General features: G+C 40.2%; 1 protein-coding gene across 1 annotated transcript; it reads left to right on the top strand.

Moving 5' to 3' along the window:
• Nucleotides 1-14,914: 14,914 nt before the first annotated feature.
• Lca5 (lebercilin LCA5) lies at nt 14,915-64,611 on the top strand. Its single transcript, XM_027411045.2, has 8 exons — nt 14,915-15,049; nt 32,939-33,301; nt 36,532-37,061; nt 57,134-57,271; nt 58,148-58,244; nt 59,168-59,310; nt 60,444-60,576; nt 62,223-64,611. Exons 2-8 carry the CDS (start codon nt 33,103-33,105, stop codon nt 63,122-63,124), a joined length of 2,142 nt encoding a protein of 713 aa, XP_027266846.1. The 5' UTR covers nt 14,915-15,049; nt 32,939-33,102; the 3' UTR covers nt 63,125-64,611.
• Nucleotides 64,612-72,089: the final 7,478 nt, after the last annotated feature.

Below are 72,089 nucleotides of genomic sequence, written 5' to 3'. Positions count from 1 at the left end.
CAGATTCTAGGAAGTGACTGTACAGAACAGATGGTAAAGCTAATGAGTCAATAGTTATTGAACACCTACTATGAAAAAGCTAATAAGATAGTCACAAACAGCAGAACTTATTATATTTGTCTTAGTTATGGTTTCTATTGCTGTGAAGAGACATCATGACCTTGGCAACTCTTGTAAAGGAAAAACATTTAATTGGGGTGGTTTACAGCTCAGAGGTTTAGTCCATAGTCATCATGGTGTGACATGGTGGCATGCAGGCAAACATGGTGTTGGAGAAGGAGTTGAGAGTCCTACATCTTGACTTGTAGGCAACAGGAAGTGGTCTGTCTCCCTGGGTGTAGATTGAGCAAAGGAGACCTCAAAGCCCACCGGGACAGTGACACTCTTCCTCCAACAAGGCCACACCTACTCCAACAGGGCCTTACCTCCTAATAGCGCCACTCCCTTTAGGGGACATTTTCTTTCAAACTACCACATTCCTTTAATGCCCTAAGCATTGGCTCAAATTTCTCGTGTTTTGTTCCAAACTGTAGCACAGGTTCAACTTGTTCTATTGTCCCCCTGGAGCTGGTATGGGCTCCAGCACTGAAAGCCTCCATTACTATCATCTCAGGTCCACACCAAGCCCAAGGCCAGAGTGATTTTGCAAGATGTTGATGCCAAAAGTAAGAAGAACTCAACAGTTTCTGGGTCAAGGTCAAGGTATCTAGTCTCTGAACAGTCCTCAAGGTCAAGGTATCTAGTCTACAGTCCTCAAGACCAGGATGTTTATATGTAAGAGAGAAAACATATTTTGAACCTATTCCCAAGACCAGTGGGAAATAACCAAACTCCAACTGACAACTAATAGCAGTTTATTGCTCCTGTTGTTCAGGAATCAGCAGCCTGAGCTCCTCTGAGTCATTACTGTCCCCTTCAGCTGGGGCTAATGCCCGAGGAAAGCCCTGCCTGTCTAACCGCTAAGACTTGTTCTGTCCGTGTCCATTGTTTCCATGCACTGGTGTCAGTGGTATTAATTTTTATTATCTATTCAAGGTTCTGTCTTGTATCCCCCTCTACATAGTGGTTTTTATTTTGGCAGCTATGATGGAATCTGTGTGGAGACACTTTAAACCACGCAAATATCTTGCTCCTCACAGAGTTGGAGTACATTGATTGTTTGCCTGTTTTAGTCCTTAATCATACTTCAAAATAATTTTAAATCTCCAGTGTACCCCATATTCAACAGTCATTTTGCTGTATTAAAGCATCCCTTCTGTGGGTTTGTGTGTGTTTATGGATGGGTGTCTCTGTGTGTTTATGGATCAGTGTATGTGTGTTATTGATACAATCTCATGGGTTCCTATAAATAAGATTTATATTCATTACTATACTTAACTATTTTAGTGCTCAAATTGTCCCATATTTGGCAATTGGGGCCTCCCTTCAGCCTAGTTTCCTTGTCTTTTGTGATCCATAACCCCACTCCTCTCTGCTTCCTCTCTGCTCCCCTCTGCTTCATTCTACCTCCTCTTTTAGAATTGCTTGCTTTCTGAGCTACTTGCTTTCTGGAATAGCCCAGTGTTTCAAGTCTGTGTTATATCTTCTGCTGACCTGGCTCAAGCTCAGCAGTCACCCACCCATCCCCCCTAGAATGTCCAGTTTCCTGCTTTCAGGAAAGAACATTGGAACACTTAGGCTGCCCCAATGCCTTTGATTCCAGGCCTTTCTGCCCACAAGTTGACTTCTGTCTCTTTTTCTCAACAGTAGCTGTCTTCTCTCATTTACATAGTTACCCTTAGATGCTTTTGAGTTGTTTCATCCTGCTCTGTCGTCTTTTTGTATCAGCAACACAACTTTATCAGTCGCTTCTTGTTTCTGATTCGCTCACTTACAGAACCAATGGGTTTCTCTCTTACACTTTGGAAAGTAGATGCACATTCATTCATTCATTCATTCATTCATTTTTTTTTTTTAATTTTGAGCCCATTAAGGTTGATTGATCTATTTTTCTTCTTTCTAATATTTGTATGAGTGTAGAGTGAGTGAATGGTGTGTTCTAGTTTACAAGTTCATGTTTCAGTTGCTCTATTATTTAGATCTAGAAATAGTTTCCCACCAGTTTTAGCCCCTTTCTCGCCTCTTAGAATACTGTGAACTATTTTTTTCCTCTTGATTTTAAATTTGCTAATCCTGTCATTCATTCATCTGTTTATTGGACTTGTGTCAGATACTATGATAGAAGAAACAGTCACACCCTGTAATGTCACTTTAAATTAAGTCTGTGCCATCAAAATAATCATAATTGTTTTCATTTGGTGATAACATAGAGATTTATTATGCTATTTTGTACTGCATCTGCTTGAGTAGCTTCATGAATCACGGTTAAATTTGAAAATACCCACAGGGCCAAGTTTTATACATTTCCCTTTGTCATCAGAATCTGTGGTTGAACAACAGCTGTCACTGTTGGTCTGGTGGTCACTTAGGGTACTTGTTGTAGTGCACTGTTCTTATTTTACAATCCACTTATACAGAGTATGTATTATTTCCAAGTAAAGTATGGTTACATTAATTAATGTGACTCTGGTTTAATACACTCAAATAAGATCTACCATTTTCAAAGGAATGGTGAAATTTACATGTGCATGGTGTATTTATGAAACCATGCAGAGCTGGGCTTGAGGCGAGGCTCTTCCACTGTCAGTACCCTAAGCAATTACCTCTTCTTAGGGTGGATGGCCCTTCTGTGTACTGACAGCCTGTGCCCTAGCTGTGATCTCCGCAATCCATCCATTTCTGCCGCCCACACTGCAGTACTCTCAGTAGGAGCTTATGTTCTTAGTCTCACCTTTGCTTTTCCCCTGTGGCAAAGTCCCCCACTCCTTCCTCGAAACACTTAGTCATGAGAAATTCATTTGACTCTCATAGCTGAAATGCTCAAATTACTTTTCTCTCTTAGGAGAGTCTCATTTATGATATTGATTTGCATAGTAAATATTTCCTTTCATGATAGCCCTAAGGAAAGCAATAGCCCAGTTGGGTTTGAACAATCTCAAGTCCTTAAATCAGTGAGGTTCAAAACAATAAACTGTATTATGCATAATAGCTTGTCTATTCCAGTGTGATGAATTCTAAACTTCCTGCAATTAGTATAACTTTTCTCCCAGAATGGCATGATGGAGAAAGTTCTATCTGCCAAGTGAGACATATAAATGAACAATTATCTCATAAAATATTAAAATTTACTTAGGGAAAAGGCATTCTGGGTACTGTAATGTTTCCTGGCTGAAGCAAGGGTGTGTCCTAACAAGCTTACCCATTACTGATGGCACTGCACTTTCTGCTGGTGCTCATTTAGTACAAAGGTAAATATCCTAACACAGTTACCCCTGGAAGGCTAGTGCCTGGCAATGGTTGCTAAAGCTTTGGGGTGTTGGGGGAGGAACCCTCCAGCCCTCTCGTTTCTGTTAATAGCTCCTGACATTTCTGTTTTCATTCTATGGTTTCTCTTTGACTACCCATGACTGCATGCTTCTTGTTATTTTGTAAGAGTTAAAAGTTTTTACATTTCAGTACAGTTTGGATAATTTTCTTATCATGAGTGACTTAAATAATAATGAATTAAAAAGACAAACACTAGAAATAGGTGTTGATTTTTAATAAAATTAAATGTGAGTCACAATTATTATTTGGTTTCTTTCCCCAGTCATATAATTTATCACCACTTAATTTTGAAATGATCTGTGAAATGCTACAAGAGCACAAGTTGCAAATATATTTTAAATGTGCTGGTTAAAAGGCCAACACCTTTATGTGTTTTCATCAGGATTTGTTGATGGGTATATTATGCTATTCGACTCCACAGCTAGACGTCTTTTTCTGTGCAAGTAGTCAGGGGAGAACCATAAAATGACCATCGCTACACTCTATATCCCTCACGTGGGCAGAAAGCGGATCATCATAGAAGTCAATACACATTTATTTTTGCATTTTCCAAGTTGCTCTTTTTCTAGTCATATGTTTATGAATCAGGATATGTACCATAAAAGAAAAAAATCATAGTTCTTTCATCCAAAAACAGAGTAAATGTTTTTGCACGTTTTCTACTCCTATGTTCAAATTTCTCTTTACAAACATTGTTATATATAGTATTTAATTGCTAGGTCATTATATATTCATGTCCTTAACATTTTCTACAAACTAGGTGAATAAACTGAAAAAATGTTTTTAAACTGAAAAATAATTATGAGGAGAGCTATACCATGCCCAAATATTAAAATATAGTATGAAGAGATTTTAAAAATATTATTTACAAGAAATACGATAAAGAGAAATTGTTACTCATCCCACAGCCACAGAAAGTGCCCCCTGTGGCTAAAGCAGTCTGTGCTTACATCCTGTGGCTCCCATCATTTCATCATGTCACATGTCACATGAACCTAAAAACTAAGTAGAAAAATTCCAAACATAAGAAAGAGTCACAAATTTAAAGGAATAAAAATATTTGGCAAGATAAAAATAGTCTAAAACTGAAGCAGTAAAGCAGTTCACACACACACACACACACACACACACACACACACACACACACACACACCTTGATAAATTTGATCCTCGAATTACAATTTCTGTCTTAGAAATGATAGAGACATGACTAACATGCATGAAGATTGACTTCAAACCCCAGGACCAAAAATAATTACAGTTTCTGTTATTCCAAAACTACAGTCATATTCAAAAGACAAGCATCAAACTGATGAAAAGAGACACACTGAAAACTATGATACATTAACTTAAAACTTAAGGTTATTATTAATATTGTAGTGCCATACTAAATACCTTAGTAACATTGGAAGATAATTGCTTACACAGAAATTAACAAATTTATAGGAGTCTAACATTATTAGATGCCTTTAAAAGCGTATCAAAATAAAGTATGAGATGTAAGCAAGTTCCTCCTTTGTCATCCATTCAGTATTTCAGGAGTGAAAATACTGACTGTTGGAACAAATGAAAAGGAACAGCCATTTGAATATTCTTTCTGAGTAGAAATTGGCTTAAATCATTTTGTTTCTAATGTATGGAAAAGACTTAAAGTGAATTTGCCCTGCATTGTAATCATTCCATTTTTATAATTTTGTTCTCAAAGATATTTATTTATTTATTTGGCTTTTTGAGGGTTTCTCTGTGTAGTCCTGGCTGTATGAGAACTCTGTAGACCACACTAGTCTTGAACTCACAGAGATCTGTCTGCCTCTGCCTCCCCAGTGCTAGGATTAAAGGTATATGCCACCGCCACCCAGCTTATTCATTTTTTAAAGAATATAATATTCAAACATAAAATTCTCACAAAGTTATTTATAAAAGGTAATAGAAACTCAATGAATAGCAATGTGATTAAATTACATTTCTTGATAATTTTGAAATTTTTAATTAAATCTTTTTTGTGATATTAATATTAGCCTATAAATCAATTTGAGGTTATCTAACCTCTTTATTCAATTTTTATTTTAAGAACATGAAATACTTTTTAATTTTTTGCTTATGTCAAGTCACAGAATGTGGCTACTGAACAAAGAATGTCTTTTTCTTTTATCTACAGAAATGCTGCTAACTACAAGAAAGTTTCTATAATAGCCATGTTTACCTTACAATAACCTCTGGCTCACATTCTTTAGCTATGGTCGAGTTCATGGAAATATGAATGTACTGAGAAATTACCTAATTTAATGTTCAAAATATCCAATGAAGTAGATGGTATGTTTTCCGTTTCACAAACAAGGGACTATGGCTGGAGAGATGGCTCATCCTTTAAAGGCTGGGCTCACACACAAAAGGGTGATTGAGGGTCTTTAAATAACCGGTACCAATTTGCAACTTCTGAGTGACAGCCAGATCTTTCTGACTTATAACTTCAAATCTCTTAACTAAACCACACTGAAAGGTAAAAAAGCTATTGCATCTTATATCTGTAACTTATATTCCAATCGACTGAACTTTAGGATTTAGAGAGAAATACATTTGAATTACAAATTTTAAATTGGAGTTCTTTATTTCATCTTGCAGACTTCTCAATAAAGCCTCTATTGAATTTTAAAGACTACTTCAGAAACAAGAACTCTCAAACGATTGTCAGTAGTATTTGTCGAGAGAAAATCAGAAAGGGTCTATTAATATTTTTGAATACATTATGTCCTTAAACACAGATTTTTGTGACTTAAAAGTCATGTTTTCCTATCCCTCAAATTTCTTATAATAAAAAGATTCCAGGGCTGGAAAGATGGTCAGAGGACAACTTTGTGGAGTAGGTTGTCTTCTTTCCGGTTTTATGCGTTTCCAGGGGTAGAACTCAGGTTGCAGGCTTGTGCAATAAACTTTTTATCTGTTGAGCCATCTTGCTGGCCCCAGGGATCCTGTTTTAACTGTTGAGAATTCTCCCAAGGCAAGTTTAAATTCTCTTAAACCAGTGCTTTTCAAAGTTCTCTAAGCATATGAACTGACAGAAATGAAGATCCTAATTTTGTAGGTGTGAGTTAGGGCCTGAGCACACCGGCTGTTATGTGACTGTCGTAGGTCTGGGTTAGGACTTGAATATCAGGCTGTTACATATGTGACTGTTGTAGGTCTGGGTTAGGGCTTGAGCGTCAGGCTGTTAGGTGGCTGTTTTCCTTTTGTGGATCCTGCTTTGAGAGGCTAAACCTCAGTTGAAAAGACCTCAGGAGACTTTTCTTCTCTCTTATTTATGGACTTTCTTTTTAGGAGTCAGCATCTTACTGCATAACATTGTCTATCCGCCTGCCTCTGCCTCTCAGTGCTGGTATTACAGGCCTGACCTAGCACACTCTGCTTCTAGCTGCTTTTTATAAGGGCAAGTGCACACACCTATGTGGCTCCCTGAATGCCCCAGTACTTTCTCCTGTTCCATTCTGTACATTAATGATGCGGCTTTGAATATTCTTTAAAGTGTTTTTTTTTTTATAGTCTGCATTGGAAAAATCCCAGGAGAGGAATTAAAAACAGCCTTTAAAGATCTAATAAAAAATGCTCTTCAAAAACCAGCACTTCTGGGGCTGGGGAGACAGCTTGGTTAGTGAAATGTTTGCTGAAGAATGGAGTTCAGCTGTCCATCGCCCATGGAAAAAGCCAGCAAGATGGCGTGTTCCTTTCAGGCTAATGCTGAGAGGCACAGACAGAAGCGCCCCTGATGTATGCTGGCCAAGCACTCTTGACAAATCAGTGAGGTTCCAGGTTCAGGGAAAGATCCCATTACTAAAGACAAGGTAGAGGTTTGAGATGGCTCAGTGGTTCAGAGCACTGGCTGTTCTTCCAGAGAACCTAGGTTCAGTTTCCAGCACCCACATCTAGCCCGGGTTTCAGAGGATCTGACACCCTTTCTGGCTTCCTGAGTTCATAGCTCTTTGGTAATTTTGTTAGCAGCAGGTGCAATGCCAGCCTTTCCTTTTATCTTCTTCGTTGTCCTCCCTTCAGCTAAACTAAACATTGCTTTAAATCCTTCATTTGTATGTACGATACATGGGACCGCAAGCTCACACTGTGACATCTTAATAACATTTTCTCCCCAATATACATAATGGAGACAAGGAACTGGGAAAATGTAGAAGCTTAGAAAACAACCAAAGCTCTTCCTCGTTCATAATCCTGCTAACGACATGTTAGTGCATTTCCTTACCTTTTCTTTCACTAGTGTTTTAGAAGTCCCTTTGTTTTGTTAAAGAAAGATGAAAACAGAAAATGTCTTAAATCATACAGTGTTATATGATACTCTCATCTCTATTTTCCACCTCCTGTCCAGACACCATGCTTACTAAAATTTACTTTTCCGTTTTTTACTTTGGGTTTTCTTTTCTTTTTCTTTCTTCCTTTTTTCTTGTTTTCTTTTTTTTTTTTCGAGACAGGGTTTCTCTGTGTAGCTTTGGAGCCTATCCTGGCACTCGCTCTGGAGACCAGGCTGGCCTAGAACTCACAGAGATCCACCTGCCTCTGCCTCCCGAGTGCTGGGATTAAAGGCGTGTGCCACCAAACCCCGGCTTTACTTTTGGTTTTCAAGACAGGGTTTCTCTGAGTAGTCCTGGCTGTCATGAAACTTGATCTATAAACTGAGTTTGCCTCTAAATTAGAGATCTGCCTGCCTCTGCCTCCCGAGTGCTGGGGTAGAAGTGCACCGCCATCCCTGCCCGAATGGTCTTAAAGTACCCTTGTTTGTGTTGGTGATTACTTCTTTGTTTCTTTGTTTTTCTCCTACCTTCCTTTCTTCTTTTTTTAAATTCTTTTTTTTGAGAGAGGGTTTCTCTGTGTAGCCGGAGCTATCTTAGAACTTGCTTTGTAGATCAGGCTGGCTTTAAACTCACAGAGATCCACTTGCCTCTGCTTCCTCAGTGCTGGGATTAAAGGTGTGCGCCACTGATGGGGATGTCTTCTGTACACGTTTCTCTTATTGGTTGACGAATAAGACACCGTGGCCAATAGGGCAGCAAGATTGCAGGTCTAGGAGATATGGAGGTTTCTGGGAAGTGTAGGCAGAGAGGAGTCGCCGTGTGATCCCGGGAAGAGAGGACTCTAGTCAGGCATTCTCCAGTAAGATAAGACCATGAAGAAATACATACATTAGTAGTTATGGTTGATAATGAAGACAGCTAGCCAATAAGAAGGCCTAGTCATTGGCTAACAGTTTCATAATTAATATTGGATCTGTGTGTTTATTTGGGGGCTCAAGGGTGGAGGACCCAGCCAGGACAAAGAACTTATCATAACATGCCACCAGTCTTCTGAAAGATGAGGCTTAGTTGTACAGACACTGCCTACGTTCTTCTTTTCCTAGGTTTGGTGATTTCTTTAATTATTAAAATTTGTAATTTGTTTGTCTCCTAGCTATAACTGCCTCTTTGGTGACATGTTTATGAACTTTGTATGGAAATGTAAACTCCAAGGAAAGGTGGGAAGGAGGGTGAAGAGAATACAGATGGATAAGCTAGCACTTTAATTTTGCTGATGACAGCCCCTTCTTGAATAACTTTTGAAGATGTTGCTTCTGAACTTGGAATTTCCCTGTGTGTCCTTTGGAAAGATTCCTGTCACCTCTCAAGTTTGGGGCTGTCACTTTTCCTCATTTAATCCCTTAGTGTGGCTCTATTTTATTTGTTTTTTTTTTTTTTCAGAATTTCCTCAACTTCACTCCATGCCTCTCACCATTAACATCCTTCAATCTTTTAAACATTTAATTAATTTACAGCTTCTTTAAAATTTCCCTGGAATTGTGGGAGGTAAAAGTCTAGGTCAGGACACGATGTATCAACACCCGGAATGCGTTCTTCCACATGGCCATTGCTTGGTTTGGGGCCTTTTGTGATGAGTTTGGTTCTTACCAGTTAGACTAATTTAGATCGTTTGAGGAATGAAGATCAGATCAGTTTGTCTGAGATGATGATGTAGTTCACTGGTAAACAGTTACTTAGGTACATGTATGAGAGAACTGAACGTGGCTTTTATAGTTTGTTTTCCGATGGAATCTTATTTCCCAAACTGCATTCCTATTGTTTTAATTAGCAAGATAAAAATTGCATGTGATGAGATTAAAAGGGAAATCGGTTAAATTTAGTAAGGCAGGCCAACAGTTAAAACAAAAGGAAAGGGGGAAAATTAAGTTGGTTTATTCCCAGATTTCACTCATCTGAACACTTTGGTTGGAAATCATCTGAGAAACAAATCGTGTATTGTTTTAAAGGGTAAAAGGCCAAATGACTGCAAGGGGGCTGCCTTTTCTTCCATGGGCCGCGGATGGGCAGGGCGGCTGATGCATCCATTCAGCATCACAGGCATGGGTCAGGCTCTGAGCGGAGCGGGATGCTGCGCCACAAAGAGCCGCAGCATTGAAGGATGGAGGAGGGAAACAAGCGTCACCTTCACCGCTCAGATGACTTGGCGGTTCAGGTGGGAGGCTTAAATCCAGGGAGACCCGCCGCGCCGGTCGCGACCTCCGCATTGTGTTTACTGTCCTTTCCACCACCACCTAAACCACAAGCAGAACCCGAGGGAGGCAGAGAGAAGGTAGATTAGACCGCTTACTCCGCAGGCAGCACTTTCGACAGGCGCTCCTTAATTTAATGCTCGGGCTTTTCCTGGAAATGTATATGATCTTAAACATTTAAAATTTAATTCTTAGAGCTTTTACTTAACTAGATTGCATATTATTGAAAATTAATCCTCAAAACAACCCTCTGCTTTAAGTAATGGCCTGTATCAGAGGAATCGGTCACCCACCCGACAATAGAAAATGGCATATAACAATTGGAAAAATTGCTTTTGCGCGGGGTAATAAGTTCTAATTCATGAACAGCACAGTTCTATTGGGCTTTGCTGTTTTATTTATTAATGTAAATTTTTGTTTCCTATCAAAGTGCAGTACGACCTTCCTCAGGTTGCTGCGGGAGTAGAAGGAGCCAACTCTGGGATCCCTGGATTTAGAGGTGTGCTGATAAGAGATAACTGCTGGTTCTGGGGAAAATTCTGATTTGTGGTCTTTTTGTTTTGTTTCTGTGGCATGAAATTCTTCACCGTGTCTGATCTGGAGCCAGTGCTACACCACATCTCTGCCAGTTCAGCAGTGCGCCTTGGGGAGCCAGGTGCTGCGCCCATCCTGGCTCTCACGTCCGCTGCAGGTAGATTTGAGCACCTCACCGGGGTGATGGTAGGGTTGGAGCTGTCCTTTGTTTGCACATTGCTTTGCTAAGTGATTGAGAGAATTCTTGAGGACCACCATATTGGGGAGATGCTGAATTGCTAGGGCCTGTACCTTTTCCCATTTCAGTTTTTTTGTTTTTTTTTTTTTTTTTTTTTTTTGGGTGGGGGACAAGGAAGGCCTCGTGAGTCGGGAGGGAAGGAAGGAGAGAAGGAGGAAGACAGACAGACAGAAAGACACGGAGAGAAAGAGATTGATTCCCATACCAAGCAGGCAGTCCTGATTCCAGATTTAGAATTCTGTACAAGATATTGTTTGAAGACAAAAGGCCTAATACAGAGGAACAGATAACATTAGAAACCATTTGAGTGGCTGAACTTATCTGTTCATTTTCATTTATAAAAATATGGCAATGCTATGAAACTATAAATGCAGATCAAACAGCAATGTACCAGCCCATGGACAGTGCTTTCCCATTCTTGATTAAATACTAATTCTGGCTGAAAGAGACAAGCATGTCTGAATGGAGTTGTATTCATATAACCAGAGACTTTTTAAAATGAGAAGGACCTTACATATGGTTTTTTTCCTCAAGAATTTTCAGATAATCTAGTTCATTAGAACTACCTTAGAAGATATGGGGGTCGGGAAGGTGGGAGGAAGAGAGAGAGAGAGAGAGAGAGAGAGAGAGAGAGAGAGAGAGAGAGAGAGACAGAGAGAGAGACAGAGAGAGAGACAGAGAAAGTGCAGAGAAGTTAATCCACATATACCCAGCAGGCTCTCCCTGCCACATGCCACACCATGCCCCTCACAGAAAGTAGTTCCTTGGTGGAAATCTGCTTTAAATATGACAACTGATACTGTCATTTGCTTCCCTAAAAAATAAAACAAAAACCTAACAAAACTGAAAAACAAGCAAACAAAAAGATACTAAACTTTAGTGTCAACTTTGTTATTGGTCCCACAGTTAGTAAGCGGCAAAGTCAGATTTGGAATTAGGGATGTAGGCTTCTAGTCCAGCATAGTTTTCCTTTTCAGAGGCCATCTTTCCGTGCCATTCTGGCCTCTGTGTAAACAGTCTAAACATGTGCTGACACGTGAGGCACTCTGACGGGCATGGACCGTGAATACTTCAATTATGTAGTTGTTCTCAATTGAGAGGTGTCAAAGGATCAAAAAAATTCAGTTCAATTTTCTGGTTGTTCAGACTGGAGAACTTAGAATTATGTGCTTTTCTTACATTTAAAAAAGAAGTCCACCAGATTAGTCTATAAAAAATATATGAGTGAAATTAACTTTTGATGTAGGCTTGATTTTTAAATTTAACACAGATGCAACCCCTCCACCTTCGCCCCTGCCTGACGCCAGTTGAAATAAACTACAAAAATGCAGATGCTATTAATGGTTCACCCCTTATCTGAAAGAAAGTTACTAGTGAATATCTAAGTGGTTCAGTTTCTTGTTTCCACTAGCACAGTAAATCACTCAAAAATGTCACCAAGTATTCAACAATCCATCCTCTATACAGTGTAATAATCAAGGGCCTTGAGTTCCACAAAGATGGACAATGATAATCAGATTGAACTTAGTTGTTCTTAGAAGAGTAGCCCAGGTCTAGGTCTTCAGCTGCCCTGAACCTTATCCTGAATTCATTTTTCCTTAAGCCATTCAGTTTCTTCAAAATACCTATTATAGATGTTCTTTAAAACTTAATGTTATATACCAACAACCTATTTACCCAGAAAAAAAAACTGATAAGTTTAAATAAGTGTGAACAACAAAGAGTTCCATTTTTGCCAAACTTTGTTACTTAACATAAATTTAGGTTAAAAACATAAAAATTTCAACAGTTCTATGGTTTTGTTTTTTTTTTTTTTAAAAAGATCCGGTCTTGCTATGTATGCAGCCAAGGGTGGAAGTTGAGATATTCCTGCCTGAGCCTCACAGATGTTGGGATTTTAGGTAACTGTCACACACACACAACTTTTTAAAAGAATGGTATTTAATGAACTACTTAAATCTAATAAGGTTGGAGCACTGTTGTAATTATAAGATTATGTACATGTATATGGATAGATGATATCTCCCCCTTTAAAACTGTGATCATTGCAACTTCTATACTGTTTGATGGCAGAATGAATGGCTAGTGAATGGTTTGCAAGTTCTAACAAATCCTTCCAGCTCTGTAGTAGTAGTTACCTTACAAGAAAAACTGGAATAATTCTATTAGAAAACATTTGTATGAACAGTTTACTATTATTCTTGGTGTCATTTCTGCAGAGCATTAAACATGGCAAAGTCCTGCAGAAAAATGGCCATTCGTTTGCCAACAGAGTCTGAAATCACTGCAGTTAACAGAGGGATCCCCATGAAACTAAATATACAACCCAGAGTGTCCAATGGTGAGAGGATTCATCTCCAAATACAACCTAGAAACAGCAAACCTGGATGCTGTTAAATAGTTTCAGTTCACAGAAATATTAACATGTGGTCTGTTAGCCTCATTTCCTCTTTTTCCTAGAAAGCTGTATCCTGTGTAGTACACAGTGAAGTGAAATGATATAACCAGAAAATTCCAGTCCTAACAAAATGGCAGATCAAAACCATGTCATACAGAAAGTTATCACACACTTGGGATAGCCCTTTAAAAAGTTAATTCAGTAAAACTGGCTTCTACTTTTGGCGTCTATAAATTCTCTTGGTCTTTTTTTTTTTTTTTTCCCAAGGCCAATAAAGCAAGTGTTGTCTTTAATAAGATAGGACCAATAACATTGCATGCCATAAATAAGAGCACTGAAAATGTTACACACAAGTAGATTTTTTTTTGTTTGGGGTATTTCTGAATTTTTACATACTTTTTGACTTACCAGTAATTCTAATTATCCTGTTATAGAAACACTCCAAAGATGCTAAATTTGAAATTTAATGTTATTGTGGTTCTATCCCAACCTCACCATGTTCTTACTACTCCTGAATCTATTTTCTGGAGTATAAATGATGGCTAACAATATCTAAGTCAAGCGCTGAAACAGAATAGGATGCTATAACCTAGGACATTGTGTGTGCTCAGTTAGTCTCGGTGCTAGCTTTCCCCGAGTGCAGAGGCAGTTGTCCAGGGAAATGGCATATTTCTCAACTTCTCCCCAGTATCCCTTCTTTGAAAGTAGTCCACCCATGATAGTTAAACTACTTTCTATTAACTCTGTCAATAGCAAGGATGAGCTATTTTGACAGAGAAGTACCAGATTTAACTAACTGATAAGTATTTCATTACAGTTTGAGGGAGTCCTCATTTTACTTTCACTAAAGGACAACTACTATCTCCTATGATACACTGTATATACAGAAAATTACATTTACAATATTTAGGCAGGTTAGTCTGTTACTTGAAGGAAAATATGTCAATGAAAGCTTTGAAATAGTGCACAAGCAGAAAAAGGAAGTGAGACATGAGAATGATGACCATTGATGGGCAAAGGATTAGAATATATTTGTGTTCAAGGATTCGATTCTCTGCACACGGAACTGGGTAGTCTTAAGCCATCTGGATGACAAGGCTCAGAGAGCTTCAAAGCCCCCGTGAAAAAGATTATTTTCCTTTTAGCTTTTTTGCCTACTGCAATTAATGCTGTTTAGTGCGCACTGTCAACTTGAAAAAGAAAAGTTGCCATCCAGCCGCCCTTAGCCCACTGGCATGCATTTCGGAATACTCCTTAAAAAAATTATGTGCAAATGTGTTCCGATTATCCGTTATCCCCAAATCCGCTCCAGAACCTAAAAAAATCACGCTCAAAACCACATTCACGATGTGTTCATGAAGGCCCAGACCCCAAAGCAGGAACATCATTAAAGTATCAAGTCCACACCCTTCTACAGATCAATTTCAGCGGAGCCCGGAAAGTACATTATGATTTCTTTATAATGAAACATAAATGTCTAAATGTCGGGACCCCTCGGGAAGATTGGCATCCTTTCTCGGGCCGCCCTGGGCTCCCGGCTTCGCGCAGCAACTGTCCTCGCCGACCTCAGTCCGGACTCAGCAGCCGACCAATGGCTGATTCATCTCACCCTGACATCCCGCCTTCCAGCGTTATGTTAAGCAATAGGAATGGCCGTTTGGAACCAGCAGCCAATGGGAACTGGGGGAGGCGGTCCTCCCGCGGTGCAAGCTGGGCCTCCGCTCCGTTGCCCGGGAGCCGAGGCCGCCGAGCCGCCGCCCACAGCCGCGGTCCCCTACAGCGAGTGAGTTCAAACTCCCGGCAGCCGCAGTGGGCAGCGTCCCGGTATTCCTCGCCTCGGGCCGCACTTGTGGATCGGGCTCGGGGATCAGGCGGGTGATCCCGGCAGGAGCGGGCAGCGCCGGCTTGGAGGGTAAGGGGCGGGCTGAAGCCAAGAGAAGAGGTCTGCGGCCGGGGGATGGACGCGATGGGGAGGGCGGGGAGGCTGATGAGGCACTGGGGCGGAGCAGGAGAAGTTAGTTAGGAGTGTTTGTTAGCCCCGAAAAGCAGGAGGAAAGTGCGGTGCAGCCAGATCCAGAGAGCAGGACGAAGTTACCAGAAAGAACCCTCTGCAGGCTGGTAGAGGTCCGGATGGGTGGGCGTGGAGCCTTTCAGAGGCGTGTTATTATTATTCTGTCATTAAAGGGGACTGGCACTTCGGCCCGGGCTGTGAATTACTTTTATATGTCCTCGAGGGATGGAATGAGACGAATAAAGGTAGTTAGCAAAACTTACCTGTTGACATAGTTGCCTTGGGGTGAGCACAGACGCTTTGCTTCACGTGGTGTGAACAAGGGGACAGTGTTTCTCAGTGTGAAGGGCTGGTCCAGTTCACCCGAATATAAACTCTTAGTCACTTCGTGGGCTTGAAAGCTAATGGCATCTATTGGCAACAAGTTACTAGCAGCAGGCAGTATTTCCTTCCCCCACCCCCCCGGGGGGGGGCGGTTCGGTGAATAGCAGATTTGTTGTGAGGATTCATTTTATGAAGGTATTTGTACCTATGCTTGGGTAAATTGGTGGGCGTGTGTTTGGAGGACGGTTTTATGAAAGTAGATTTTCTTTTAGAGTTAATTTTGTGTCTTTCCGGGTCATGGACCAGCCCCTGTCTGCTCATCTCCACCCCGAAGTTTGAGGGTCTAAGCTCATCGCCCAAGCAGAGTACGATTGACCACAAACATGTTTACACCCAACCTTGCATTCGTAATTAGATGTCTTTGGGATTAAAAGTCATCATTTAGTTCAGCAGTTAAGAGCACTGACTACTCTTCCAGAGGACCCAGGTTGGATTCCCAGCAGCCATATGACAAGTCACAACTCTCTGTAACTCCAGTTCCAAGGAATCCATTGCTGTCTCTGGCCTCTTTGGGTGCCGAGAATGCACATGGTGCACAGACATTCTCTCAGGCAAAACACTCATACACATATTAATACATAAATAAATGACAGACATCAAGGGAAAAGGTACATGGAGGTTACATTTTGCCCATGCTCATTAATCTGTATTCTTTCTATTCTCTTTCCACACTCCAGTTTTATCATGTACAATATTTCACTCTGTGATTGGTTGCATATTGGTTACTGTGTTTCTTCAAATGTAGGACAGGAAAGTCTAGTTTTCTTAGTCTTTGAGTTGATAAACTGTCTTTCAGACATCCCTTGAAACAGAGATGTTTCTGGAGCTGCATCTCTTTAACACCACAGAACTAATTCCCCAAGACTTGCTAGAAGACTCAAACAGTTCTTTTTTCTGTTGTCAACTCTGGAGGACACCCCTCTTCTGCTCACCACAACTTAATCTTCCTTTTTTTTTCATACCATCCTTTTCTTGGCCAACTCCGCCCTTCCTTTTGGCTTCCACCATCTATAACTTATTAGCACACCCCAAGTTGTACGTACATCTTTCCATCTCCTATGTAGGCAATTTCAGGTATTTCCACTCAGTTTAACCTGCCTGCAGGTACCCCTGACAAACCCCATGCAGATGTATGGTATCATTTGCATCCAGCTTTACAAATCAAAAACTTAGAAACTCATTCAGGTTCTCTTCTCACACTCTACATTTAATCTGTCATCAACTCTAATTTATTTGACTTGCTACATACCTCTGACATCAGTTTGAAGCCCCGTATCCCTAGTTATGCTACTACACCCCAAGCCTCCATTTCTTGAGTTGAGATGGACTTCTGTGTGCTTTAATCTTCCCGAGGACCCTTTGTTTCCATAAGAAATCTTCTTGTGATGGTGGCTTCCTCCTGATCCAGGCTCACTCATTATTACTTACTGATGCTCACAGCCAGCATACTCATTTCAAACCAGACTGTCCAATATTAATGTTATGTGAAGCATATTTACTTTTCAGTAAGCTTGCAAAAAATGTAAGCAGGTAAGGTTAATTTTAATATACGGTTAACTGAATAATCCAAAATACTGTTTTTACACATAACCAATATGGAAAGATTATTAAAGAGATATTTGTTTTTTTAGTTTCTCATGTGTGTACTAAAATTTGAAAAGCGCTTGTGCTATGTGTGTAAACATTTTTGGTTACCATACAATGAAAATGGCTTCCATTGCCCTGTCTGTTTTCCTCCTCACTTCCTTTAGACCATTCTCACCATATATAAATTTATACCTAGATTCCACAAGTGAGATAACACAGGTATTTGTCTTTCTGAGTCTGGTTTATTTACATTCCACTGAACAATCTTCAGTTCCATCAGTTTTTCCTCCAGTAGCATATTTGCAGATGAATACATTTCGTCATCTGCTGGTGGACGTCTAGGCTGAGCCATATCATGGCTGTTCTAAGTGGTCCAGCAGTAAACACAGAAGTCCCACATACATATTCTCACTGCCATGTATCTCAGTTCTGTTAATCTACATTTCACATGCTTAGAAACGATTTGCAATGTAAAGGTATGCTATGTTTTTGTTATTAGGCCCTAGCTGACTTGACTTAGGGACTAGGCTGCATTCTGGGTTCTGGAGTTAAGGTGTGACCACCATGCCCAGCCCTTGCTAAACTGTTATTTTTATAGGGGCTGCTTCTTCTATTGAAAGAAGCCCTTCTTCACCAGCTGCCTGCTTTTAGTAACTGAATTTGCCATTTCTCCTCCAGTCTTCCCCCCTATTCCCACCCTGATTGTGTTGTGGTTAACCTCTAGTAAGACCTGAAAGCAGAAACCGAGCATTGTCTCCCCTGGAAACCTCCCAGCTCCCTTCTGGCACTAATCTTGGCTCTCATTTCACCACCTCTACTTCCTTTTACCACCAGCATCTGTATTCTGTTGTATTATTTTTCCTCTTCTTGGCTCCCAGTTTGTTAATGTTAGGGAATGTGGTATCTTACTCATTTTCTTTTTATTTCTTACTATTCAACGTACAATGCTTGTCATTTGGTGGGTGTTGAACAAGTGTCTTATGGATGGCTGAAGGAACATTCTGTGGTGTTGTCATTTGACTAAACATTGGGAATACATACTATAGCTATGCTTTTATTTGACTTTTTTTTTTTCAAAGAAACTGATTGTGCCAGAGATGACAAGGCTAGCATTTTCTGTGGTCTGACTGAGCATATTAAAATCATAATTAAAAAAATGTAGTTTAAAAGTTCTTAGCATTTTAAAGTTTTATTTTAAACAAATATAGTTTGGTACTTTGTGCAAATAAAATTAGTTTTTTTTCCCTAGAAATATGCAGAAGCATGTAAACAGAGTGAGGAAACTATGGCTTTTCATTTTCTTTTTAATCTTTTACTGTTCTCTATGGAATTTGCAGATGTGGCTTGGAGGCAGCAATGTGGCTCTTTACCTTCACCTCTTCACCCATACTCTTTTCCTTCTTGAGAAGACAGAGCTCCTGAATTCCAAATGTTGCTCTTAGTTTCTTTTACTTTTCTTGTCCTATTGCTTGCCAGCAGCAAAGGTAACCAGGGAGCAATGTTTTATACACAGACACTCAGCACAGGCTTTTGTTGGGGAACTGACCCATGAGCCAGGTGATCACTGTGGTAATGTGTATATACAATGATCGCTGCAGATTGCAGCTCACTTTACCATCGCTGAGAGCCTGGCGATCAAGGAGGCATTCCAGCCCTGGAGGAGGTCTTGTCGTTTCCTGACCAGTTAGATATAACCTGTATTTGTTGGGGATTCTCGTTAAAGAAATTTAAGTTTTGATAAAAAATGGAATGTTTTGGAATTGGTAATTTCTTGGCATTGGTGCAGTAGTGCTCTTGGTCATTTTTAGGGAAGTAATTGTTCTTAAGAGATTGGATTAGCAACACACACACACACACACACACACACACACACACACACACACACACACACACAGCTTTTAGCTAGTTAACTTTTTATCTAATGAAATACATAAACCACTCCATCCCCCCCCCATGACAGGAGAAACAGATAAAACACCTGACAACTGATTCATTCCTGTTCACAATGAACAGGAAAGCTACACATCATTTTTTCTTTCTTTAATGGACAATAGTTTTTCATACAGTATATTCTGATTATTTTCTCCCCAACCCCCTTCGCCATCCTCTCCTCCCATCCAAACCCACACCCGTTTTTTCTCTTATAAAACAAATGAGCATCCAATGGTAAAGATAGAACAACATGAAACAAATGAGAATAGGGCAAAACAAACAGAAAGAAAAGAGTCATAGAAGAAGCACCAGAAACACATGCATCTCTACACATGTAGATGCAGAGACATACACATTCACACACAGGAATCCCATAAAAACACAAAACTGGAGGAAAACATAAAACATATGCAAAAGGCCCGCAAGGTAAATAAGTAAAACCCCAAAGCCCTGATAAAGCATTATGAGACAGACAGAGGAACTCCAAAGAGTTTGTTTGTTTGTTTTCCTGTTGGTCATCTATTGCTGGGCAGCCAAGGGATCAAAGCCATTGTCAGCTTCCCTAGTAAGTTGTTGACCAGCCTGGGCTTACCCAAGACCCTGTCTCCAAACCAAAAATATTAGTCAAGTACAAATTATAGATATAAATGCAAGTGAACTTTACTTTGTCTAAAGCCTATTGTCTATTAGATTTCTCAGTTATTTAAAATAAACCCATACAAATTTCTGACAGTAAATAGAAGAGTATTTCCAGTGCTTATGGGCCTATACAGACAGTAAAAAACAGACCAAGAGAATAGAGTGACTGGGCTCACTGTAATAGAATTCAGCCCAAAGCGTTTTTCAGAAGATGGCCTTTGTGCTGAGACCAGGGTGAGGAAGCCACTGTTTGGGAGTTCTAGGTGGAGAATGTAGTGAGTATAAGGTTTGGCAGGTGGGGAGCACAGAAGGCCATTTAGCCTGGGGGAGAGATGAGGGGGGGGCGCATGACAAGGCTGGGGCAGGAAGCAGAGTGCTAAGTCTTGGACAGATTTGACTTTAATCTAATGGTCTTAGGAAGTCACTGAAGTGGATTGAGCAGGGAAGCCCTGCTGTATAATCTCTACTCCTAGGTGCTATTTCTGGCTACTGCATGAAGAATTAGCTGTGGGAATGAAGGTAGGCAGCCAGCAGTGAGTACAGCAACCCAGATTGGAGAGGATGGTGACTCAGACTGGGGCAGTAGCAAGACAGATGGAAGAAGCAGGTAGATTACAACACACTGTTTGGAGGCTAAACTGTCAGACTTTGTAGATGACTTAGCGATGGGATGAGAGAACAATGCAGGATGATCTTAAATTTGTAAATTGAGTCATTTAATAGAGAAAAGTCTCCTTAACGAGGTCAGGAAAATAGGAAAGAGTCAGGGGTGGGATGGAGACATTTTAGTAATTTTGAACAGGTGAATTTGGAATGACCAGTACAATAGGAAGAGGGGATATATGAGTCTGAAAGTTGGACTTAGAGATGTCCTAAGAGGGCAGTAAAGATAAAGGGGAGGAAGCCAATGTGGCTGGTATATTGGGTGTTTAAACATTTGGGCATCAGGTAGAAAAGAGAATGCTTTTGGAAGGAAAGCGGTAATACTGTGAGGTCAAGTAGTAGTGGGATAGGAATTGGCTGTTGGAAGATGATGGCTATTTGTCCTAGTTGGGGTTACTATTGCTGTGAAGAGACACCACGACCACGGCAACTCTTACAAAGAAAGCATTTAATTGTGGTGGCTTGCTTATAGTGCAGAGGTTCAGTCCGTTACCATCATGGTGGGGAACATGGTGACCCGCAGGCAGGCATGTTGCTGGAGAAATAGCTGAGTGTCCTACATCTTGCAGACAACAGGAAGTCCACTGACTGTCACACTGAGTGAAGCTTGAGGAAAAGACCCCAAAGCCCGCCCGCACAGTGGTACACTTCCTCCAAGCAGACTAATCTACTCTAACAAGGCCACATCTCCGGATAGTGCCACTTCCTTTTGAGCCATTTTTCTTTCAAACCTCCACACTATTATTGGTGATCATGATAAAAGCTTGGAAAAAATGCGACTAGTGTAAGATTCAAAGCAAACAGTTGGGAGCAGAAATAATATTCCAGATTATAGATGGCTCTCCAGCATCTTCCAATTGGAAACTGGAGCTGTAGGTGCAGTAGGACGTGGAGTCAGGCATCCACTCCCTCCCTACTGGGCTTCTCCAGTAGGGGGCGCAGTTGCAGGAGTGCAATCGTGGGCACCAAGAAAGTTTAAAAAAGAAGCCAGGTGAAATGTTTAGCTTTCACACTGGGCAGAAATGTGACTTCAGGATTACCAGGACTGGGAGGGTGGAATGTGGGATGGATACGGGTGGGGTGGGCTTATGAAAGAATGAAACCTAGATAACTGCCAGAATGCCAATTTTACACAGGAGGGAGTTTTATTGTTCATAGAGGTTGAAATATTTTTAATAAGAGAATGACCACAACAAATGACTCCCAGGCAACACTGAAAGCTAAAAGCCAGAGGAGCAGTGTTCCAAGAGTTCTAGAGAAAATCAGAACCTTTGAAAGTGTCAAGTGTGAGGACAGAAAAGGACTTCGAGCTTCCCTCCCTAAATGCACATAGAGCATTCCCTCTCTAACTATACACAGAGCACCCTCTCCGTAAACTTTACATAGAGCTCCAGACATAGAGCTTCCCCTCCTCAACTGTACAGCCCCCTAAGGACGTGGACCAGTAAATGATTATGGAAACTAATAAAGATGGCCCCGTAACTAGAAGATCTGGCACAGACTCTGATGATGCCATAAGAACAACAGTGTATCAGGTTTAGAAAGTGACTGGGTTATGTTAGGGTAGGAAACTCAAGAATAATTTCAGAAGCAGAATGAAGTGGATTCAGGCTATTGATAGCATAAAAGCTGGTGTTTGTTACAGTAACAAGCATGCTTTTTTTAAAACTCTCAGCCAGAAAAGGCCAATTAGATATTCTAAAATAAAAGGCTGTGAAATTAGCACATAGCTGAATGTTGTGGCCATCTTAAATTAAGAGTGAGTTAAATCCTCATAGTTTAAAGATAGTAATTCAGGAAATAGTACACAGTAGCCCCCACTCCCACTCCACCCTTGTCCTTTGGGAATATGTTCTTCAGCTCCCATCTGATAACTGAAATTGAGGATGGTGTAAAACTTTGTATTATGTATTATCTATGTTTTTGCCTAGTTTATATGCCTAGGATAAAGTATACCTTATGAGCTAGGCATTAGGATTAGCAATATTAACTAAAACGATTACAAAACACTGTAATAAGATTATGTAAATGTAGTCTTTTTCTTGAAATACCTTGTACGGTAAGTTTTAGTCTATAAGGGTCTTTTTTTCCTTTATTAACTTTCAGGCTGGAGAGATAGCTGACAGTTAAGAACACTGGCTGCTCTTGCAAAGGACCAGTTCCAAATTCCCCGCACCCACATAGCAGCCCAGACTGCCTGTAACTCCAGTTCCCTCATACCTAGGCACATAAAATAAAATTAAATAATTAAAAAAAAGAACTTTCAACTTTTCCACCTAACAGCAGATTGGCATCTTTTTATGTATCCAGAGTACAGTAGCACTGTTACTGAGCTTTTGGGCCTTGCTAAATAAAGTACAGGTTGCCTAAATTTAAGCATCGTGGCTCACTGGAGCTGACCTGATAACCAAGGTGGCTATTACATGAGGCATGGCCAGGTAGAATATGCAGTGTGGATACTCTGGGTAGACAGGTGATTCACATTCCAAACTGGACAGAGTGGAAGCACACGAGACGTTATTGCAATGCTATGAATAGTGTGTAGTTTAGAAGTTTTGTGTTGCTTATTTCTGGAATCTTCCATTTAATAATTTTGGACCCTGTTGGCCATGGATGAAGGGAAACTAAGAATAAAAGTGTAAACATTCTAAATACTTGTGGGAGTGGAAGTTGGATAAATAGGGTATAGGATGTTCGTGTGGTTTAACTATAAGTACTTTGGAGGCAGAAAGAGTGCTGTTTTGTATATTCTTCCTCTTTGCCAAGAACAGACCGCTGACACCTTGATGGTCTAGATGGTATGCAGATAAAAACCGAGTGCATCTTTATCTTACATAATCAACTTTAACAATATTAGCATTCAAATGGAATGTACTTAATTATGTGATAGTTACTGAACTATCCCATTTACTCCTCAAAACAGTTCTCTAGTACTTGCTATTAATAGTCTCACTCTATGGATAGCAGAGGGGACAAATCAGGCTGGTATTTATTTTTGGTGTATGTAAATGCGTGTGTACATGTAAGGACTAGAGGTTGACATGGTATTTTGCTCTTTACTTTGTTGGAGAAACTGGAGCTCCCCAGTTTGGCTATACTGGCTGCCCAAGAGGCCTCAGGGATCCTCCTGTCTCTGCATCTCCAGTGTTGGGATGTCAGAATGGTCCAAGAATGGAGCTGTGAGAGAATTCTAAGAGAACAAGACAAGAGTCTTGTGACCTCAGTTTCTTCAAAACATGGAATTGTTCCTGGAATGTGTTTTTGTGCTCCTTCCAGGTATAGCAGATAGTGAGTTTACTTCAGATTATCCATTACGATTTGTTGTTAGTTGTTTATGTGTTTTTGTGGAGAAATGTTTTGCCACGTGCAGCTTGTCCTTGTGACTGTACACTTAGTTGATTCTTCCTAACCCTCAGAGTATAAATTGTCTGATGCTCTGAATAAAACTGGCTATTGAATGAGACTTTGGTTGCCTCATTTTAGCCAATTTGAGAGGTAAACACTGGAATAACTGACATGTGCCACTGCAGCCAGCTTTTTAAATGTGAGCCAGAGTCCAGACTCAGGTTGCCATACTTGCATGGCAAGCCCTTTTTTTTCACTGAGTCCTCTCTCCAGATTTAATCTGTGGTTTGTTTTTCTAAGTAGTACTTTGCCAAAACTGTTGATTTCAGATCCATTAATGAATTTTTCACAGCCTGAGATTGGCAGACATTAATACATCAGATTAAGATCAAAGTATTAAGTCTTCATTGGAGAGATAGCCCAGTGGTAGAGTATGTACTTAGCATGTGCAAGGCCTTGAATTGAACCCCAAGGTTCTCTCTTCCTGTCTCTCCCTATACATTCAGAAAAGCAGTGGTAGCAGGATAATGAAAATGTTTTTTTCTTCAACACCTCATTCATATAGTTGCCAACTCTTGGTGACCTCTCATCTCCATCCTTCTCTGGGATATTTTGAAGCAAATCTCAGACATGACAATGGTTAATTTTATTTTGAAGTATTTGAACAAATATCTCTAAAAGATGAATATTCATAACAAGTACAAACTGCACAATTGCCACAGTAATTCCTCAACATTTAATGCCCAGCTGTGTTTAAGTTTGCTCAGTCATCCTATGGTCTCTTACAGAAGTTGTTTGAGTTACAATAGAGATGGCATGTACAGGTGGTTGTTTCTTTAGACTCGATAGACAGGCAACCTCTTCAGCATAGTATTTCTCCTTGCAGTTTTTTTTTGTGCAGGTGTTTTATTGTACAGCCTACATTTTCTGTAGGTTGCATTATATTTGGAGGCTTGACCAGATTCAAATTTAACACTGGGGACAGGAAGACAGACTACATCAGAATTGTGTCCTCCCGGGAGGTGCATGTCTGCATGTTTCTTTCCTGTGGTATTCCCACCATTAATGATAATTGCTAAAGTGACACTCTTCTAATCTTGTGTTTTAACATTTCCTTTTCCCATATTTGCTAAAAAAATGATTCTATAATGAAGTGTTTTATCTCTTGTTAATTTGAGGTACAGCTTTGGCAGCATAGACAAGGTACATGCCTGGTACCCCCTTGGAGTATGTTGCAAAGGTCATGAATTTGTGGGCTTAATTATATTTCGTGTTTTAAAATCCCTTGCTTATGTAATCCTCATAAACAAGGATTGTTTACACTTGTTCAGTCTTTGACCACTAAGAGCTTCTTCAAGTTGGCACATAAGTCCTTTTCAGAGTCTCTCAGCATCATCTCACGGCCTCTTTGCTTTCTAAAATAACCAAACCTCTGAATTCTTCAGTTCATCTTTCCTTCAGACATGGTATCAGTAATCTGCATGCCTCTACCTTCAGACATGGTATCAGTAATCTTCATGCCTCTACCTTCAGACATGGTATCAGACATCCTATAAGGAAGTGATATTTAGATACAATGTGCTGGCCTAGTTTGTTTCTAGGATTTCTCAGTAGACATATATATAAAATCCTTTTTTATTCCTTTGAAAAAATTAAAATACAAAAGTCACCATACATTCATATTGATGCTTCTGACTCAAATTTTGGGTTTAAGAATGTTAGAGCTCAGCTGATTGGTAGTGGCACACACCTTTAATCCCAGCAGAGGCAGGCAGATCTCTGAGTTCAAGGCCAGCCTGATCAACAGAGTGAGTTCCAGGACAGGCTACACAGAGAAATCCTGTCTCAAAGAAGAGGAAGAGGAAGAGGAAGAAGAAGAAGAAGAAGAAGAAGAAGAAGAAGAAGAAGAAGAAGAAGAAGAAGAAGAATGAAAAGAAAAAGAAAGAAAAGGATGTTAGAGTTCATATAAGCAGATTTTTGTTTTTTTTTTCCATATTAAATATTCTAGTGCCCAAGTAGTGCAACAGCTGCCCACTTGCTTTGTCTGGTGCACATGTATTAGTCTGAGAATAAGGTACCTACAGAGATTACCTAAAGTAGCCTTTAACATTTTGTCATTTGGTTTTGTGGTGTGTGTGTGTGTGTGTGTGTGTGTGTGTGTGTGTGTGTGTGTAATAATCAGAGGACAGCTTCAGGTGTCAGTCCTTGCCTTCCACCCTGAAAGTTGTGTTTTAAAGTAATTTGAACTGGTTACTTTATGTTTTTGTCACCAACTCAATATTAGTTGCCTCATTTGTTTAATTTCTCCTGGTTTATAGCAACTGCTTAAAAAACAAAACAAAACCCTAAATTCCCCCAAATTAGAGTTTCTGAAGTCAAGTCTGTAAACAGTTAGGTACAATAGCGGTTAGTGTCCACTCCTGATCGTGAATTCTGTTCTCTCCATTCCCTACTAGCTATTTTTCAGTAAGAGAACAAACACAGGTTGCTTTTAAAATTTAAATTCATTAAAACTAAATAGGCATTTTCTCTTCAGTCGCACCAGTGACATTTTAAGGGCTGTTACTCAAATCATCATTGACCTCATAGAACACAGACTGTAGAACTATCACGATTGAGAGTTCTACTGCACAGCCCTACCCTCAGAGAATGCATTTCTTTAAACATTTTATTTATCCTTGTACTTTTTTTTAAAGTATAAGTTTATATTTTTTTTCTGTCATGTCACAAAATACCCAAAGCTGAGTACTTACAAAGAAGAAAGGTTTATTTAGCTTTTACTTTAGAGACTGGAAGCCCAAGATTGGGCAGCTGCAGTTCTTTGGTCTACGGTGAGGACCTCATGGTAGATGATGGAAACCCTCCATGATGGTGAGCACATGGTGAGATAAGAAGCCGTAGGGGTTCAGGGGTCAGACCTGATCCATGGGCTCCACCTGAATATACTGACTCTGTTTTCTATGTTAGAGAAGCTCTGGACCACTGAGCTGTATCCCACCTCTTTGTTTTACTTTGAGAATGAGCTTTGCCCAGTTGCCCAGGCTGCTCCTCAACTCCTCCTGCCTCATTCCTTCTGGTAGCTAGGATTACAGGTGCGTGGAATCATTCATGGACTAGGCTTGGTTTTGTATATAAAAACCACGTCATCTCACTGTGGGAGACCAGGGTTAATTCCTTCAAGGGTAATACTCTCGTGACCTAATTACCTTATATAAATCTTGTTCTCTCAAAGACACCATCAACCTGAGCACAGCCCTTCCAGAGACAAAGCCTCCAAACTCTCTATCCCTGCTGCATACTTCCTACAACTTTAAAGGCATGCTGTTATCTGTGGGTGCTTTGCTATGCACCCCACGGCTTACATATGCTGCTCAGGCTAAGCCAGTGATGAGCTTCTGAGCGATGCCCTGACTCTGTCCTTTTCTTAGTATATCCTGGAGGTTTTCCCAGACTATAGAGAAATTACAGAGAGTCAAGAACATCCTCATTACTTCAGTAGCTTACAATCTGTTAGAAGGCCAGCTCCTGCCTAGTGGCATTCTGGTCATTGTAGTTTATCATAGTGCCATGAGTACTAGTAACTGCTTTGTGCATACATCTTTTTATGTATTAGGAAACACTTTCCTATTAATAGTAACTTCATTAATAAGGCCCTGTCTTCCAAATATGGAGAGAGGAATTATTCTCATCCTACACACACAATGTAGAGAGAGAGAGAGAGAGAGAGAGAGAGAGAGAGAGAGAGAGAGAGAGAGAGATTATGAATCATCTATAATGCAGTTGCTCCAGCCAGCAATGTTTGGGTGCTGATTCATCTCTTGCTTTTCAGATTGTTTTGAGTTCTTGAGTTTGGATGGGAAGAATGTTCAATATTTCCACATGTTTTCAATGGATGTGTGCATTTGAGATCTGTGATATGAACTAGGTGGAGGTTTCTTTACCATAATAAGTGTAAATATTTCCTTGAACCCCAATTTTTTTATGTTCCCAAAGATGTATATGGTATTGACTTTTCAGTCCTTTTCATAATCTGTGATAAACTAGAATGCTTCCAGTTTAAAAAATTTCATTGTAAGCTGGGAATGGTGGCACACACCTTTAATCTAACACTTGGGAGCCTGGGCAGCAGAGGCCGAGGTCAGTGGGATCTCTTAGTTTGAGAACATCCTGGCCAGCCAAGGTTACAGTGAGACCCTGTCTCAAAAACCAAAACAAACACCTCCTCAACCAAAAGGCTGCATGTGTAATATTACATGAAACATTTTTACTTTTCCTCATATTTAGATTTTTTTGGGGGACCCATAATTGGAATTATTAAATTAAATATCAAAAGCATAGACAAGATGGGCATGATGTCTTTTGCCTGTAATCTCAGGAGCTGAGGTCAAGGCAGGAGGCTTGTCATGAGTTCAAGGCCATCCTTGGTTAGAAACCTTTCTCAAAAATCCAAAGTCAATTAATTTCTAGAAACCATAAATAAAATAAAAATATCTTGTCAAAATTTTCCTCTCAGAATCTCCTGATGGTAGCTCTGGCCACATTGTTACTATTTTGAAGCATCTTTGGTAAAATAATAGTTTAAATATGTATAGACATATAGATATAGTCTGTCTGGGAGTATGATCATCTGATTTTCTCATTTAATTTTTTACCTCAATTTTTAATGGGTGCTTGTGTACTAAGGATGATTTTTTCCATCAGATATGTTTTAAACTTTAAACACACTTTTGTTTTATATTTTTAAAGTCAATCTTAGTTATTTGTTTTGTTTTTGTTCTTGTTTTTTAAGACAGGGTTTCTCTGTGTAGCCCTGGCTATCCTGGAACTCACTCTGCATACCAGGCTGGTATTGAACTCAGAGATCCACCTGCTTCTGCCTCCCAAGGCCTGGGATTCATCGTATGTGCCAGTACCACCAGGCTAGATATATTTCTTTTTTTTTCAACTTTTTTTATTTGAATTAGAAACAGGATTTATTTACATGACAATCCCAGTTCCCTCTCCCATCCATCCTCCCCTACCACCACCACCCCCAACTAAAACCCTACCTATCACATGTCCTTTCTGCTCCCCCTGGATGATGAGGCCTTCCATAGAGTGTCATCAGGGTCTATTGTATTCTTTGGGATAGGGCCTAGGCCCACTCCCACATGTGTTGGCTCAGGGAGTATTCCTCTATGTGGAATGGGCTCCCAAAGTCCACACCTATGCTAGGGATAAGTACTGGAGGTCCCGTAGATTTCCGAGGTTTCCTCACAGAAACCCATGTTCCTGGGGTCTGGATCAGTCCCAAGAGTTCCCCGATGTTCAGTTCAACTGTTACTGTGGTTTTCACCAGCCTGGTCTGGACCCCTCTGCTTTTCACTCGTCCTTCTCTGAATCTGGGTTTCCGTTCAGTTTGATGATTAGTTGTGGGTGTCTGCTTCTACTTCCACCAGCTGCTGGATGAAGGCTATAGGATGGCGTATAAGTCAGTCATCAATCTCATTATCAGGAGAGGGCATTTAAGGTAGCCTCTCCTCTGTTGCTTAGATTATTAGCTGGTGTCATCTTTGTAGATCTCCAGACATTTCCCTAGTGCCTGATTTCTCTGTAAACCAAAAATGTCTCCCTCTATTATGATATCTCCATTCTTGTTATCTTCTATTCATCCCCTGACTCAACCTTTCTGCTCCCTCATGTCCTCTGCATCCCTCCTCTTCTCCCCTTCTCATTCTCCTAGCTCCCTCCCCCTCTTCCCGTGCTCCCACTTTGCTCAGCATATCTTGACCCTTTCCCCTTCTCCAGGGGACCATGTATGTCTCTCTTAGGGTCCTCCTTGTTTATTAGCTTCTTTGGCAGTGTGGATTGTAGGCTGGTAATCCTTACTCTATGTCTAAAATCCACATATGAGTGAGTACATACCATGTTTGTCTTTTTGCAATTGAGTTACGTTGCTCAGAATGGTTTCTTCTAGTTCCATCCATTTTCCTTCAAATTTCAAGATTCCATTGTTTTTTTTTTTTTTCTGCTAAGTAGTACTCCATTGTGTAAATGTACCATATTTTCTCTATCTATTCTTCAGTTGAGGGGCATCTAGGCTGCTTCCAGTTTCTGGCTATTACAAATAGTGCTGCTATGAACATCATTGAACAGATATCCTTGTTGTATGAATGTGCTTCTTTTGGGTATATACCTAAGAGTGGAATTGCTGGATCTTGTGGTAGACTGATTCCCATTTTCTTGAGGAGTCGCCATACTGGTTTCCAAAGTGACTGTACAAGTTGGCACTCCCATCAGCAGTGGAGAAGTGTTCCCCTTTCTCCACATCCTCTCCAGCATAAACTGTCATTGGTGTTTTTGATTTTGGCCATTCTGACAGGAGTAAGATGGTATCTCAGAGTTGTTTTGATTTGCATTTCCCTGATGGCTAAGGATGTTGAACACTTTCTTATGTGTCTTTCAGCCATTTTGATTCCTCTATTGATAACTGTCTAATTAGTTCTGTACCCCACTTTTTAATTGGATTGTTTGGTGTTTTGGAGACTAGCTTCTTGAGTTCTTTGTATATTTTGGAGATCAGCCCTCTATCAGATATGGGGTTGGTGAATATCTTTTCCCAGTCTGTGGGCTGCCATTTTGTCTCGCTGACTGTGTCCTTTGCCTTACAGAAGCTTCTCAGTTTCAGGAGGTCCCATTTATTAATTCTTGACCTCAGTGTCTTTGCTACTGGTGTAATGTTCAGGAAGCGGTCTCCTGTACCAATTAATTCAAGGGTATTTCCCACTTTGTCTTCTAATAGGTTTAGTGTAGCTGGATTTATGTTGAGCTCTTTGATCCATTTTGACTTAAGTTTTGTGCAAGGCGATAGGCTTGGGTCTAGATGCAATCTTCTACATGTCTGCAACCAGTTATGCCAGCACCATTTGTTGAACATGTTCTCCTTGTTCCATCGTATAAATTTGGATTGTTAATCAAAAATCAGGTGTTCATAGGTGTGTGAGTTAATATCAGGGTTTGCAACTCTATTCCATTGGTCTACCTGTCTATTTTTGTGCCAATACCAAGCTGTTTTCAGGTCTATAGCTCTCTGATAGAGCTTGAAGTCAGGGATGGTGATGCCTCCAGAAGTTCCTCTATTGTACAGAGTTGTTTTGGCTATCCTGGGTCTTTTGTTTCTCCATATAAAGTTGAGAATTGTTCTTTCAAGGTCTGTGAAGAATTGTGTTGGGATTTTGATGGAGATTGCATTGAATCTGTAGATTGCTTTTGGCAAGATTGCCATTTTTACTATGTTGATCCTACTTGTTCAAGAGCATGGGAGATCTTTCCATTTTCTGGTATCTTCTTTAATTTCTTTCTTTAGAGACTCAAAATTCTTATGGTACAGGTCTTTCATGTTTTTGGTTAGTGTTACCCAAAGGTATTTTATGTTGTTTGTGGCGATTGTAAAGGGTGATGTTTCTCTGATTTCTTATTCCACCAATATGTCATTGTAGGGCTACAGATTTTTTTGAGTTAATCTTTTATCCTGAAAGTGTTTATCAGTAGGAGTTCCTGGTAGAGTTGTTCGGGTCACTAATGTAGACTACCATATTGTCTACAAATAGTGAGAGTTTGACTTCTTCCTTTCCAATTTGTATTCCCTTGATCTCCTTTTGTTGTCTTATTGCTCTAGCTAGAACTTCAAGGACAATATTGAAGAGGTATGGAGAGAGTGGACAGCCTTGTTACTATAAATCTTTCCACTAAAAGCTGTCTGAGCCCCACTGCCACATGTGAGCTTTACGCCAGCTGCCCGCCCAAGTTAGGCCCAAATGAATACACAGACTTGTATTAGTTACAATGCTGCTTGGCCAATGACTAGGATTCTCATCTGTTATCTCAGTCTCAATTATCATACATCTATATATTTTATAAGACTTATCTTATCGGACGCCTTATTGGCGTCCCTCCTAGCTGGTGGATCACATCGTGTCGTTGGAGCAGGAGCCGAGGGAAAAAGAGGGCCCTTCCTGTTTCTCTTTCGCTTAAATATGAGTCTCCTTGCTATGTCACTTCCTGTCTGGATCAGCACTTCTCTACTACATTTCCCAGAATCCTCTTTGACTCCTAGTTCCATCTAACTTGCTGTCTCATTGGCCAAACAGTATTTTATTCAAAAATCAATAAGATAAACATATACAGTAGTACATTCCCCATCACAGCCTTGTCTTGTTCCTGATTTTAGAGGAATTGGATTGAGTTTCTCTCCATTTAATTTGATGTTGGCTGGTGGCTTGCTGTATATTGCTTTTATTATGTTGAGGTATGTTCCTGTTATCCCTGATTTCTCCTAGACCTTTATCATGAAGGGGTGTTGAATTTTGTCAAAGGCTTTTTCAGCATCTAGTGAGATGATCATGTGGTTTTTTTTCCTCAGTCTGTTTATGTGGTGGATTACATTGATGGATTTTCATATGTTGAACCATCCTTGCATCCCTGGGATGAAGCCTACTTGATCATGGTGGATGATTTCTCTGATGTGTTCTTGGATTCGATTTGCCAGTATTTTATTGAGAATTTTTGCATCAATGTTCATGAGGGATATTGGTCTGTAGTTCTCTTTCTTAGTTGTGTCTTTGTGTGGCTTAGGTATCAAGGTTATTGTAGCCTCATAAAAAGAGTTTAGCAATGTCCCTTCTGTTTCTATTGTGTGGAACAATTTGAGGAGTATTGGTATTAGCTCTTCTTTGAATTTCTGGTAGAATTCTGCAGTGAAACCATCTGGCCCCGGGCATTTTTTTGTTTGGGAGTTTTTTGATGACTGCTTCTATTTTCTTAGAGGTTATAGGTCTGTTTCTGTTTAAGTTGCTTATCTGTTCTTGATTCAATTTTCGTAAGTGATAACTGTCCAGAAGTAGATATTTTTTTTCTTGTTTTTCTTATTAGGGCTTTTTTTTTTTTTTTTTTTTTTTTAGCACACCTACATAGGAAAATGCAGCAATTTGACTATTATGTCTTATAAATTTTCAGGATTGTGTTTATAATTCTCAGGATTTAAGGAAAATCAAAATTAGTTGACCTTATTCAAAAGGAATGTTATTTTCTAGGTCATGACAGAATGTGTCTTATTGAAAAAATGTAAGTTAATTTATAAAAACATAAATGTTAGCCTCTTCCTTATCTTGGAATGCTGTCAAGTATTTTTGCCTTTAGTTGCTCTCATTTTGATTATTTTATGACCCTTTGATGAGTCTGCTTTTTCTTTCCTCAATGTAGGAAATAAATTATCTTGTGTTTACTAATGCGGACTACAGACATATTGTGAAGCAAACAAACTGCACATAAATAAATGCTACCAGGATACTAAGACTACAAAAACACTTTTCCAGTATTTTCATGAATCTGTAAAATTATGTGACTAGAGGTCATTTTTCCAAACAATGGGGGAAAGAGCCAGAAGTACAGATGCTGATCAAGAAAGAAAATCAGGCAAACACCATTCCTCTCACTATTCGTCTGACTTTGGGTCCACGCCACAGTCTTCTGTCTATTCATCACCCGTCCATCAGCCTAAATGTCCAAGTACTAAGGAGAAGAATCCCAAAAGACACTTGTCAGGCCACCAGGTGTATCACCAAGGTAAGTGTCTATTGTAGAAGATCCCAGGCACCCAGACCCTAGGGACAGCGAGGCTAAAACCCATGTGAACGAAGCTTTTCTTCTAGGGTGTATGTTACTCTGTGTGTGGAATGGGCTGATTTTCACTTCAGATAGGCTTTGTTTCCATAAATGAGGTGTTGCTTATATGTATACATTACTATATCTTACCATTTTTATGTTCAAAGTCACACAGAGGAGAGCACTAGAAGGCTGCTCCTTTTCTCTCTTCCTAAGGAGATGTCTTTCTTGTGATCTCAGAGGCACTTACTGTAAAGGCAAAACCTGTAAAGCAATTGCACTTTTTCTATCACTGTTTTGGAAAGGAACTAAAAGCAGTGATCTGAACTGGTCATGGTTCCTTGGTAGCACTGTTGACAGCACTGGTGGTTGGTGCAATGGTCACTGAAAACATGCGGCTTAACCTGGGGATGGGCTCAGGGCTCCAGATTATCATCCAACTTGTTTGCCATTCACTGATTCGAAGAAGACTAGATTGTTATTAAACAGTTTTTGTTATTAGAATGTTACTATTTGGGAGCATGCATAGCTGTGTACTGTTATATAAATCCCCTCATTTTAATAAATCTATGGGTCAGGAAAAATCCCATTTCATGGAGCAACAGAATGCACAAAGTCTATAAAAATGGCCTAAAACAGTAAGCTGTGGCAAGTGAGGTAATCACGGCGCATTGATGCAAGTAGCACAGTTCTGACACCACTGCAGATTACCGAGACTTCCTGATGCCAGCTAGGGAGCTTCACGAAGCTGAGGGATGAGAAGAAAACAGAAGCCACATAATGAAATACCTACAGCCTATGGTAACAGGCTATACCCATTGTTTTTGTGGGTGACAGCTGTTGGACTGATTTAAAAAGGGTGTAATTAAATTTGCATTAAAATTGTTACCTTGAAAAGTAATGTTTACACATTAAAAACTACAAAGAGGACCAGCCAGGTGGCTCAGCGGCAGGTTAAACGTATTTGTTCCTCAAGCCTGATCATGTGAGTTTGGCTCAGGAACCATGGAGGAAGGAGAAACCCAGATCCACAAACACAAACTTTGCCCTTTGATCTACAACATATACACGCACTCTCTGCAATGCTAATAATAGTAATAGTGATAATAATAATAATGAAGAAGAAGAAGAAGAAGAAGAAGAAGAAGAAGAAGAAGAAGAAGAAGAAGAAGAAGAAGAAGAAGAAGAGAATTGCAAAGAAACGTATCTGCAGGAGAACGACCTGCTCATGGATCCCAGTCCAGCGTCTCAGGATGCCCATCTGTTGACATATGAGTGCTTTTCTTGTTTGATTGCCATTCCTTTTAGGCTGCTTCTTCTTTTCTTTTCTTTTTCTCCTTCTAAGCATAATCTTTGTTTTCAACCTTCCTCTGAATCTGCTTCTTGTAATTAGTTGGGAATATGGTCTCCAGCTTCTATACACATCTCGTGTCAAGTTGAACCTCAGAAACCGCCTGGTATTCCCAAGGATAATTTACATATATAGGGTATTGTTGGCAAGAAGCACATTTAGTTTTCTGTTCCTCTCCCAGAAGTTCCCCAGTTAAGGCCTCAAAACTTCATGAGCTTTACCTTATTTGAGAAGACTGTTGAGAACAATCAGACCAGTGAAAAAACGATTCCAGCAGCAGTCAGAAAATTTCAGTTATTATCTCCTCTCTGCCTTGCATGGCTTTCTAATCTGTGATGTCTTAAATTAAAGTCTAAGGTCATTTGTCTGCCTTAGACCAAGCAACAGGACCAAACTAAATTAATTTCTTGTCTTAGTTACTGTTCTATTGCTGTAGAGACACCATGACCACAGCATCTTATAAAAGAAAACATTTAATTGGGGACTTACCCACAGTTTTGGAGGGTTATCCAGTGATCATCGTGGCAAGGAGTATGATGGCAGGCAGGCAGGCAAGAGAGAGAGAGGAAGAGAGAGAGGGGGGAGATAGAGAAGGAGAGAGAGGAGGGGAGGGCAGAGGAGGGGAGGGGAGGGTAGAGGAGAGACTGGGCCTGGTGTCACACCTCCTGCAACAAGGCCACATCTCCCAATCCTTGCCAAACAGTTTCACTAACTGGGGACCAAGCTTTCAAACATGAGAGGCTATGGGGACCATTCTGATTCAAACCACCACACTCCCACTCCTGGTACCAACTTCTGTCATGGTTACTATTCTTTTACTGTGATGAGACAGCATGACCAAGGCAACCCTTATGAAAGAAAGCATTTAACTCGGGTCTGGCTTACAGTTTCCGAGGGTTAGTCTATTATCACCATGGTGCGGGAGAAGTTAACTGAGAGCTTTACATTCTGATCCTCGGGTAGCAGGCAGAGAATGAGATGGCCTGGTGTGGGCTTTGACTTGGAGGTTTTTTTTTTTTTTTTTTTCATTTTAACCTTTTGATAGGCCTTTAGATCCCTCTTTTTAAAGAGTAGTTGTGATATCCTGAGGCTTAAGCTCAATAGATTTTAATGAAAATGCTTTAAAATTTTTGAGAAATGTTATAATTTAATATGTATACTTACAGAATTTTGTGTGCTTTAAAATGACATTTGTTTTATTTATATGTGTATGTCTTTGTGTATGCTTCTCTCTGTGCGTCTGTGTGTGTATCATGTATGTATGTGTATGTGGAGGGTGGAAGACGACCTTGGGTGTCGTTTCTCTGGAGCTATCTATCTTGTTTGTTGTGACAATAACTCTTCCTGTGTTTATAGCTTGCCCAAGTAGGCCTGATTGACTGGCTGGTGAGCTGTAGGATCTTTCTGTCCTCACCTTTGCAGTGCTGGGATTACAAGCTCACACCACCACACCAGGCTTTACCAAGGCTAGGTTTTTCATGTGGGTCGTGGAGAGCGAACACAGGTCTTTGTGCTTGTGTGACACATACTTTCAGAACTGAGCTGTCTCTTACCCCAAAACCTCTTTACAGAGAAACATATCAAGACATTAGAACATTCCTGGCATTTAATTTTTGCATAGCCCTGCAACTTGCTGTATATACCAGACTGGCCTTGAACTTAGAGACCCACCTGCTTCAGCCTCCCAAATGCTGGTATTAAAGGCATGTGCCACCATATCCAGCCTATAAGATCATTTTTTAAGAAGAAAAACTAAAAGTTATGTAGATCCACATGTTCTTAATGGATAAATAGTAACATGGGTATGGCCATCACTCACATATTACTGTTTCTTTTTTAGCCGTTAGGAAAGTTAGCCCTAAGGCTGGACCCAGCAAAAAGGGAAGCCGAATAGGATTTCGATCCCAAAGCCTCAACAGAGAGCCGCTTCGGAAAGATCCAGATATCATTACAAAGCGGATTCTGTCTGCAAGGCTTCTGAAAATCAATGAGCTGCAGAACGAAGTGTCGGAACTACAGGTCAAGCTAGCCCAGCTGCTCAAAGAAAACAAGGCTTTGAAAAGCCTTCAGTTTCGTCAGGAGAAAGCACTGACCAAATTTGAAGACGCAGAGAATGAAATCTCACACCTTATACAGCGTCACAACAATGAGATTACTGCGCTCAAAGAACGCTTAAGAAAATCCCAGGAGAAAGAACGGGTGACAGAGAAAAGGGTGAAAGACACGGAAGGTGAACTATTTAGGACGAAGTTTTCCTTACAGAAACTGAAAAAGATCTCCGAGGCTAGACACCTCCCAGAACGAGACGATTTGGCCAAGAAACTGGTTACGGCAGAGTTAAAATTAGATGACACCGAGAGAAAAATTAAGGTAAAATTGTACACCTTCACATTGTGTTCTATGGCTGGTATTCACTGGGCATTTTGAGGGCTCTGATTAAGCAGCCCCTTGCAGTTTGGCCTTTGCTTAGACCTGAAAGTGCATTTTAATATTATTTTTCCTGGATAGAAATCAAGGACAGATCCAGGCTGGTGGTTCAGGCTTTTAGCTGTAAAACTCAAGATGCCTGGGTATCTTGGTGAGCTTGAGACTAGCCTGGTCTACTTTCTAGGCCAGCCAGTGCTACGTAGTGATTCCCTGTCTCAGGCAACAACAGAACCACAGACAAAATCATGGACAATTAAGGATGTATATTTAGGGGCTGGGAAGAGAACTTAGTCTGTAAAGGAGTTGCTCCACAACCATGAGGACCTGAATTCCACCCCCAGCACTTACATAAAAATGGCTGGGTGTGGTAGGCGGTGGTGAGCACTTGCAGTTTCAGTGCCAGAGAGAAGGTGAAGAAAGGCACATCTATGGGGCTCACTGAGCAGCTAGTCTGGTCTCCTTACTGAGCTCTGGGTATCGGTGAAAGACCAAGGTGGCCAGCTGCTAGGAATGAAACCCAAGATTGATCTCTGGCCTCCACACATGCACATCCATGTATGCATACCTTCACTACGCAAAAGAGCATGTATTTAAGAGTTAGATGTCAAAGACTGTATATATTATTAGTAAGCCATATGCTGATGGGTGAGTTTGAATCTTGGTAGTTTCTGGAAACACTGTGTTTGGTCGTTTGATTGTCTTTGTTATATAGTAACCACCCTGTACAAAATATTCCTTTCCATGAAGCTAATAAAGGGGCAAAGAAAAGGCCATGCAATATCATGGTCAAAAAGCAAAAATAGAAAGGGGACTAGCTGGGGGCAAAGAAGAGAATCACGTGGCTTAAGGGATATGGGAGGGGGGCAGTGGAGGAGGGAAACAAATGAGAAGTATGATGGCCCGTGGGTATAAAATGATTTTAGTGAAACTGTGTGGGGCCCTTTGTATAAGAAACCTATACCAACAACAGTCTGTGTGAGGGTGGGGTGAGGCAGAGACAGGCCTGGTGCATGTTATCTGGGCATTTGGGAAGCTGAGGAAGGACTGAGTTCAAAGCTAACCTTGACCTTAAAGCCAGACTATGTCCCTTAAAAATAAGGGTAATGCCTTCCCTTTTCGTTTTGCTTTTTTTTTTCTTTTACCTATTTTGAAATCATTGTAGATAGACATGCATTAATAGAAAGATTATGGAAACCATATGCATTAATAGAAACCATATTACAAAGTATGATTTTCCCCATATTTTATAATCATCACACAATATTAGAGTCAGGGAGTTAGTTCTCATACAGTGTGAAATGATCCAGCAAACTCCTCAGCTTTCCCTGGCTTTATTTGTATGCAGATGTATGTTTGATTACATGCATGGTTTTTGTGACCATGGCTTAGGTCAAGATGCAGATCAGAGATACCTTTTATCCTTCCCTCTCTAGCCTGAGGCATTCACTACTAGGCGTCTCTATAATTCTGTAATTTCAAGGATGCTGTATAACTGGAGTTGCTTATTGCATAGGCTTGATGCTGGCATATGTCACTTATACTCTAATGCTAGCTGCTGGATGAGTAAACAGCTTGGATTTCTGAGTAGTACTTGACAGTGTGGTGACAGAGTGTCATGGTATAGCCAATTGAAGGATATTACCCTTTAGCTTTTGTACCAAGCAATAAAGCTGCTAAGACCATTTGTGTATAGATTTTCTGTATGAACATGACTTTCATTTATCAGGGATGTGTCCATGGAAGTACAGGTCCTGGATTGTAGAACGTCTGCCTGTCTTTGTCAGAAACTGTCCCCGCCTTTTTAGGGTAGCTGTGCCAGTGGGTGTTCATCAACAGTGCCTCCCCGCTCTGGTCCTTCTCTTCCCTATCAGCATGTCAGCATTCAATATTAACCCTGTTTCAACCCGTTCTCCCAGGCCTGCAGCACCCTTTCCTGTGCTGCTAAACTGCACTTTCCTAAGGTGTTGGAGTTGAACATCTATTTGTGATTTTTATTCAGCGTATTTTTGTTTTGTTCCTTGGTGGGGGTTTTTCCTTCACATCTGCTAAGTGAATTCTCTCTCTCTCTCTCTCTCTCTCTCTCTCTCTCTCTCTCTCTGTCTCTGTCTCTCTGTCTCTCTCTCCGTCTCTGTGTGTTTTCTGTTGACTTTTGACAGTTCTTTTCTCACACTCTGTAACTTTTATTACCATCTTCACGGATGGAAAGATATTTCAAGAGGGAAATATTTTAATTTCATTGTGGTCCACTTGACCAGATTTTTCCTTCATCTATTTACTGTGCTTTGGTGTCTAAGAATGATTCATCCCTATTGTCCTTTGCTTATAGCATAAAGATCACCTCCTGTGTTGTGACCAAAATTATTTTCTTTTCTAATCTTTGTTGAGGGATTATCTGTATTTAAGGTATATGGCTCAATGTTTCATAAACACTTCTGTTTTATGTTGACATAAGTTCATTACAGTTAAGCCTGTGGTTCATTTTGAGGTTTTTTTTGGTAAAAGGTTGTGGGTTGGCCCCAGTATCAGGTCACAGTTACTCAAGTGCCAAGAGACAAGGTGGCTCTTCCTCTGTCACATCAAGTTTCTTGGGCATTTTTTTTTTTTAAAAAATCACTTTGACATATTTTTTGAGGGCTTCCTTGTTCCTTTCTAATCTGTCCTGCTGCCCTAAGTGTGCCTCTCCTGTCACCACACACTCTTGAACCTTAACACAGAGCGACAGTGACTTCTTACAGGTCTGAAATTCTTTTTAATGTACGCTAGGTCTTCTTCCTATTTTAAAAGATTGGTTTTATTTGTGTGTGTGTGTGTGTGTGTGTGTGTGTGTGTGTGTGTGTGTTTGTGTTTGGTTATATGTGTGTGATGGTGTATGTGAGATGGTGTGGTGGGGGTTTTTCCTTCACATCTGGTAAGTGAATTCTTTCTTTGTGTGTGTGTGTGTGTGTGTGTGTGTGTGTGTGTGTGTAGTGCTTGTGTGTGTGTGTGTGTGTGTGTGTGTGTGTAGGCAGTTTTGAGCTACCTAATTGGATGCTAGGAACCCAACTCAGGTCTTTTGGAAGAGCAGCAAGCCCTCTTAACTGCTGAGGCATCACTCCAGCCTCTCCAAGTGTTACTAAAATGAGCTCGTGTGTGTGCAAACACATCCTGGAGCTTTGATAGGAACTGCTTTATGCACTGATCAGTTTGCACTGACTGCCACCTGAACTGCTAAGATCCCTGGCTCTAAGTGCGAGGTGTCTCCATTTATTTGATTCATCTTTGACTTCTAAATAGTCTCATTTTTTTCTCACATCACTTCTAAAGTTATTTTTTGAATTTCAAAGCTTATTTCTATTGTAAAACATAGGTTTTCGGTGGAATGTTTTATGTGCATAAAGGTGAGATGTAGTTTTAGAAATGACCCAGGTTTAGGATAGCTGATCTACAAGCTCTGTGTCTCCACATTTGAGGCCTGAACTGAGCTGCTTCTGTGTAATTAAAATTGTGTTGCAGTTAGTGTTTAATATGCAGTCAAGGACCTTCTTGTGCTAACTTGGTGATGTCACATCTGCTGCCACACCTTACTAGCTTTCTTCTGAGTGGTGTCGTTTCTGAAGCCCCCTCAGGAGGATTATTCTCTACTTTTAGCTTATTCTTTATCCTTCTCAACACCTTTGGCATCCAATTCAGTATATGTAATTATTTCCTTCATGCTCTCACTAATTAACACAGAACTTAAAATATGTGCCACTGAGTTTTTAAGCCTCATTTAGCTTCTTAAATTTTGCCTCATCCACTCTAAATTTATTTTTCCCTCTAGATCAGTTAATGATGATGAAGGCCCATAATTGCTTAAGAGTCAGGGAGGAGCTTGATTGTGATGCTGTATTTTGCACACTCATCAAAACCCAACGGTGGCCTGGCTCTGCCTCATAACTGTCTTCACCCCTGCAGTGTTCTAGAAGCTACACACTTCCCCCTAAGGCTGACTAGCTCTGTGGTGCAGACGACATTTGGTTTGTTTTGCTGGTTTTTTCTTTTTTTTTTTTTAAATATGTTATACAGAACAAGATACATACACTAAAATGGTTAGTTTAATAAAACAAAAATCCATCATCTCCAGGTGCGTGTATCTCTTCTCTGTGATATGAGCAGTTAACATGTACCCAGTTAATTAAAACCTTGAACATATTACATTGATTAACCTGATTTTCATATTGTCTATCACACCTTTGACATTTTTGAGATCGTTTTTATATTCATTTTGTTAGTTTTTAAGACTTTTATACGTGAGTACTGTGTTTATATCATTGATTTCCCATACTCTTTTCCCTTTGACTTGTCCTCTGTTCCTCCTTCCACTCCCTTTCAACTGCACAGTGTCTTTACCTATTACTGTTACATAACCAAAACCTGCTGAGTCACATAGTGTTACCCATATGAACATAGGTTTAGGGATGACCATCTGGAATTGGATAATCCAGCAGGGCCTTCATCCCTGGGGGAGGCTGATTCTTCCTCTCTCAGAGACACTAATTGCCTGCAGCTCCTTACCAAGGGATGGGACCTTATGAGATTTCCCCCACTCATGTCAGTATGTCAAGTGGTAGTGTCATTCTTTAGGTCTTGTTTAGGAGACCTGTTGTTTAATATTTCATGGTTACAACTTCCTGTCATATAGAATACAGAATCTTGCAGCAGATGACATGGGCCCTCTGACTTGTACAGTCCTTTTGCCTCCTATTCCATAATGTTCTCTGAGCCTTAATTATAGAGCTTGTATTGTAGATGTATCTGTTGAGGTTTGGTACCTGGTGCTGCTCTCTCTATTTTTGACCAGGTGTGGATTTCTGTGATTGTCTTCATCTGCTCAAAATTGGAGCTTTTTTGATGAGGGGTGAGAGCTAACCCTCACCATGGGTATAAGGAGAACTATTTAGTTAGAAATTACACTGACTTAAGAACATGACACTAGTAGGTTCACTAAGGTCCATGACCTCGCCAATGACTTGGCTAAGTATGCAGTTTTAGGCATGAATTCCCTCCTGTTGAGCAGACTTTTAGTCCAGGAGGTGACTATTAGTTACTCCCAAGATCTAAGTGCCACTGTTAGACCTTCGGGTATGTTTTGCTGTGTGGTCATTGTTGTGATTTTTAGGCTTTCCAGTAGGGTAGGACTATTCATTGTTTTTCTTAGCACCTTGCATAACACCTTGAGAAACTGAGAGAGCTAGTCTTCAAGGAGGCTTCCAGGTCAATTCCAGCTTGATTTCTCCAAGCCCTTTGAAGTATGTGTTGTCTTCAGCAATAGGGTCTGACCTGCAAGTTCTTACAATCAGGGCCAGCAACATAGCCTATATTGCTTTGGGAGTCCCTTGACAAATGACTGGAAGGGAGATTTTCCATTCCTTGGTGCTAGAGTCTTTTGTCAATCTGTGGCTTCTTGGGGAGGGCAGCCTTATCACCTGAGTGACATAATTTTGTTTAAAGTATTTAATATATTTTTATATATCTTTTAAGTAAATATAAAATAATGTGTTTTTCTATGACATTTCAGTCGTCCTTGGTGTCCTTTATCCCTTTGACCACGCACTACTCAATACTGTGCCCCTTTCCTCCTCTCCAGATAAAGTCCCCCCTCACTATTCTTCCCATCCTCCTACATAGCACCTATGTCTTACTATCCCCTCTTTAGAGTCCTCGCTCCTCCCTGTGAACCCCGGATCCTTACTCCATTCCTGGTTGCTGCATAGACTCTAGGTTGTAGACTTCAGAGCCAGGACCCACAAATAAGCATGTGTCCCACTTGTCTTTCTGCATCTGGGCTACCCACTCAGTGTATTACTTTCTATTTCCATCCATTTACCAGCAAATTTCATTTTTCTTTACAGCCGACTAATATCCCATAGTGTGTGTGCACCACACTTTCATATCCATGCATCACTTGAAGGATGCTTAGGTTGTTTCCATTTGCTAGCTATTGAGAACAGAGCAGCAAATGAACATGGCTGAGCAAGTACCTGTGGAACAGGATGTCGGGTCCTCTGGGCAGATGCTGAAGAGTAGTGTATCTGGGCCACATAGTGGATTTAGTTTTAGCTTTTTGAGGGATTTCCACACTGATTTTCAGAATGACTGGACCAGTTTGTAAAAACAACAGCAATGAATGAGGGTTCTCTTTCCCACATTCTCTCCAGCCTTGGTGCCATTTGTTTTGTTGATCTTAGTCATCATGACTGGGGTAACTTGGAATCTCAAAGTTGTTTTGATTTACATTTCTCTAATTTCTAGGGATACTTATGATAGTTGTATATCTTCTTTTTGAGAACTCTGTTCAGATCCATAGTCCATTCTTAAATTGGGTCTTTTTTTTGACTCTGTTTTTTTGTTTCTTTAAATATTCTAAATATTAACTCTCTATCAGATGTATAGATGACAAAGATTCTTTCCCACTCTGTGGGCTTCCTTTTCATTAGGTTGATTGTTTCCTTTCCTATACAGAAGTTTTCTAGTTTCATAGGTCCCACTTATCAGTAGTTGGCCTTATTCCTGAGCAAATGGAGTCCTATTCAGAAAGTCTTCTCTGAGACCTATTTGCTGTAAGGTACAGCCTATATTTTCTTCCAGTAGATTCACCATTTCAGGTTTCACATTGAGGTCTTTGATCCATTTGGGGTTAATTTTTATGCAGGGTGATATAGGTTGAGTTTCATTCTTCATATGGACATCAGCTTCCTCAGCACCATTTGTTGAAGATGGTATCTTTTTCCCATGTTTGGCATCAAATATGAGGTGGCTGTGGTTACATGTCCTCATACTTGAGTCTCCTGCTTTGTTTCACTGATCTCCATGTCTGTTTTTGTGCAAGCACTATGCTGTTTTTTTTTTTTTTTTTTTATCACTGTAGCTCTGTAACATAGCTTGTACCTCCAGCTTTCTTTCTCTCAGGATTGCTTTGGCTTTTTTCCATTGTTCTTTCTCTCAGGATTGCTTTGGCTTTCTGTGTCTTTTGTGGTTCTGTATGAACTTCAGGGTATTATTTTTATTTGTGTGGGATTTTAGTTTCCTTTTATTTCAGTGTAGATTGTTGTAAATCTTAGTGTTCTGTTTTTAGGCTGGGACTTGGGAAAGACAGCTTTAGATTTGTAAGGATGTCAGGCTACAACTTATACTCCTCTCATCACATGTACTTACTGAGGAGTGGAGGGGGGCGTCCTTAGAGTATTTTAACTAGTTGAATGTCAGCAGTCTTTTCCCATGTTTATCAGCCTGTGATTTGGCTGCTGGCTTGTTTTCTCATTTGATGTGAGTGACACAGTGCATGGAAGCTCAGTAGTTTAGGGGTGCAGTCCATAGTTTAGGAAGGGTGATGTGTTTGCAGAGGTAAATAGTGAAAGACTTCAATGGAGCCAACTGCCTTTAGGAACCAGCTCACCTATACTAGTGCTTGTTCCAGTCCCAGGACATGCCAGGGTGAACTGCTTGATGCAGTTAGTCTTGCTAAAAAACTTTACAAATGGCTGGCACTTAAATCAGACCACATGTTTAAACCTTATTTAAAATTACTGTACACCTTTATTTTGGACTCTATATATGTGTATATATTGTATGGAAACTTTCAAAATTCTTTTTTACAGGAAACTTGCAATTTTTTTCAGATGCATAGCCCATTGTTGTCTAAAGTTACCCTTCAGAGGAACAGCATACTGTTGTCTGTGATTACCCTCCTGCATGACAGCTCCTCGTTGGCTGTAGTCAACCCTCTGTATGACAGCTTCTTGTTGGCTGTAGTCAGCACTCTGTATGACAGCTCTTTGTTGGCTGTAGTCATTCCTCTGTATGACAGCTTCTTGTTGGCTGTAGTCATTCCTCTGTATGACAGCTCTTTGTTGGCTGTAGTCATTCCTCTGTATGACAGCTCTTTGTTGTCTTTTTTAGTCACTGTAGTGTCTAACAGTATACATTAGCAATTTATTGAATAGTCTTCTCAAATCCTGTTTTAATGTTTTTTCTTTAATAGATGAATACAAATTTTAGTACTTAAAACCTGATTTTGAAAGTGGAGAGAAGCATGCTTTAGTTATAGGATGCCGAGGTTTTCAAACTTCTAAAAATTATCAGCAGCCCTTCCCCAACAAACCTTTTGTTGGTGGGTTTGTCTACTGATGTTTGCCACATTAGGAATTAAAAGTTTAGAACATTTAAAACTATTCCTTACCACATTTGAAACCTGATAAATCACTGGTTTCATCGCACTGTAAAATCTTTCAGTATTGAAGGGACCAGCTCTCCATTTCAGTAGCCATAACAGCTTGTCTGACCTTGTCCTAGTCACTAGAAAGTCAGCTGCCTGCCTCGTGGCAAGGAACCAATCAGAAGTTAGCTGGTGGAGCTATGCTTTATGGCTCTGAGTGTGCTTTACGGACAAGTGCACAGCAATGACGCGCAGAGCAACCACCCTGGGAGGGCCTATGGGCCATAATAACCAGTTGGCCAATCAACACAGGGCAAGCTCTCCAAGCCCGGAGGAACACCAATCCTGAGACTGTGCGTACCCCTAGACACTCCCCTTACGCTGCCCTACAAGATCTCTCTGCAGCTGGTTTGAGCTGTCTTTACTAGCCATCCGCCATGGTGGGTGGGTGAAAGAACCGAGCTAACATGGGGTTAGCTGGTTAAACAACAATAAAGCCTCATGCTGTTTGCATCAAGTTTTTGACTCTGCCTGGTGATTGGGGTGATCATGGTCCTGGGCTGAGAACCCGGAAGCCTGAGCTTTCCGGGGGTCTAACAGTATAAATGATAACTGATTGGTTAAGATCACTTGCTGCTCTTGCAGAGGACTGACCCAGTTTCGGGTCCCAGCAGCCATGGGGCAGCTCACAACCATCTGTAACTCCAGGTCGGTGTCTTAGTCTGGCCTCTACAGATTCTAGGCACACATACATATATGCAGGCAGACGCTTAGACACATAAAATTAAAAAAAAATTCTTTTAACAATATTTTTTTCTTAACTTGAAGTAAATCAGTATGAAAGAGTTTGCTTTATATATGTGTAAATAGCTTTACTGTCTTAGGACAGGACATCTGGGCCCTCATATCTGCTTCTGCACTCAGTCTGTTGCAATATGTTGTTGTGATTGATAAAGATGCAGACAATTCAACCACACACAGATGTTTACAGTAATTAGAAAACAGGGTTATATTTAAATAGCACGTTAAGCAAGTAGCTATTCTTTAATACTATTCTAAATCTAACATGGTATTCTGCAGACTTTGAGGTGCCTTCCTGACCAAGGCTGCAGTAGCAGGTTAACCATAGCAGTGTGTCTTGAAGCACACGTCAGGGATTGTGACCATCAAAGGAGTTCACAGCCATCAAACAGAAAATTGTCTTCCAGCCTTTATGAAAAAATACTGTACATGTATATAAGTTGTTTTTAAAGATCTATGCAAGCTGTAGGTGTGCATTTGGTGTATGAAAATCCAACTGCATATAATATCATATTGGCACAGAATAAGTTACTTTGTCAAGAAAACAGGATGAAACCATTGAGACTTCCTCTCTATCTTTTATCAGTTGGTAATTTAGGAGGCAGTTTGCCGTTGTGGAGCTCAGTATATATCGCTGTAGAAGAAAGTCTGGGTAGACTTCTCTTTTGGTAGATTTTCCTGTAGGAGACCTTTACTTTCCCTGACTCTGGGAGCCCTCAAGCAGAGGAGTGCTTCTTTTGTTAAAATAGAACTGCCTCTCAAGTAAGCAGTCACTAGAAGCAAGGGGTTAATTGAGCACAGTTTCCCCTTCTCATTGACTAGCTACGTCCATTTCTCTCCTGGCCACATGATCCTCCAGCAGCCAGACTGCTCTCAGAGCCTTTGTCTTCCGAACCCCAAGTCCAGAAACTCTGCTGTGGCCTCGGCTCCTTCTGTGCTATTTCTAACACAAGCGAATTAAGACAATAGTGGATGTCAGATCAACAGGCTATCTCTGCTCTTGTCCTCGTGTTTTGTGGTCTATCTTAATCCCCAGGCTTCAGCTGGCTCATCTGTGGAATTAAACGCTATGACTCCTGAGGTGCCTTTCAGCTCTGAAATCTGATGGGTTTAAGTCATACTTAAAATTTTTATTATCACATTATCTGTCTGTCTATTGTCTGTGTGCATATGCACAACATTGTCCCTGTCTATGTCTTTATCTGTGTAGAATCGCATGTTCATGGCATGCTAGTGGAAATTGGAGGACAACTTGTGGGTTTGAGTTCTATCCTCCTTCCACGTGGACCCAGACATTGAATTTGGTCATCAAGCTTGGTAACAAGCACCTTTATCTTCTGAGCCAACTCACTGACCCTGTAGCCCTTCATATGCCTAAAATGTTTTTAGCTTGGGAAACTGTTCGTTTCTTCTGACCAAAGTTAAGTTTTGTTTTGCTTTTAAGATTTTACTTTTAATTTCATTCATGTATGTGTAAATGCAAGTACCTGCAGACTCCAGAAGAGGGCATGGGATCCCACAGAGCTGGAGTTCCAAGCAGTTGTGAACCTTCCAATGTGGGTGCTGGGAATTGAATTGGACTCTAGTCTTTTGTGAGAGCAATAGGTGCTCTAAACCACTGAGCCATCCCACCAGAAGCCCCACTCTTAATTAAGTTCTTATTATACCTATTATCAAATGTTTCAAAGATGAAAAACTAATGTTGAAAACATGAAGTGCTTGAAAACGAAAACCTAGGTCCCTGCTAATTGTTGCTATAACACAATTCTAAAAATGGCCAGACTACATATTTGTTAATACAATTAAATATTATACTTTAAATACTTCATGGCTTCAGTAGTTATGTTTGGAGGGTGTATGGAAACTTCTCACTTCATAGAACAATTATTTTGGCTTTGTGTTAATGTTTACATAAGAATTTCGGCCGGGCGTTGGTGCGCACGCCTTTAATCCCAGCACTCGGGAGGCAGAGGCGGGCGGATCTCTGTGAGTTCGAGGCCAGCCTCGTCTCCAGAGTGAGTGCCAGGGTAGGCTCCAAAGCTACACAGAGAAACCCTGTCTCGAAAAAACAAAAAAACAAAAAAACAAAAAAGAATTTCGCAATTTCCGTATTGAAGAAGTAACAGAGGCACTAAGAGGGGCTTTAATACTGTGAAGAGGCCTGCAGTGAAGCATGACTTCATCAGTCTGTTTATAGGCAGCTCCTGAGAATCAGTCCCTGTTAGGAAATAGTCCTTGCCTTGCAAGCCCTGAGCAGTGTATCAGTATCATTCAGTACCCTCTTACTACGGACAGGAGTGTACCATAACAACTGTTTAGTACATTACTTTTCCACTGAACAGTGTATTTTGGGTGTTGGGGATTCAAACTCAGACCCTCTTGATGCTTCTGCGGCAAGCACTGTACAGACTGAGACATTTCCCCATCCCATCATGTTTGTTGTTTCACTGAAGATACATGAACTAGCTGAAAATAATGTTAGACAGCTTCACAAGTGGATCTGTACCCACGATTGGTGCAGACAAGCTACAGCAAACATGGAGAAGTTTCCAGGTGGAGCTTTGGATGTCATGTCAGGTCTCGTCCCCTTTAGCTTTCAACTGATGGGTTCTTAAAGGTCAGGAACCAGTCTGATTTGGTTTTGTGTTCACAATATTGACATGCTGTCTGGAATATAATTAATGTTTCTGGAAAGAATGAGCAAATGACTTGGATTCATGAGGCATTTGTGACAAGTCCACAAATGTGGAGGGTGGCTAATTTGATGATGAGAACATGAAAATGGAATCTATCCCCCTAGCCTCAAAATTTGGCTCCAAACAAACTCATAAAAGTTGATTAAAGTTAAATATTTGTAAAAAGTTGACTTTATAAGTATCTGTTGTGGAACCTCTGGTTGAATAATTCAGATTCTAAAAAAGATCATATTTTTCATTGTTAAAGCTGTGTTGCTGCTTAAAGTGTCAACACAGGGAAAGAGTTATTCAGAGATAACACCGTGGGGTAGGCAGTATTGCTAACTCTAATTTTACTGCTCAGATTACATATAATAACATGCACAAAATATTAGCAAGCTGACATGTAGAGAGAAAATGGGATAGCTAGGAAGCAAAACAACAACAAACCTGTCATGTAAGACATGCTAAAATAGAGCTGTATTTTGAGGTAGCTCAGCAGATAAAGGTGCTTGTAGCCACGTCTGATGACCTGAGTTCAATCCCAGGGACCCACTGGGTGGAAGGAGAGCACTGACTGACTCCCTCAAGTTGTCCTCTGACTTCCACATGGGCTCTGTGGTGCACACGCACATGCACACACACACACACACACACACACACACACACACACACACACACACACACACTATTATAAACTTTTTTTCCAACTTTTTTTTATTTGAATTAGAAACAGGATTGTTTTACATGACAATCCCATTTCCTTTCTCCTACCCGTCCTCCCCTACCCGCCCCCCCCAACTAAAACCTTATCTATCACATATTTAAAATAAATGGAATGAATATGGAGGCATGGATCAGACTGATGGAAAATGTTATTTCATTAATCAAAGGGCTGTGGCATGAAGAAGAGAAATGCCAGTTGTTGGTGTTCTTGGAGCAATACAACTGGTGTCTACTCATTTGTAAAGAAGAACTTCCTAATCATTGAATTTCCTGTCATGGTCTAAGTACCTTGTGATTGGTGAGCTTTCTGTTCCTGGAAGGATCTGAGTAGAGGCTGAGCTCATCTGTCAGGAACCCCCTAAGTGGCATGCCTGTAAAGGTGGGCTGGTGTGGTGAGCGTCAGGCCCTTGCCTGCCCAAGGCTGAAGTCTTGAGAACTGAGCTGCAGTGACATTTCATAGTGGTTAAGATAACATGAACAGAGCCATTCAAACGAACTCAGTTGGTGTTTAATGATATTCCTCTTTCTTAGGAAGAGGAAATAAACGGCAGTAAAAACCATCCGTGAGTGTGTTTGCATAGCTGCTACCCTTTGTCTCTCAAAAAGAGTTAGCATTCTGGCATACTTCACTTTGGGAGAAGTTAAGTGTTTTAAGTTTTTGTTTCATTAAAATGTTTCTTTAAAGACATTCCAAGATTTATTTTAAAGTAGTGAGGGAAGTCTCCCTAGTCCTACCAGCCAAAGATACTATTCCTAAATTGTTTTTCCATTTAATTTCTCCAAATTTTGAAGGCAGATTTTCCTTGTGTAATGATGTATAACATAAGAGAATACCTAAAACATTCATGTTCTTACTTGATTTCTACTTTTGCCTTTGGTCTGATTTTGAAAAAGAGGACAATGATAAAGTTCCCTGTGGCTGCCTTCCTCAGGACTTACTCTGCTGAAGCTATTCAGAGCAACTCCTTCCCAGACATTTTATTTTCAAATGCGGCTTTAGAGTTGGCCTTTCAATTGTTAGTGTTTTTTTTTCTTGTTTATTTTTAAAAATTGGAAAAAACTATGAAAACTAAGTATTCTTACCACCCAGAGATCACAACTTTCAGCAACCTTCTGGATCTTTCCTGAGGGAAAATCATGCATTACAGAGAACATGGTGCTGGGCTTTTGTTTTAAATAATAAACTGGATCTCATCAGGTGCTTGGCATCTGTACCTCCTGGAATGATTAATGCATTCTTGTGTCATTAGTGCGATGCATTTAGATCCATTAGGTGTTAATGCTACTTTGCTCGATGCAGTTTTATATATTGCTTGATTCTTTATGCTAATGCTGGGGAGTTTTACAGCAGTGTTCACATACAGTTTTATTTTATTCTAAGCTGCCCTCATGCAGTTTAAAAAACTCAAGGCTCTAGACATGTCTTCTAGAGTGATGGGTAAGCTAGCCCTCCTTTTACTCTTTACTATACATCTCATCTCTCAAGCCTGTGTGATTCTAAGTTGTATTTGGCTTTCTCTTTTCCTGATTATGCATTTTTCTTAATATTTATAGACTCATGGTTTGTATTCCAGTTTTAGCTCCTTGGAGTAATTTATATTTGCTGTTTTCATTCTGGGTTTTATATTTTCATCATTAAGTAATTATCTATTTTTGTTAGGGATTCACTGTGGTATTCCCATATAGGCATATCACATGGATCACTATAGCTATCTCTCCTTCTTCCACTTTCTCCTGAATCCATAGCCTTGCCAGTCCTTAGCGATCACTATTCTGTTTTTAGAATAATGGGTTTTTGTTTTTACGTATGGGAAAGTGTATGATACTTGTCTTCCTGTCTCTGGTTTATTTTGTTCAACATGATGGCTTCCAATTCCACTGAATTTTCTGAAAATGACAGGACCTTATTCTTCTCAGCTAAATAATATTCTATGGTATGTGTATATGTGTATATATATACATATGGTATGTTTGTATGTATATAGTATGTGTATATATGTGCATATGATGTGTGTATGTATATATGGTATGTGTATGTATATTACATGCATAAACCTGTGTATATGGTATGTGTGCATGCATGTATATGGTATGCATGTGTGTATATATGGTATGTGTGCATGTATATGGTATGCATATACATATGTATATAGTATGTGTATGTATATTGCATGCATATACCTGTGTATATGGTATGTGTGTATAGTATGTGTATATGTGGGAATATGTTATGCATGTATGTATATGGCATGTGTACATGTGTATATTGTATGTGTATGTATATTGTATGCATATACATGTGTATATGGTATGTATGTGTTATGCATGTACTGTGTATGGTATGTGTGTGTATTGTATGCATATACATAAATATGTGGTATGTATGTTGTATGCATATGCATGTGTATATAGTATGTGTATATGTATATAGTATACATGTTTGTGTGTATATGGTAGGTGTGTATGCATGTATGTGGTATGTGTGCATATGGTATGTGTGTATGTGTATATATGGTATGTGTGTATGTGTGTATATGGCATGTGTGTATATGTGCATATTGTAGTGTGTATGTGTATATATGGTATGTGTGTATGTGTGTATATTGTATGTTTGTATGTGTGTTGTTTCCTTTCCTGTTGAGCACTAGGCCGATTCTTAACTGTTAGGAATAGTGCCATGGTACACATGGGCAGCAGGCATATCTTTGATGTGCTGACTTCATTTCTTTAGGATATACACTTAAAAGTAGCAGTCACTGGACCACATGATAGTTCTACTTTTAGTTTATTTAGGACCCTCCATTCCCCATGGTGGCTGGACTAATTTACATCTTGTCATGTTAATACTGATTGTCAACTTGTCAGGATCTGCTGTCACTTGCGAAATGAACCTCTTCGAGTGTCTAGTTTCTAGGTTGAGTTATCTGAGGTGGGACGATCTTTTCTATGGTCTGGAGTCCCAGACTGAATAAAAAGGAGAAATAATGGTATACCAGCATTTGACTCTCTGCATGTGACATGCTGTGTTACAGTGCCCTGCTGTGACCTCCTCATCAGGATGGCCTCCACCCTGAACTGAGTTAAACCCTAACCCTCCCTTTGTTAAGTTGCTTCTGTCAGGTGTGTGTTAAACAGGAACAAGGAAAATCACCAGGATTTAGCAGTGACTGCATCAAAACTGGCTTCCCCTTGTTGGGAATACTTCCGTCTTAGTGTCTATTCTGGGTCTGTTTAAGATATATATATATAGATATATATATATATATATATCTATATATATATATCTTAATTCAATTATAGTAGATCTTCTGAGTCTAGACCTTGAACTGTTTCTTCTAGCTTCCAACTTCCTAGCACAAAAGTTTTCAAAATATCAACTATTTTGGATTTCAGGGTATCTGTTGTCATATTCTCTTTTCATGTCTAATTTTATTAATCTGGGTTATCATGTTCTCTTCTTTTCCTCCTTTCCTCCTTTCTCCTCTCTGCTCCCCTCCTATGCCCCTTGGCTAAGAATTTCTCTAATGATGACTTGAAGTCTATTTATCACCTATGAAATCCACCTGTTCCTGCTTATTTATAGTCTCTGCATGCTGGGTAAATCCCTTCCAGCCTTTCCATTTCAGTGTGTGCATCTTTGCCAGTGAGATTGAATTTTGTGTGTCAGCTCATACGCTAGTCTGCGATTTTTAGTTGGAGAGCTTAGAACTGTAACATGAATTAATAAACGATCCAGTGACTGATATCGGGGTTTAAACTTCAAGCTGAAGATCAGAAAAACAAAGTAGAGGGCCAGTAGCTCCTACCACTGCCTCAGGCTGAATGGGTTGATCCTGCTGCCTCTCAGTGTAGCTGGAGAATCCTGAGACTGAATGTCTTCCTACCCTTCTTGATACTGAGCCTTCCTGTCTTCAGTGTGGCTGGAGAATGAATGCCTCCTACTGATTCTTGCTCCTGTCTTATACACCTCCCTAATGCTAAGATTAAAGGTGTGTGATCCCAGGTGTTGAGATTATCTTTGTGTGAGCTGTTTATAGGACTGGATCAGTCTTGTGTAGATCTGGGTGGCATTGGACTCCTGAGTCCTAGGATTAAAGGTGTATACCACCACCTCCTAGATTCTGAGTGCTTGGATTAAAGGCTTGTGGCTCACTTTGCTTTCTGAATCCTCAGGCAAGCTTTAGTATATCACAAAAATACATCACCACAAACCACCACTTATTTAGGTTCAGGGTCAATATTGAGAGTTATGCTACTGTAATTTTATTGGATTTTTTTCTTGGTTTATTTGGAAACTTTTTGTTCTTTTCTCTCTTCCTTATTTAATTTAGGAATGTGCCAAATACTGAGTTAAATATGCTTTATTCTTTCCCTTTTCTTCTATTACTGTTGTGAAATACCTTCTGTAGTGCTAGTTTAGTGGTCATGAGTTGCTTTAGTTTGGGCTTATCTTGGAAAACATCTCTGTAATGTTAAAGGACAGCTTTGGTCTGTATAGTAATCTTAACACACAGTTGTTTACTCTTCTCCGTGTTTTCCTGGAAGTTGGGCTTTCTGCAGAGAGATCTGATGTGACGTGAATGAGTCTGTCTTGTAGGTCACTTGAAGTTTTCTTTTGTGGCTTTCCATGTTCTTTGTTGGCATTTTACTTACACTGTGCCTTGGAGATGTGCTTTTCTTGGCATGTCTGTTTAGAGTTCTAAATGCCTCTTGTCCTTAGATGTCTATTATTGCCCCTTGATTTGGAGAACATTTTTTTCTTAACTGTAATTTCAGTGACTATGCTTTCTGTGCATGTAGTTTGTATTTCAGCCCCTACTACCTGTGGATTCTCAGGTTTGGTTTCTTGATCATGCTCTACAGCTTAGGGACATGTAGTCAGTGGAGTCTATGTCCTGATTATCAGACAAGAAATCTCTGAGCATCAGGCAAGGGCATGGGCAACTAGTGACCCTGTGAGCCCCGCCCTCAGCACAGCTCTGCTCACCCTCAGCACAGCTGGTCTCCTTGTTTGCCCGAGTTCTGGCTGCAGCTTCCCTGATGCGTTTACCTTGCCTTCCCTCTTTGCTGTGACTTAGGTTTTCCACTTAACTATCTCCTATGCATATGTGAGGTGAGGTTACAACCAGGTCCTTTGTGAGGTAGAATTTGGAGGGTTTTTTTGTTTGTTTGTTTTTGCAAATACAGGTTCTTCTGTTCTCCTTAGCTGAAAGATTCATAGGCCCAGGGCAGCAAATGTCTGTGAAGTCATAGAAATGAGGTGTGCAAGGGTACTAGACTCTAAGTATACAATTTCAGACAGTAGGTCCTAGCTTTTTCTACGTTTACCATTGATCCATGCTTGCCACCATTGCTTAATATTGCTTCTCTCCTTCAGGGTTCATATTCTTCCCTGCTGAAGTATATTTTCTCTTAGTAAGGACTTCTGAGTTGCAAACCTTTTCATCTTTCCTGAAAATATTTTGTCTTTACTTAGGAGTGTTCATTTCCCTGGGTTTTATGTAGGTTCTTTCTGGACAGCGCCATCTTTTGGAACTCAAACATATTTCATCCCATTTTACCTGTGCTGCTTCTTTTCTTTAGTTTAATGACTACTTCCTGACTTGCCTCAATGTATTTAGATGAACAGTTTTCTTACTACCTGTTTTGTAGAAATATTTCAAGCTTACGTAGAGTTGTACATCTAAAATGCTACAGTGAATACTGAACTAGTTTACTCACTTACCTATTGTAAACTTTAACATGTTTGACCTATATTATGCAGTCATGTGATCCCATGTTCTTTCTCTGTTGTATGCAGACACACAGATTAACTTTCTGAGGGGAAGTTACATATATCATGCCCATTGATCCTGAATTCACCAGTATTGTGATTTACATGTGTACAGTGATTTCTTTTATTCCAATGACCCTAGTAGTTTTGTTTTTTGTTTTTTTTTTTTCTGTTGACATAATGTCTTTTATAGTACTTTCCTCTTGAAACACAGGATCAAATCTTCAGGAAGTATGGTACGGATCTGTGTAGGTCTCTAGCCTTTTATATAGAACATTTTAACTTATTACTATGTTATGATTTGGATTTTTTCAGAGAGAATCTTACCCTGTAACCCAGCCTGGCTTCCATTCAGGCTCCTACTGCCTCAGCCTTCCCATATCTGAGATTACAGTAGCTCACTGCTAGGTTCATGTTAGAGCATCCGTAACTTGGCACTTAACAGTGACCCCTGATGCATCACTGTTACTAAGCCAAGTGTATCCACTGTTGGTGCAACATTGAATAGGTGATTACATTTCCTTCTTAAGATGGTTCTGGGGGCTGGTGATGTCTGTGTGGCCAGCTGTTCCTCTTGGTGTGGCCATGCTTAGCAAATTGGTTTTCTTTGCTTTTCACCATTAACTCCTTCATTGACATATTGAGGAAAGTCACCAAGCCAAGCTAGTCACTTGGCCTGAAAACTGTGGCTACATTACATATCATATTCCCACTCAGAGTGCATGAATAACTGTTCATCCCCATGAACCATTGTTGATTAGATTTCCTAGTTTTAGACATTCTAACAGATAATAGTCCTTCATTGTGGCTTTAGTTTGCATTTTCTTCACTAATTTGCTAATGATACTGGAGCCTCATGCTTGGTGTTTATTTGTTTCTGTCTTCTTTGGTAAATCACCTGTTCAGACATTCCCTCTACTTTTTACTGAGATGTTTGGTTTTTTTGAATTTTGTGATGTGTGTGTGTTGATAAGTGATATAAGTCAGAAAAGTTATTTCCCTCAAAAATGGATTTTTATTCACTTAGTTACTTTCAAAGACAGGAGTTCTTAATTTCAGCGAGAGCCGAGAAAACTTCATTTCCTAACATTGCCCTGGGGAAATAATCAATTTATGTTTGAAGTTATTTATTCTGGGATATTCACTGTGGGAAAAAGTGGAAGCACAGAAAAACTGGGGCAGCAGAATCTGCTTAAATAAATTATGCTGATCTCAGATGGGATGATTCCATTTTAAAGGATTGTGGTGCAAAAGTCTGTTGCTTTAGGTTTTTTATGATAGTGAGGGGGGAAGCACAGAGAAGTCCCAAGTTGTACACTAAGATGTTGACAACGATGATTACTGAGTAGTGAGATGATAACTACCACATATTTTGTGTTTCATTTAGAAGGTTATTTTGTCTAGAAGATAGGCAAATAACTACCCATTTGAAAAGAAAGGTATTTTAATTTAAATTCTTCCTAACCTCGATGATACATGTTCAGAGGCCACGGGAACAGCCACCAGTTTCCTGAGAGGGTGTTCCAGTCACACCTTGCACGTGTGCTGTTTGCTTTTAGCTACCTTGGTATTCACTTCCCAGCACTGATTTCTGGAAGCTCCTCCCTTATCATTTCTATCTGTTGGTCCTTCAAGTGACAGTGTGCTGTAGGCAAATGTATGAGGATTGATTATCCATCATCAGGAAAAGCAAGGATGGTTCACCGAGCTAGGATCTCACTAATGGATAGGGAGCCAGCTGCTTGGCGCGTGATATGCTCATGAACGCTAAACTTAGCCTAGTTAAGTCTGGTCAGTGCTACCAAGATGTCACCTGGCACTTCTCAGCCCTGTGTTTGACTGTTGGTGGTGTTGTTGTTACACAAAGGAGCTGTCCAAAAACCTCGAGCTGAGCACGAACAGTTTTCAGCGTCAGTTGCTTGCTGAAAGGAAAAGGGCATTTGAGGCTTACGATGAAAATAAACTTCTTCAAAAGGAGCTGCAGCGGCTCTATCACAAGTTAAAGGTAAGCATGTTCTTTTAGATCACACTGTTTCTCCAGTCATATGCATTACCTAGTATTGTTTTAAAAAAGCAGTCACTATTCATATTTGTTACTATGTAATTTACAAAATTCTAATATTGTATGTGTCACTTAGAAAGAAAAGCATTGTTAATGTAATTGCTGTAACAGAGTCAAATACTGTATATGCCAGTAGCAACAATTGCAAACGAAGTCAATTTTACAAAGTTCTGGAAGAGAACCATGGGAATGTGCACACTCCTGATCAGCATTCTTCACATGGCCCCAGGATGCTCGCTTTTAAACTTGACACCCCCTCATTCTGCTTCGAGGAAACCAACTCACATTAAACATGTCTTCATTTTATGGAGGTCATTGATGGGTTGAAATTTTGTTCAGAATTCTACAAAATTATGCACAGGCTTATATAGTTTTCTCTTTGATGCTCAGGTTCCATTATTTCCATATTGTGAAGATCTCTTGGGATGAACAACACAATCTAATTTTTAAGTCATTAATAACCCAAAATACATACTTAAGAATGGTTTTGCTTTTGTCCCTGGGGCCAAGCCTGGATCACAGATAGGCACTACTAGCTCTTTGGGGGAGGAGGTGGAGCTTGTGGTATTTGCTTCCCTCCCCCTCCTCCCTATCCCCTCTTTCTCTTTCCCTTCCCCATTCACCCTGTTCCTTTCCCTTTCTTCTTCCTTCCCCACTTCCCTGTCCTCTCCCTCCCACTCCTCCTAGTTTTCTAGTTACAATGGAGAACTGCCCTAGAGATATTTCAGTTTAATAAAGAAGGTATTGGTTATCACACTGAAGGTATTTGTTTCATTTCAAGCTAACTGTCTTCCTTTCTTGTATTGGGTTTGTTTTCAGGAAAAGGAGAGAGAGTTGGATATAAAAAACATATATGCTAATCGACTGCCGAAGTCCTCTGCAAAGAAAGACAAAGAAGTTATTCAAAGAAAAAATGGTATAGTAGGGTTACTGCTGAAACTGGAACTGTTAGTGATGATGGACTCTAAAGTAAAGAAAGTGAGGGAAGAGTATATGTGATGTCAGTTTTACAAATCAGCGTTGATAGCAATCACAGTCTTTCAACTTTTGCCTTTCTAAGGAGAAGTCATTAAAATCAGGTTGGGGGGAATGGAGAGAAGACAGGAGTGTGGGGGGTGAGAGTGCTTGCTGGTCTTCCAGAGCACCCACTGTAAGGTGGGTGGCTCTCAGTGACCTGCAACTCCAGCACCAGGAGATATGATGCCCTCTTCTGGGGCACACACATATCACACACATGGCACATATCACATGCAGAGACAATCTTTGCACGTAAGCAAAAACACAGAATTTACAAAATAAAAAAAAAATGCTTTATGCAACCTTTTAAAAAATATCTGTATGTTCCTGTGTTGAAGTATCCCAAATGTTGTGTTAGTACAGCTTTTATGTTATCATTAAATAAACTTAATTTTAATAAAAGGTTAAAACCTTATTATAATTTTGATAACATAAAATATATAACTATTTGCAGGTATTAGGTACCTGGCTTTAACGATTTTTCTCTTCACTGCTGCTGTTTCATCCATTCCTTCCACTTTCTAATATATTTTAAAGCAAATCCCAGATATCATTTCACTTTACTTATACTTTGTATTAATGTGCAGTTTTCATTTCTTAAACAAAAGTATAATCCTCACATGAATCAGAGAAATTTTAAAGCATTAACCTTTCAAAAGATTATTTGCATTTGTAGTATAATTGTCCTTAAATCACATAATTGCTAGTTAATCCTTCATGAACAAAGTATGCACTCTCATTTAGACGAATATTGCCAACTGAATATATACCACCAACATTGTTTAGTGGAGTTAGAAAACTTGTTTATGGTTTTCTTGGTAGTATCATGCCAGAGTGACTTTACAGACCTGTGTACAAAAGGAGTACAGACCACCGAAGACTTGGAGCTTGAAGAATTTTCCTTTGCATCACAGACGGTTCTGTGTTATGAGAACAAATGGGATGAACCAGATTATTTTTCTTCGGTGAGTTCAGCACGATTACTAAGAGCCAAACTCCAGGAAATCTGTTTCCATAAATGTGGTCAGGAGTTCCACACATACTTCCCACCCCTCGCTGGTCCTGTGTCCTCTGGAGAAGTGTGCTAGTTGCCTTTCTTGTTTCTGTAACCAAATATCTCATAAGATGCAGCTGAAGAAAGAAAGGGCTCCTTCCGGCTCTTGGTTTGAGAGGACGTCATCCACTGTGGGGAATGAGAGACAGCTAGTCATACTGCATCTAGTCAGGAAGCAGAGTTGAATGTGGGCACTAAGGTAGCTCTTGCCTTTTTCCCTTTCAATCCGAAGCCATTAGGGTAGGTCCACACACATTCATCGTGGGCCTTCCTCCTCAGTTTTTGTTTTTCTTTTAAGATGTATTTATTTATTTTATGTACGTGAGTACTCTATTTGCATGTATACCTTTCTACCAGAAGAGGGCATCAGATCCCACTATAGATGGTTGTGAGCCACCATGTGGTTGCCGGGAATTGAACTCTGAAGAGCTGCCACTGCCTTTAACCACTGAGCTATCTCTCCAGCTCCCTCCTCAGTTTTTAGGGATACACTCAGATGAGTATTTCCTAGACAACTTATTCTAAGCTGACAATAAAGATTGACTATTTTGGGGGCTAGCAGATAAGTTTATAACATTATTCTATTTAAATACTACATAATTATTAGTTAGAAGTTTAGACATAATGTATATTTGAAAGATCCAATGTGACTGTCAATGCCTGTGTTCTGCAACTCAACACCATCTTAGTGGCTACTATAGCTGGCTAATACCCATTTCTGGTTAGGTGAATTAATCAGATTTTGTTATAAAAGTACACAAACAAAAGCTATCTTGCAGCTTATCCCATCACAATTTTACATAGGTCGTTGGTTTTATTTTCATTGTATTGATTGGTTCTGATATATCTTAAAAGTTTCTTTAAAAATGTAGCTCAATTAAGAAATTATCCTGTTTGAAACATTTTTCAGAACATGGTAACTTGACTTATTAAGTGAAGATTTGATTTAGTTTCTAACCTGGTAGTCACGTGTAATAGCTAGTCCACCCATATTTAAAGACTGTTTTCTCCCTTCTATGTGAATTTGCATTTTTGAAATAATAGTACCTGGAATACCAAGAGCAAAGCGAGCGTGAAACAACAACTATTCCAAATTCATCTTCGGAAAGAGAAGAAATCTTCAGTGAAGATCAGGAAAAATGCTCTAGCAAACAGGAGTCGGGGAAGTCTGAGAAGGGTAAGAGTTTGTGTAAGCTGTTAGTGAGCCGGAAGTGGTTGCAGGGATGAAGAGGGGGAGGCAGGTGCCGGGGGTGGTAAACCGGAGGAGTCAGAACAACTGAATGAAGCTATGAAAGAAAGAAAAGGAAGACTTATAGTTGCTACTGGGGCTTGGGGATTAGGAATCAACTAATTCCAGAGAATTTAGATGAAACAGTGTTTAATCAAAGAGGGAAACTATTCTTGTAACTAAATGAAGAGTTAGCCAAGGGAGCCCTTTGCTGTGTTGGCTTAGATCTCTGGGTCTTTGAGTGGCTGAAACACCAAAGTCCGTGATCTACAAGGCCCTGAGTATTCCTAAAATTTGTGTTTCACTTTTATTTGTAAACCTTTAATAACATTGCTTATAAGTTCAGAGAAACAGTTTGCATGGTTTAGATGATGGAAATCAAGTTCATTTCGGTCTGTATGGAATGTGCTGAAGGTGTAGGCACTGGAAGTCGCAGACTAACCTCCGTATCCCCTTAGTTCTATGGTAGCCTCATACAGAGAAATCTTTTGAGTTTGTTTGTTTTAAGCTGAAATTCATGGAACAGAAATTTGTGATCCAATTGTTGCTTCAAGTTGTTAATATGCATATTGGATGGGCATATTAGATGTGAAAGGCTGTTTGTATCACTTTTGGCCAGAGGCCAAGCAAGATGCTTTCATGGGTTAAGCCACAGAATGGGAAATTGTTATGGTCAGTCCATCTTATGGAACAACAAAAAGAGCAAAATAACAGAAGACCATGGCCTGGTCTCTTAGGCTATCTCCTTATATATGGGGTGATATGATAACAGAACGTATGCCATTTACTGAAATTATGAGATTTTAATATTTTTAATTCTTTTACTTCAAAATGATTTCAGAATTATAGGAAACTGTCAAGAATGGCCAAAACAAAACAAACCCTTTGAATGAATTCTGCACCTTATGTCTATATCCTTAAGAACTTGGCATGCATTTCCTCCAAGACTTTCTCTCACAGTTCTCCATCACGGGCCCCACCACGCTTCGGGAGCTCTAACTCTTAACACATTTAGCTCGTCTGTTGTCCATATTGTGATTTTTTTGGTAAACACAAGATTGTTCCTTGAAGCATTTTGTTCCCTCTGAACTTAATCTTAAATTGTGTGTAATTCTCACCTCTGGGGTCATTTTTACTGTAGAGTATTTTTGCTTATTCTTTATTTAGTCTATGCAATTCATATTTTTGATAAGTACATATCTTTTTTTAAGAAAATGTAGTGCTCTTCATTTGAGAGTTAACTGAAATTTTCTCTTGATTTGAGTCAGTGCATTTGCTGTTTGAGTTCTGTGTGAGGGATGCTTTCTCAGGACAGCCAAGAATTAATGTTAAGTTCTTTCTGTCTCACCACCCACCATGAATTGTACAGTACTCCACGGAAAATCTTACTACTGCTACACTGAAGAGCAGAGTGTCACGTGTGTGGCTCTTAAGTGCAATCCACATTAATTACTTTCAAATCCAGAATGTCAAGTGCGGAAACAAAATGTTAAGATGTCCATTGTACGACTTTTTGCAAAAGATGGTAGCTTCGTTTTCCTATTTAGAAATACTTATGCTGTAACATTCCTGATATTAAATTTTGTTTCCTACAGAGTCGGAAAAAGAAGAACTTGATAAGGCGCAAAGTAATAAGGAGACATCTTTGGTGGTTCGAACAGAGAAACCAGCGTTGGAAGCTGGAAAGTTCCACGCGCAAACACATCAAACTCAAAATGCAAAACAACGGGAAGACGAGGCAGAAAGACTCAAAACAGAAATGCTTCTCGCCAAATTGAACGAAATCAACAGAGAACTCCAAGACCCTCAGAACCTCAAACGGCCCCCTTTGCCATTGCTCCCCAACTTTGAATCAAAGCAGCATTCTCCAGACAGAAGCTCCAAACCATCCACACACTCTGAGTCTTCAGACAGATCCTCGAGTGGACAACATTCGTCAGACGTGAGCTCTTCAACTGCCAGAGGAGAAGGTCGGAGTCCGGCACCCATTCGAAGCCCAGGAACCACTCAGAGTCCAGTCCCTCCAGATGAGTTTTCATTTGGTAGCTATGTGCCTTCGTTTGCAAAAACGTCAGGGAAGTCAAATACACTTAGCCAAAAAAGCAGCTTTTTAGATTTCCAGAGCAGCAGTTTGGAGAGCCTGAGTAAAGACAGTACAGATTCTATTTCGAGAAAAGAGAAAAAAGCGAGCCTGATGGAGGAGCTGTTTGGTACCGGTAGCAGCACCAGCACCAGCAGCACCACCATTTCCTCCTCCAAGAGCGGCGACCCTCATTTTCTGACTGCCGGCAGAGGAGACTTGGACCCTCTTAATTTCCCCTCTGGGGATAAATGCGGCAGAGTTCGGGAGCCTGATGATGAAGATGAAGACTTTTTCCTCGGTGAAGGAAGAAGCTTTAATCCCAACAGACAGCGGCTGAAGCACGCGAGCAATAAGCCATCGGTGACAGCTGTTGACTCTGTTGATGAGGACATTGAAGAGGTTACACTCAGATGACTGACTGGAGCACACAGAGTATATATATTTATTTTTTAAATTGTAAATATTAAAATATTTTAATACAGTATTTATTATAAAAATTTAAATTTTTAATGGTAAAATGGCCTTATTAGGGAGTCATTTTTAGCAGCTAAACATGGCACAATTAAACAAATAGTGACATACCACAAAGCCACGTTGCTAAGAATGCTTTTTTTTGTTTTGTTTTGAAATGAACCAAGAGGAGAGTTGTTCCTTACTTTTTCTATTTTTACAGCTGGTCTCACTTACTGAGCTGGCCTTGTAGGAAGTTTTACTTCACTAAAGTCTTGCTCACTTCCTACTTTCACCTGTTTATTTTTTGGTCAGATCTCACTGAGCCCAAGTATTGTCTTTCCACTGATGGTTAAATGGAAATTAGGGGTCTCTAGTGAAGGCCCCAGGTAGCATTGAGCAGTGGGACTTAGCAGCTGTGCCCTTGTCTGAGGTGACAAAGCCAAGCTAATGAGTGGTGGTGGTGGCAACAACATCGGGACTACCTCTGAAATACCCCCCTCCCCCCAAGTATTTGGGGTATTTACTAAGGTGCATACTGGGGCATTACTCCTGAGGAGTACATCCTCCTCAGTTACAGTCCTGAAATCACTCACTGCTGCTCTGTGGGCACTTTCGGGGGGCACGGAAGACATTTTTGCCTTAGGTGATGCCCCTCTGTGTGGCTCCAGGAGGCTTGGGCATAGTGTCATTCCTCTCTTTCTGTACACTCTGTATTCTGGTGGAAGATTCCCTACCAAATACAGGAAGGAGAAGAAATGTCAGCCCAGCACAGAATGATTTTCAACTCAATTATGTTTCCAGAGTCCTAGTTTTAGAAATTTTAATACAAACCCAGGAGACAGAAGTGTGATAAGAAGACTTACAGACAGAAGTCCTGTAAGTCTTGGGCTTACAGGACTGATGTAGAAGCAACCATGGATAGAGGTGTTTAGAATCGGGGCACCTGCCATGCCGAAGAGACTCAGTAGTTTTCTGTAGAAAGGCACAGTTTCCTTCCACGTAGTTCAAGACAGATGCAGAGGCAGGTTCTGGGGAGGCCTGGTCTGCTGAAGCAGGGACAGATCAGCCCAGGAGAGACGCTGTGTGTAACGGAATGATTTGTGATACAGTTCTTGATAAAACATTATGTAATGTTAATTTTGTTCGTGGCTGTAAGTTTTCTACTGATGTATTCTAATTTCAAGGTTTTTAAAAAACGTTTCCAGAAAAAAAATTATTCATTACATTAATTAGATTTATGCCTTTTTCTACCTGAAAGTTTGTTTAACCCAATGAGCAAGGAATTACTAAAATTAAAACAAATTAAGTTAAAAGCATGATGGTTAGTATTAAAATTGGATGTTACAGGGTATAGAACTTAGAGAGCAAATCAGTTTTTTTTCTAAATGTCCAGTTAAATTTATTTGTACTCAGGATTCTTACTAATAAAAATTTAAAGCACACCGTGACTCTGCTTGAATCATCTTTTGTATTCAGGAGACATGCAGTGGAAGCAGGATCTGGAAGGTTCTTACCTCGTCATTCGCCTTTCTTTTGTTTGGCAGTTTCAGTTGAAGCACAGGAATTTGTACTAACTCAGGGTAGACAGTGTGGCAGTCTTACCAGATAATTATGGTTCCAATTAATCTTTTCTACCTTAATGGCTGTTACAATGGCACATGTTTCACATGGTAATAAAGAGAAGGTGCAAGGCAGGGAGGATTAAATTGAATCGTAAACACCAGCGTGTTTGCTGACTAACCCGGTATTTCTTGACCGTCTTCATTTCCTATTCCAGGCTGGTGTCCCTGGCTGGTTAGGACACAGGGAAGGGAAATGTGCACCCTAGTAATGGCGCAAATGCTGTAGAAATAAAGAAATAGCAGTCACTTGGCAACAGCGCATACCCATAAGGCCTTTTTCTCAGCTTCACAATACGTACCCTTCTCACATTCAAGTCTGCTTTTAAAGAAATCAATCAAAAGTGCTCTCCTCTCTCTCACTGAGGGTGCCCTGCCTGTATGAGATGGGTAGAGAGGGTGGAGAATCATCCCACAGGTACTGCCCTTGTATGACTCCTTGTGTCTTTGGACTATGCCTTCCTCAGCTCCTAATGGTCTTGCATGCTCTTTATGATGGGTGTAAGTGAGTAAATTCCTGAGGTTGCTGCTCTGCCAAGTGCCCAGCACATCATAGGCACTTGACAATAGCTGCTGTTATGATAGCTAATTATGAGTTTCGTAGAATAGTTGAAAAAGTGGAACAAAGATGTATGCATGCACCTGCATGTGCAAACACACACACACACACACACACACACACACACACACACACGCACGCACGCACGCACGCACGCACGCACGCACGCACGCACGCACACACACACAGTGGGAATACAGGGGTAAGCAGACAAAGCTTCTAAGCTCCCAGTTATAGACCATCAATACTAAAGATACTGTGTCTTTTTAGTACTACAAGCTCTTCTGCAGAACAGCAGAAAAAGAACTAGTGAAGGATTTTCTCAAGACAGGTTTTGTGACATGAGGCAAGGGGCATGCCTCACAGCAATTGAAAGTCTGGATAATCCTGGCCTATGGTTGCATGATCTAATTCACACCCCACTTCTGCCACAGTGTATGTCTGGATAAGCCAGGAAACCTCTGTATTTCCTTTGCCTCTCTGCAGAACAGTGCTACTGAGAAACCCTACCTTGTGGGACTTACACATGTTCAGTGCATTGATACACACAAAGGCATACTTAGAGCCAGGGACACTCACATCTTCCCTACTTTGTTGTTGTGGAAAAGGAACTAAGAAAAGTGGAGGGCATATTTTTTAAATGCCAGAGATGGCAGATGCTGCTTTTGTGTCCTTTGGCTTGTTTATTCTTCACAGAGGTTTTTCCTGAGTTGCTGGTATTTTATCAATCATTGCTCCTTTTATAGAATCAAGGCAAATATAACACATAACACATGTTACAGCCTATATCCAGATTTCAAAGGTGGAATATTGCACTCAATAGTCACAGCGTAAGAAACCAAACCAAACCAAACCAAAAACCAGTTGTGCATCAATGTGTCGGTAGTCCACAAAAATAGCTCACACAAAATACATTATTTTGCTGTCTATTGTTTTCAGTAAGAAGACTAACTTGGTAACTCCAAGCCTACATGATCCCTTCAAGCTGGCACTATCTCCCTAAAACTCTTACAGACTGTCATGAGTGTCACTGGCCCATGTATGCTGTGATATGCCTGTGCTCTATGCTGGTTGCCTTGTGCACGGAGGAGTGAACTCCGTGCTCTTACTCTGGTCAGAAAAGGTCAGGGTTTCTGTGCCATAAGGAAGACATGGATCCACTGGCTGCTGGGGAAAGAGTTTGTTTGCTTTATGAGAGTGTGGTCTCCAGTGGGTTGATTCTGATCCAGTGGTTGGCCCAACCCAGCACCCATGAGTATGTGGGCTGGAGTTGATAATTTTTAGAAATGAAGTTGGGAGGGGTGGATCTGACAGGTCTTGGGGGGGAGTGGAAGCGTGGATGTGACCAAAATACATTGTATGTGGGTATTCTCAAAGGAGAAAAAATAAGCCTTTCATTTAAAAATTACAATAGTTTATCTCTGACATGTGCCTCTACATACATGAATATATTCAACCTGCTCCTAACACAATAAAAATTAGAAATCAGTCAAAACAGAATAGAAAAACATTTGGCTTTGAGGTCAGGAAATAGGTTAGACTTGAGTGCTTATAAATTATAGTTTTCATTAAATAATTTGTCTTTAAGTTCCCCATATGTGAAATGGGACTGATCACATCTTTACACGCTCATGGGAATCAACTGAAGTTGTCTGTTTTTAGGAGAAGAAAACAGCAGAATGAAGCATATCATAAGAGGGGCAGTATTGTCTGCTCTGTACTTGAGATGCATGCTTGAGCTGGGGAGATGACTAAAGGATAAAGCAAAGTGGCTGTCTGCCTGTCGTCTCTGTGCTCAGGAGGAGAGAAGGGACCTCTGGGGCAAGCTAACTAGACAACCAAGTCAAATGGATGAGCTCAGGTTTGGGGAAAGACCTTGCCTCATTAGTTAAGACAGACAATGGTCAAGGAAGACACCTTATGTCAACCTGTGACTTACACACACACACACACACACACACACACACACACACACACACACACACACACACGGGGGAGGGGGCGGTATGTGGCTGCACAGTAAACATGAATGTATGCACATACTATGCTCATACACAAACGTCTCCATCCAAATATTTTTTTTGAAAAAGTAGAGATTTGTCAATATGAACATTTAAAAAACTAGCTGTGTTCTTGGCCATCTTCAACTGAAGTGACGACTCCTCCTTGACTCCTGCAGAAGCTGCAGTCCTCTAGAGAAGGCATTTGCTGTTTCTGTGAGGGAGCAGCTGGTGGCTGGGAGAAGCAAGTTTTCACAGAGCTTTGCTTCACTACTGAACTCATGGAGAAACGAGGAGCCAAGACTCTTGTGCTCTCTTGAGTACAAAGTTTCTAGAGGAAGCATCCCCCACTCCCCCAGCAGTGTTGGGTGTCCCTGAATTCCAGGACTGAAGGGAACTGTGTCTTCACCGTTACTTCCTGTGCAGGAGGAATTGATTCTGGCTAGGTACACTTTTCATACAACCTTATTTAACAGGACATTGTTAATGTCCGATTTTTACCCTGATACAGAGAATTGTATACAGATAGCCACAGATGCTGTCTTTCCTAGACACATTCATATTTTTCCTTCTTTAGAATTTTTTCTAAAAATCTTAATTAGCTTCTTTATGAGCCTCTAATCAATGTGATGTGGGTAATATTTACACTCCTAAACAGTTTTGGGGGAGAGGGGCGTCTCCTTCAAATAATGAGTATAAACCGGTATGCTACTTAAATAACTTCCAAAACAGATGTACAATCAATAAAGCCCAGAAGCACCAACAGGAAAACAGTGGTATATTCCTGCCTCCCACAACTGCTGCAGCACTTAGAAGCTAGGTGAGGATGCCTGGGGTAGAAAGTTTCCAAACCTACCGTGTAGAGATGACATCAGAGCTCATCTGTATTTCAATGAGCCCCCCAGGGCATCCTGATACAGCTGGAGTAGGGAAGGCAAAGGGTAATGCCTTTCATGTGTAGGAATGGCCGTAGGTTTTGCAGACTCAAATCCAGTCCTTGGAGTTTGTAATGCCAGTGTAGAGAGGATATGTGGACTCTACACCTGCTGCTGCATGTTCCCTAGAAATGGTTTTGGAGTGTGTGTGTGTGTGTGTGTGTGTGTGTGTGTGTGTGTGTGGTCATGGGTGTAGATAAGAGCACACATGCTAATAAAATACGTAGGGTAATGGTCCTGGCTTTTCTACTTTGAGACATACACAGTCCCTTTGCAGTGGTTAGCCACACTAGCTGGCCTGGTAGCTATGGGAGATTCCTCTGTCTCTATCTCCCATAGGATTACAGATATTCCCATTATGTCAGAAAATTTGAACTAGTTAAACAAACAAAAAAAAAAAAAAGGAAGAAAAAAAGACTGTGTTAAAACAACAAATGTCAGAACCTGGGCAGTTCATATGACATTTCTCTATGACCCTCTGATTTGCAGAAAATAATTTGAAAATGTACAGTATTCCCTCAAAAAGGACTACTCAATGGCTCAAGTTTGACATTCTATGTGAACATAGTTACTTTAGCAACTGGTCTCTTAAAAATTTTTTTGAAAGTTTAGAAAACTGGTATGTAAGTGTGAGTATATTTGTGTGTGTGTGTGTGTGTGTGTGCCCCTGTGTCTTTGTGTATTTGTGTGTTTTTGATGATCCAACAAAAAACTTGAATGAGACTTAATAAATGCTAAAATTACCTAAAGGATTAGTCTCCGTGCAGGAGGTGGTTTAAGTAAAAGGAAAATAGAGTTAAGTACTTGAACTCTTGTGCATTCTGTGGCACCTATGAATCTGTGTGTCATTTATGGTCAACATCCATTGGGTTTTTATAAGTTGGGATTTTGTTTGCAATGCAAATCTCCATATCTTCCATTGGCTTCTTAGCTTACTACAAAGGCAAACAAACAAACAAACAATTTCATCTTAAACAGACCTGTTTTGTGAAATTTGTTTCCATGGGATTTGTTATTGCACCAAATAAGGAACTGTAGAAAACAAACAAACAAACAAAAAACTACTGACAATGGAGGTCATGTAGTCCTGGTGACAGTGGAAGTAACTATTGTCAGTGATTCCTGATGTGTCCCAAGTATTTTCTCCCAAGCATAAGGCTCCAGAAAATGTGTATTGGGCTGGCCAATGAAATCGTAATACAGTTACAAGTTTTGAACATACTTCTGAACTGTGGTTACCCCAGTCCAATTTTTGTCTGAGAACTAGCAGTCTCTTAAGTAATGAATACATTGGTTCTGGTCCCGCCACTGGACCCAGAACTTTGTTCCCCTCTTCTATTCTGTGAGCTCGGAAGCACATTCTAGTAACCTCACTGACTTTTGCCATTCTCCTCTTCCCCTGCCATTCTCATTGCAGCTGCAGCTGAGTTTCTGTTTCTCTTTTTAAGTATCCTTTTGATTAACTAGGAAGTTTGATGGAGTCCAGCAGCATAATTAAATCCATGAGCAGTGTCAGTTGGGTGTTCCTTAGCTGCAGGCATGTTGCTAGGATACTCTTAAAGACACAATTCTCTTGATTAACTGCACAAGCTAGATTGCCCAAGTAGCATTTTTATCATTCATAGAAATACAGGTCAGGTTGCATTTAAATTTATAGCAAGATGAGTGCTATCCAACTCTGAATGCTTTTAGCATCACAGAAATGTATTTAGGTATGTGCACAAAGAATGTGTTTGGAATAATAATTTAGCGGTTGAGAATTCGTCATCTATTTTAGGGAGAGCTCAGTGTCCACGGATTTGAAGCTGAAAGAATTCTGCATTTCAATCACCGTCAGGAGACACCATCTCCATTGTGTGTGGAGCTCTGCTGAAATCCCACTGTGGTTGTTATGAGTGTTACTGTTTACCGGTGTATTTGATTCCAAAATTTCCTACAAATTGCAATCATGGTCCCTGGCTGATTTAGTAAAATAAAATCAAGAAGCTTAAAAAGAAAGACAGAAATTCCTCTATTGTAATTGATTTCATATGGGCAGTTGTTTTTTGAGGTTAAGGACTGGCAAATAGTTTTATTTGGGTAGTGCTTTAACAATTACCTTATGGCTACTAAATATGAAAATGTCAGTGTCTGTGTCTATTCTCTGCCTATGATGCACTCGTTAATTTGTTTATTCATTTAACAAGTGCTTTCAGGGCTTCTGTTGTATATATTGCAATTGCTAGAAGCCATAAGAAGAGTTTTGAATGTCAATATGACATCGATTTTCATTTTGGAACCATCAGTTCCATACTAATGCAGAAGACGAATTGCACAATTCAGGAATTGCAGATAAGGCATAATGAAAGAGTCCGTGGGAATCCACTCCAGAAATGAATAGTAGAGTTATTTATGAGACAGCATTGGCAGCTCTTGGTAATCAATTGGATGAGGAAGAAAGAACCCTGCAGTAACTAAGGAGGTGATAGTGGCAGGAGCTGCCGCAAGGACTATAAGAAGAACAGGTGTGAGAGGAAGTGATAAGTGGTTTCATTTTAATTCAACTTTTTGTCCACTTTGTTTGAGTCAGTCAAGATTGTTTACATGGCTGCTGCTGGCCTTGAGCTCTTGACCCTCTTCCCCTGACTCTTCTTGTGCTGAGATCATAGGCATGCATCGCTATGCCTGGCTTCTAGCTCTTTCTTAAATGTGTGGAGTTGTTGAATGTGCATACAAACACATGAGAGAGCCGACAGAAGGCAAGTCTATAGCAAAGATGTTGATTTAGGGCTTTGTTACACACGGATGGCATTTATTGTCAGGGATCTACATAAGGTTATTTAGTGTGCAAAACACATGAGTTGAAACAGGGTTGTAACAAACACTGAAATCATTCTATTCACTAGCTTCTACCTTTAAAACGGTTTCCTTAAAAATAATTTCTCATTTTTACTCAAAGTTTCAAAAATATCTGAATTATACAGTTAATGAAGTCACACACACACCCACACACACACACACACACACACACACACACACACACACACACACACATACACACACACCCATCTTCCCATCTATTATTAGGAGAGGAGCTTGATTTTTGAAGATTTTAGGAAGAAAGAGCATTCTTTTATTCTGGAAAGGCTTTAATCACTAATTGCTTGCCTCTGTTAAATTGAAGACAATTGAAATAGTTTCTCTGTAGATACTGCAGCAGCCAGCCATTGACAGGCAAATAAGATGATGTCAACCTGTAGTTTTACCAGCCTATTTGAAGAACTGTTCTGAGCATCCATGTCTGTTTATTTTCTGACTTTGTGACTTGCTCTGAATATCCTCTTCTTCTCATGTCAACACCACAGACCTCACTATTTCACCCTCTTGAAAAAAACCTATGCCAAGGTAGCATAGTCCATGGTCCCTATGTTAAGATGACAGAGAAAGACATACAATAATTTCTTGTTCTTCTCCACAGTTCCCAACCTGAGTCACAAACGCCCCATCTATAACTAAAGTCTTCCTGTTGATTTTCTAAGAATCCTCCCATAACATATGCAAATGAAAGCAATATGGACTTTTTTCTTTACTAAATAAATAAAAGAGTGTGTTTTGTACATTGTGATAAACCCAGGCTTATTTCCACTCAGTCTCTTCCTGAGTGTGGTGGTTGGGCTCATGTGTCTAACGGACTGACTCATTTATTTAACCAAACTCTGATTTTTTTTAAATGTATTGTTTGAGAATTCCATACATGCTTATAGTGTATTTTAATCAACCTCTCCTTCTCTCCCTTTTAAGTTCTCCTCTGGCTCCCATAACTGCTTTTTCCTA

This window comes from Cricetulus griseus, chromosome 4, assembly GCF_003668045.3.
Source record: "Cricetulus griseus strain 17A/GY chromosome 4, alternate assembly CriGri-PICRH-1.0, whole genome shotgun sequence".
In the NCBI taxonomy this organism is placed as follows: Eukaryota; Metazoa; Chordata; class Mammalia; order Rodentia; family Cricetidae; genus Cricetulus; species Cricetulus griseus.
Note: the sequence above shows the minus strand (reverse complement) of the source record. Positions and strands in the feature narration are given on the sequence as shown.

Bases quoted from the DNA above. Each gene is read 5' to 3' on its own strand.
- Lca5 (XM_027411045.2), top strand. From the start codon at position 33,103: ATGGGGGAAAGAGCCAGAAGTACAGATGCTGATCAAGAAAGAAAATCA. The intron at 58,245-59,167 runs GTATAGTAGGGT...TTTTCTTGGTAG, and splicing joins AGTTATTCAAAGAAAAAATG to TATCATGCCAGAGTGACTTT. The intron at 59,311-60,443 runs GTGAGTTCAGCA...TTGAAATAATAG, and splicing joins AACCAGATTATTTTTCTTCG to TACCTGGAATACCAAGAGCA.